Source organism: Numenius arquata, chromosome W (genome assembly GCF_964106895.1).
Source record: "Numenius arquata chromosome W, bNumArq3.hap1.1, whole genome shotgun sequence".
NCBI lineage: Eukaryota > Metazoa > Chordata > Aves > Charadriiformes > Scolopacidae > Numenius > Numenius arquata.
Window position 1 is genome coordinate 34,583,973 of NC_133615.1, and position 72,089 is coordinate 34,656,061.

A 72,089-nucleotide genomic window follows, 5' to 3' on the forward strand; every position below is an offset into this window, starting at 1 on the left:
GGCTCAAAGATTTATAATAAATGGGGCTACATCAAGCTGGCGACCGGTCACCAGTGGGATTCCCGAGGGCTCGATTTTAGGGCCAGTGCTCTTCAATGGTTTTATAAATGATCTGATTTCAGGAGTCACCTATCCTTTCTGCTCATCATGTAACTGGCTTTACATGTTGAGCTGTACCTTGAGGTTTATTGGTGTGTTTAGAGCAATAAGAATTTCTCTCATTTATTCCTCCAATTTCTAGTAGTAAAGGAAATATTTTTAGAGGATTTGTACTGTTTATATCTAGTCAGGTTAGGTCAGGCAGCCAACATAGTTGTGGGAATTTGCATTCAGAATACGGTAATACTCTTAGGTCTTGGTTACAACTGGAACTGTAGGGAGTTATATTAATGTCATCTTTTTTATTACTGCTGGAGGTTCTGTTTTAATATTTCCTTAGAGTAGCAATTGTTTGACTCTTCTCTAGAGTCTGATACATCATCAGCTACAAAGCCAACATAATAAGTGATTAATGGTAGTAGTGCAAATTAAAACAATGCTAGTTTTCTAATTCTGTTGCAGGTGGTGATGTCTGGGGACTAGTTATCTCTGAGATAACTGCACAATTCCCACAGTCTTATAAGCATCTTAATTTATAATGCAAATGGAAATTTTTGCACACCAGACTGTTGAGGCAATGGGTATATTGATTTTTTACTACCTTTATGGTTTTGCTAAATATCAAAGGTGTTTCTCTGTTTTTGTGACCTCACCAGGGACTCCAGACTCCATGACATGGATCATCTTTGAAGTGGGACTTTTTCCATCATTGATTAGCCCTACTCCTGAAAGCAGTTTGGCGAGTGTCATACCGGTAACACCTCACATACTATATTTATAGGTGCATACATAGGTAAAGGTTCATAAATATATACTTGCTTCACTAGTTGGAATTCAATAATAACTTGTAAAATATGTATATTCGCTTTACTGTTGTAATATGTATACACTTGCTTTCTTAGTGGTAATTTTGTAGTGATGTGTAGAGAGAGAGTGTGCATGTGTATATTTGTTTTTACTAGCAGTAGTTCTGTAGTAATTTGTAATAAAGAAATTCTCAGAAACCCAGACATCTGTGTCCTTGTGTATTGCAGAATCCTAAGAACCCCATGGTCTCAATCTTTGCGCAACCGTGTGATCCTCAATGTAGAGAACCACAAGGTAACACAGGAATGTGCTAATGCCAACAAGGATGAAGGGGATGGGTTTGGGCAGAGGGGGAAATGGGGTTGCCTGAGGGTAACCTAAGGCTAATTAGCATGCTAAAAAAAAAAAAATCACACCCCTGGGAGACCACCTTACATGCTAATGTCAGACCACCTTTGTATAACGAACTAGCCACTAATCAGAGCATGCTCAGAAGGGTATAAGTTATATAATTGAAAGGTGACCAATGAACCACTACAAAACACTATTAAAAAAATAGATCTCTCATTGATCTTTCTCCTAGCCAGCAGAACTTTGGGAACAAGGACAATTAGTTACAACAAGGAAAAGGTAGCAAACCAGTAATATCATACTAGATTTCACAAATTTTTGTAGTTCTACTGCGATATTAAACATATATGAAATCCTGGCATACAAGGATTGTATACATTGGCATTTTTGCTGGAGAGGAGCGAAATAAGCATATGCGCTTTATATCTTTCTGTCTAATTTGATATTCACAATAATTTATAATATATTAGTGTAGAACACAAAATACATTCATTTATTGTGATATACTGTAGTAGACTATTACCTGACAGGAACCTGGAAAACTACAGAAGTATTGTCTACTGAAAGAGCTGACAAATTCTCATCTGCTAAAATAAATTCATATTTCCAAAATGCTAACTTAATAAAGTATGTATATAATAAAATATAATATATAGTATATAATAATATATTATATTATATATTATATTATACTTATTATATCATATATAATTTATATTATATTATATTATATTATATTATATTATTATATTATATTATAATATATTATATATTATATTATATATTATACTTATATTATTATATTATATTACTTATTATATATATTATATAATAAGTATTTAATAAAGTATGCTTTTCTATAGATATGAATGGATATGAGATAAGAAATGTCATATTTCTACAACATACATACCAAATACTCTGTTCAAATACACCTTTGATAGCTATGCAATTCTACCTTCCAGGACATTGGCCTGGACTTCTATTAAGCAATACTGGAACCTGTTAATGAGACAGCCACTACATGTTTCTTACCAAGGCATGGTTTTGCTTAGCTGGTTGACTGTGGACTCCATTTGTTTGCTTCTTTTGGCTGGGAGTGTCTTGATATTGCTTTCTGCCATTGCTATTCAAATTCTGACTCAGCCATTATGTCCAAAAAGTAGTAAAGAGAAGATTTTAAATAGCAGCATTGAACATCACTGTGCTAACACTTGCTACTTATTAGCTAAGCTTTCCTCAGAATACTTAAGAACATGTAAATGATATCTTTTTTGTGGAAAAACTGAAGCACGCTGAAATTAACAAAACATGAACTCAAAGTCGTCAGCTGTTACTCAGTCTCTTATACTATTACAGACACTGTACTATACAATAAATACAGTGCAATGTGTTCCCACACACTGATGCATATATACTAGTGGTATGCAAAATATTTTAAAAAGTGGTACGTGAAGGCTGCCCAAATGGTGAATACTAACTGCCGTTAGAAGTGACCTGGTTCTTACCTTGTTTTTTCCTATGTTGGGCTTAGAGGGTGTGTGCCCAGTAGATGAAAATCCATTGTCACTATCTGAGGAATCTCCATTTCTTCAAGAAAGCCATTCCCTCAGTGGCCTGTGAAGAAGCAGAAGTTTAACAAGATTCAGTTACTGAAACAAATCTGAAGAAATTAAATTGTCTGAAAAGCACTGGCCTAGCATTTCACTCATGCTGAACATACTTGATGAAAGGAATGGCCATAAAAAATTTGTTAGGTGCCAAACCTAATTTGGACTTTGGAGTCATATAATTTCTGTGACATGGTAATTCGTTGATGGAAAACTATTCAATGTTATAGAAAAAACCAAAGAAAACGAACAAACAAAAAAACCAACAAAAGAACTGCTGTATATCAGAGAATTTTACAAATGCATAGCATTGACAATTATTTTCTTAAATTTAACAAGAGACTTTAATTAATAGACCACAACAGAGTTTCCACAAAAGGTTAACTAAAGATAGTTCAGACTGCAACTACACAGTAATGGATGCTACAGGACATTCATTGCAAGATATGATACCCAAAATAAGAAATGGATATATCCAGTGCCTAAACTCTAAATAAATATTTCAAAAAATAAAAAAGCCACTGTACATTCAATTCCATAAGGTAAAGGTAGAGGCTTTATGTAACTTTGAAAGCCACTAATGTTCTTGATATTTTTATTTAAAATGTCATCAAAACTAGACCACTAATTCAAAGATTATCAGAAATGAGAACTTAGCTTTTGTTACAGAAGAAAACATGGGAAGAGGGCAGAATTTGTGTCAGAATTTTTACATTGTACAATTATTATATAGCATATGGAAAGAAGTCAAAGATTCTGAAAATGCTTACAGTGTATAAAAAACCCACATGAGCTTTTGTATTAAGGAACCTAGCCCCAAAACCCCAGCTCTAGGTAAGATGCATATTATGAAAAGCAATTAAAGGATAAAAAGCTTTTAAATACAATTAGAGAGGGAATAAAAAACAATAAAAAATAAATGACGTCAGGTTGAATTCAATGAAGATGAAGGTGCTTCAATAGGCAGACAATCTATCATGGTAAGAACTCTACCTACCAGCAACCATCTGCATGGGAGTGAAGGTACATTTTAAAAAAATAATAGTAGTTCGGCCTCTTTCACTTGGTATTGAAGTTCAAAAGTAGTGCAACAATGCAACGCTGCAAGACAGGTATTTAATGCAAGAAATTAAAGGGACCCCTGTCAAATAAACCACTACTACCTTTACTCATTTTTAAGCCAGATGCCCAGTTAGATATTTTAAATTAAATGAAATACAAAAAAAAGAAAAGATGTCAAACTTCAAAGATGAAGGGTGTCACCCACAGGAACAAAGTTTCCAACAACTCTAACACCATAGTCTTTGCTTCTCCCTTTCAAAATATTTCTTAAAAGCCTAATGGTACACAGACAATTCTAAGTAGGTTTTTCCTCTTACATGCCCCCTTACCAACCTCCTCCTTTGCATGCACCATTCACTAAATCTAGATGAGAATCATAGAATCATTTAGGTTGGAAAAGACCCTTAAGATCATCGAGAACAATCAAAAACCTAACACTGCCAAGATCACCACTAAAAAAATATGTCCCTAAGTGCCACTTCTACAAGTCTTTTAGATACTTCCAGGGTGACTCAACCACTTCCCTGGGCAGCCTGTTCCAATGCTTGATAACAGTGAAGAAATTTTTCCTAATATCCAATCTAAACCTCCCCCGGTGCAACTTGAGGCCATTTCCTCTTGTCCTATCACTTGTTACCTGGGGAAAAGAGACCGACATCTACCTCGTCACGGCCTCCTTGCAGGTAGTTGTAGATGTCTCCCCTGAGCCTCCTTTTCTCCAGGCTAAACACCCCCAGTTCCCTCAGCCACTCCTCATAGGACTTGTTCTCTAGATCCTTCACCACCTTCGTTGCCCTACTCTGAACAAACTCCAGCACCTCCAATGTCCTTCTTGTAGTAAGGGGCCCAAAACTGAACACAGTATTCAAGGTGGGGCCTCACCAGTGCCAAGTACAGGGGGACAATCACCTCCCTAGTCCTGCTGGCCACACTATTCCTGATACAGGCCAGGAGGCTGTTGGCCTTCTTGGCCACCTGGGCACTCTGCTGGCTCATATTCAGCCAGCTGTCAACCAATACACCCAAGTCCTATTTCACCAGGCAGCTTTCCAGCCACACTTCCCCAGGCCTGTAGCATTGCATGGGGTTGTTACGACCTAGTGCAGGACCCGACACTTAGTCTTGTCGAATGTCATACCATTGGCCTCGGCCCATCAATCCAGCCTGTCCAGATCCCTCTGTAGAGCTTTCCTGCCCTCAAGCAGATCAATGCTCACACCCAACTTGGTGTCATCTGCATACTTACTGAGGGTGTACTCAATCCCTTTGTCCAGGTCATTGATAAAGATATTAAAGAGAACCGGCCCCAATACTGAGCCCTGGGGAACACCACTTGTGACCAGCCACCTACTGAATTTAACTCCATTCACCACCACTGTCTGGACCTGGCCATCCAGCCAGTTTTTTTACCCAGAGAAGAGTACACCTGTCCAAGCCATGAGCAGCCAGTTCCTCCAGGAGAATGCTGTGGGATACCATGTCAAAGGCCTTACTAAAGTCCAGGTAAACAACATCCACTAAGCGAGTCACCTTCCAGCCCTTCTTGTGGATGGGCATCACATTTGATAGCCTCCAGTTAACTGGGACCTCCCCAGTTAGCCAGGACTGCTGATAAATGATGGAAAGTGACTTGGTGAGCACTTCTGCCAGCTCCTTCAGTACCCTTGGGTGGATCCCATCCAGCCCTATAGACTTGTGTGTGTCTAAGTGGTGTAGCAGGTTGCCAACCATTTCCCCTTGGATTATGGGGGCTTCATTCTGCTCCCCATCTCTGTCTTCCAGCTTAGGGGGTTGGGTACCCTGAGAACAACTGGTCTTACAGAATCACAGAATCACAGAATCACAGAATCACAGAATCTTAGTGGTTGGAAGGGACCTTTGAGATCATCGAGTCCAACCACATTAAAAAAAAAAAAAAACAAAAAAACAAAAAAACAAAACACAAAAACACACAAACAAACAAAAAAAAACACAACACAAAACCAAACAAACAACAACACCCCCCCCAAAAAAAAAAAAAAAAAAAAAAAAAAAAAAAAAAAAAAAAAGCAAGCAGCATCCATCAACTAAACCCCACACACAACACCCCACCACAAACCAACAATCCCGGGCACTAGAGCATGCCCTGAAGAGCCACGTCTACACGTTTCTTAAATACCTCCAGGGATGGTGACTCCACCACCTCCCTGGGCAGGCTGTTCCAGTGCTTGACCACTCTCTCAGTAAAGTAATTCTTCCTAATATCTAATCTAAACCTCCCCTGCCGCAACTTCAGACCATTTCCTCTGGTCCTGTCGTTATTCCCTTGGGAGAAGAGGCCAACCCCCGCCTCTCTACAGTTTCCTTTCAGGTAGTTGTAGAGGGCAATGAGGTCTCCCCTCAGCCTCCTCTTCTCCAAACTAAACATGCCCAGTTCCCTCAGCCTCTCCTCATAGGACTTGTTCTCCAGACCCCTCACCAGCTTGGTGGCTCTCCTCTGGACACGCTCCAGCACTTCAATGTCTTTCCTGTAGCGAGGGGCCCAAAACTGAACACAGTACTCGAGGTGAGGCCTCACCAGTGCCGAGTACAGAGGCACGATGACTTCCCTGCTCCTGCTGGCCACGCTATTCCTGATACAGGCCAGGATGCCGTTGGCCTTCTTGGCTGCCTGGGCACACTGCTGGCTCATGTTAAGCCGGCTGTCCACTAACACTCCCAGGTCCTTTTCTGCCAGGCAGCTTTCCAGCCACTCTTCCCCAAGCCTGTAGCATTGCCTGGGGTTGTTGTGGCCGAAATGCAGAACCCGGCACTTGGCCTTATTAAACCTCATCCCATTGGCCTTGGCCCATTGGTCCAACCTGTCCAGGTCCCTCTGTAGAGCCTGCCGACCCTCAAGCAGATCAACACTCCCACCTAGTTTGGTGTCATCCGCAAACTTACTGAGGGTGCACTCAATCCCCTTATCCAGATCATCAATGAAGATATTGAACAAGACTGGCCCCAAAACTGAGCCCTGAGGGACACCACTGGTGACCGGCCGCCAACCAGATTTTGCTCCATTAATCACAACTCGCTGAGCACGGCCATCCAGCCAGTTTTTTATCCAGCGGAGGGTACACTTGTCTATGCCATGATTCTCCAGTTTCTCCAGGAGAATGCCGTGAGGGACGGTGTCAAAGGCCTTACCAAAGTCCAGGTAGACAACGTCCACAGCCTTCCCCTCATCGAGAAAGCGGGTCACATGGTCATAGAAAGAGATCAAGTTGGTCAGGCAGGACCTCCCTCTCATAAACCCATGCTGGCTGGCCCTGATCCCTTGGCTGCCCTGCACATGCCTTGAGAGCTCACTCAGGATGATCCTCTCCTTTACTGTTAAAGACAAAGGCAAAGAAGGCATTAAGCACCTCAATCTTTTCCTCAGCCTTTGTCAATATGTTTTCCCCCACATCCAATAAAGGATGGAGAGTCTCCTTAGCCCTCCTTTTGTTGTTAATGCAGTTATAGAAACATTTTTTATATTTTATGGCAGAAGCTAGATTAATTTCTAGTTGGGCTTTGGCCATTCTAATTTTCTCCCTGCATAGCCTCATGACATCCTTGTCATCCTCCAGAGTGGCCTGCCCCTTCATCCAAAGCTCTTTTTTTTTTTTTTTCTGAGTTCCAGACAAAGCCCTCTTTTCAGCCAGGCCAGTCTTCCCTACCAGCTCATCTTTTGGCACATAGGTATGGCCTGCTCCTGTGCCTTTAAGATTTCCTTCTTGAATAATGTCCAGACTTCCTGGACTCCTTTGCCCTTTAGGACTGCCTCCCAAGGAACCAGGCCACTAAAGAGGCCAAAGTCTGCCCTCTGGAAGTACAAGGTAGCAGTTCTGCTGACCCCCCTTCCTTACTTGTCTGAGAATCGATAACTCTATCATTTCGTGATCACTGTGCCCAGGACTGCCTCCAGCCCACAAGTCCTTCTCTGTTTGCTACAACAGGTGCAGCAGGGCACCTTCCCTAGTTGGCTCACTCACCATCTGTGTCAGGAAGTTATCTTATCTTCCACACAGTCCAGGAACCTCATAGACTGTTTCCTCTCTGCTGTATTGTATTTCCAGCAGACATCTGCCAAATTGAAGTCCCCCACAAGAACAAGGACTAGCGATCGTGAGACTTCTCTCAGCTGCTTATAGAATATTTCATCTGTCTCTTCATCCTGGTTGTGTGGTCTATAACAGACTGTGGGACTTGGTACATAAGAAGTTAAAAACGCTGGTGTCTGCTTATCTCTTGGGTGAACCTTGTGGGTGGAGATCAGAGAGGTCCTTGTGAGAAGCAGAGGAAGGAGGGAGTCTTGTGGAGGCAGGACAGTCCTGTTTTGGCTAAAGACTCCAGGAATAAGCAGATAAACAGTTTCAGCACAGAATCTTGAAGGCTGTGGTGCCCGGAGTGAGACCTTTTGCTTGATTATCCATTAAATGAATTATAAAGTTGACAACCCTGAATATGATAATGAGCTTAACGAAGGACATGGGAGACATATATCAGAAGGGATAGGCAAGGAAGGAGAGGCAGTGAGGTAGCCCTGTATGTCGGGGATTGTTTTTACTGTCTAGAGCTTGATGATTGTGATGAAAGGGTTGAGTGTTTATGGGTAAGAATAAGGGGGAAGGCCAACAAGGCAGATATCATGGTGGGAGTCTGTTGCATTATGAGCAGTTTTGACATTTCTTTCACAGCCTTGCCAAGGGCTTTCACTGAGATAGTTCAGCATTTGCCTGCTTCAGAGTCCCGCAAAGGACTTTCACCCAGACAGTTTTGCAAAGTTGAAAAGATAAATGATTTATTGAAGTGACAGATATAACAGACTCGGCATTGCTGTTGATAAATGCACTAGTTGCAATAGTGCTAATATATTGTAAAAGTGCTAGAAAAATAAATGAATAAATGCCATCCCGGGTGTTCTTCACCAAGAGGTGAAGGTGCGATGCTTACCAAGAAGGCATCCCTGTCTTGGGTAGAGGAAGAAGAGCACAGCCCGTTGACTGTATCTTCTAGGGCTTTAGTTTCTTCTCCGAGACATCTCAGAGATACTTTCATCAATGACCTTTATATCCTAACCTTATCTATTCCCTCCCCTTGGGGTGACGATTAACATGATCTGGGTGGAGAGTTGGGTGCTATAGTCATATGTCTCGCATGTCCTTCTTTAAGCTCATTATCATAATCCATGATTGCAATTGCATCATAGTTTTCCAGTTGCACAATGGCTTCCAATTCCTCCTGTTTGTTGCCCATGCTGCGTGCTTTGGTGTAGATGCATTTCAGTTGGGCCATTGATTCCACCACCTTTTTTGGGGGAGAAGTCTTAATTCCTATGTGATTGTTCTCAGGCGCTTCCATGGTTTATAATACATCAATAACCCTTGTGTCTTTGCTGTCGTGTGGATCTTCATCCCCTACCTCTGCCAAGATGACTAGGGTGCTGCACACATTAGTATAGGGACATTTCAAGTGTGCTCCAGTGCACATTGTGGAGTAGACCGAAGGACCTAGCTAGCCACACCGTCCCTCAAACCCTGGCATGCCATCCCCAGGCTAATCTCTAGCAAGCCTGGTTTTATCCCTTCCCCCCTTCAAAATTAGTTTAAAGCTCTTTCAATGAGCCCTGCCAACTCCTGCCCAAAGATCTTTTTCCCCCTTTGAGACAGGTGTACCCCATCTGTTGCTAGCAGGCCTGGTGTCACATAGACTGACCTGTGATCAAAAAACCCAAAATTCTGCCAGTGACATCAGGCTCAGAGCCAGGTATTGATCTGCTGGGTCATCCTGTTTCTTCCTGCATCATTCACTGAAACTGGAAGGATGGAAGAAAAAAACCTACTTGTTCTCCTGATCCCTTCACCAGTCGTCCCAAGGCCCTGAAGTCTCTCTTGATTGTCCTTGGACTTCTTATTGTAACTTCATCCCTGCCTACATGAAAAACCAATAATGGATAATAATCTGAGGGCCGTACCAGGGTAGGAAGTTTCCTCATAACATCTTTAACTCAGGCCCCAGGGAGGCAGCAGACTTCCCTAAGAAGTGGGTCCAGTTGGCAAATTTGACCTGTTGTCCTGAAGAGAAGACTATCCTTTGTTTCCTCTTCTAATATGTAGGGTTTTATATATCCTCAATTAAAATCTTAACAACATATACAATTATAACTAATGAAAACATAAAATTATTAAGTTACACACAACTTAGGGAAAAAAAAGAATTACAGTTTGCATGCTCTAATGCTGTTTTCATGAGGAATGGAGATGTCAGTGTCAAGAATCAGTTTTTGCATCAGTTGCAAGAAGTTGACAAGACCCTAGAGTGATGAAATAACATTTCTTAGCATTTGAAGCGTTCATCACATTTGGTGGTTGCATTATTTTACAGACTATTAAGTTTTAAGAAAACAAACAAAAAACTCCAAAACTGAAACCAACCCACAGTTTCCACAAATTACTTTCAGAACTGAACAAAACACCACATACCCGAATTTCCCTTCTAGTTTTGGGGTTGAATTTTGTGTTCTTCGGAATTCCTGGAATGATGTACAGCCATGCTATTTGATCACTAATTCACAGCTCAATGTATTCTTTGCAGAAATAATCTTTTATATCAAACCCAGTTTCTTCAAACACCCAAGAAGCATATTGATGAAATTAGTGCGTACATTAAAATTTATCCTTTCAGAAGGATATCATCAATAGGGAAGAAAGCATGCCTAGTTTTCATATCTAGCCATTAAATCAGGCCATTACTGACAAAAAAACCCACCAAACTTCTATGCATAGCTATATGCCTATCAATAGAAAGAACATCTAACATTCTATGTACTTCACATTTCTCCAAGACAGACTTGTAATAAAAATTTAAACAACCCTATTACAGCATCATGTAGCAATTTATTAATATGGATGGGGAGTCTGTAGTTGCTCCTTCATACTGCTGGATGCTTCTAAGTTCTGTTCCCAGCAAAAATTACTATACTGGGACTGATGTATAGACAGGGCTATATTTCAGGGCTCAGTTTTGGGGCCAGTCTTGTTTAATATCTTTATTGATGATCTGGATAAGGGGATTGAGTACACCCTCAGTAAGTTTGCAGATGACACCAAACTAGGTGGGAGTGTTGATCTGCTTGAGGGTAGGAAGGCTCTACAGAGGGACCTGGACAGGTTGGATCAATGGGCCAAGGCCAATGAGATGAGGTTTAATAAGGCCAAGTGCCGGGTCCTGCATTTTGGTCACAACAACCCCAGGCAACACTACAGGCTTGGGGAAGAGTGGCTGGAAAGCTGCCCAGCAGAAAAGGACCTGGGGGTGTTGGTGGACAGCCGGCTTAACATGAGCCAGCAGTGTGCCCAGGTGGCCAAGAAGGCCAACGGCATCCTGGCCTGTATCAGGAATAGCGTGGCCAGCAGGAGCAGGGAAGTCATCGTGCCTCTGTACTCGGCACTGGTGAGGCCTCACCTTGAGTACTGTGTTCAGTTCTGGGCCCCTCACTACAGGAAGGACACTGAAGTGCTGGAGCGTGTCCAGAGGAGAGCCACCAAGCTGGTGAGGGATCTGGAGAACAAGTCATATGAGGAGAGGCTGAGGGAACTGGGCATATTTAGTTTGGAGAAGAGGAGGCTGAGGGGAGACCTCATTGCCCTCTACAGCTACCTAAAAGGAGGTTGTAGAGAGGTGGGCGTTGGACTCTTCTCCCAAGGGAATAATGACAGGACCAGAGGAAATGGTCTGAAGTTGCGGCAGGGGAGGTTTAGATTAGATATCAGGAAGAATTACTTTACTGAGAGGGTGGTCAGGCACTGGAACAGCCTGCCCAGGGAGGTGGTGGAGTCGCCATCCCTGGAGGTATTTAAGAAACGTGTAGACATGGCACTTCAGGGCATGCTCTAGTGCCCGAGATTGTTGGTTTGTGTCTGTTTGTGGGTGGGGTGGTGTGTGGTTGTGGGTGTTTGTTTTGGTTTGGTTTTGGTGTTTGGTGTTCTGGAATTTTTGGGGGTGTTTTTTTTGTTTTTGTTTGCTTTTTTTTTTTTTTTGTTGATTGGACTCGATGATCTCAAAGGTCCCATCCAACCAAAAATGTTCTGTGATTCTGTGATATTCAAATTCTAACAAGCTTCACTTGCAATTCATTTTTTTCTTTTCTTTCAATGATCTTTCTACCTTATGAACCCTCTACCTCCAAAATATATAATCCTTTTCAAGTTCATAATGAAACCCAGCAATAGGGTGGCATAACTTTGGCTACTAAATTCAAACTGGATATTCACACTGACAACAGAAAAGACTAAACTGCACAGGCTGCTAATATTCCGGACCAGAAGATCATTGTACATCGAGGAGTTAGTGATCCACATAACAGTTAACCTGAGTATGTCCACACCTGTGCTGCGCTGCACTATGCTGCTCATCCAGCTTGGCCTTCAGGCCTGTGTTGTGTTGCACAAATCCCTTGGCTGTAGAAAGAACTCATCCAGCTTACTGCAACAGAGGAGCCCACAGGCAGCTTCTACTCAGTACCAGTGATTATGCCACATGTATGGCCTTGCCTTTATCTGAAAGTGCAGCAAGAAATTCTCATGAGAACATAATTTCTGTTTGACTGTAGAAATGATAAATAGAGTTGTTTCCTTGTAAGAAAATCCTACAATAACTTGAATAACTGAAAGGAGAGAATCTCTTCTGTGGATAAAGTCTGCATGGCATGTTGTGTATTGGTCCGAGTACTGTTCAATGCTATACTGTGGAGGAATGGCTGAGTGAAAAAGGGCACAACTTGATTACAATGAGCAACCCAGTCTTTGATAGGGATGAAAGCCCGGAGGAGGCTGTGAACTGTCCTTGAGAAACAGAAGTATGAAGAAGTAGCTACATGATAAGTAAGAGATAAGCGGTACTGCCTCCGGGAGATAGAGAAACATCTGCTGCGCGTGGACAAGAGGTCCGCACTAATTGTGTGAGCGCTCTAGGCGCGTGAACAGAGACTGTAAGCCAATCGTATAATTGTTGCTAGCGCGTGCTCTGCTTGTCTGTCTTTATATACTCTGTGAGAACTTGAATAAAGGGAGAACGACCATACTCATATTGAGACTCATCGTTACTCCGGGTCCGTCTCCCACTCCGACATCTGGTAGCAGAGGATGCACAGAGATCCATAGCTCAGCGGGACTGAGTTCTCCGAGTCTGCGGTAATCAGCTAGAGGAGGGGAGTGGGAAACCACGGCTGGGAGAAGTGCTGCTCGGGCGCAAAGGCGGGAGCAGACAACGGTGCGAGGTGGCCTCTCGCCTCCCAGGCGCAGTGATGCAAATAGAAGCTGCGGCCACACTACTCGCTGGAATCCTCTCTAAGAGAGGGAGTGAAATACCGGCGAAACTGTTGATAAGTTCCATGCTACTCGCTGGAATCCTCTCTAAGAGAGAGAATGAAGTACTGGCGAAACTGTTGATAAAGTTAATTAAATTAGGACAGCGATGGGGTCATTTTTCTGACACACCTATGCTGTTTTCTGTTTCGGAATGGCGAGATTTTGGAGGGACGATGTGGCAAAAAACAATCGAGGGGGATGAAAAAGAGGAGAAAGAGATAAAAGCCGTCCGTGGGTTGTGGCATACTGTGCTAGAGACTTTAAAAGCGATGAAAGCGGAGCGGGAAGTAGCCTGTGCAGCTGCTCAAATGTTAGGTCCAGGAGCGGCCGCCTCAAAACCTCAAAGTAAGCCTGGACCTATTGCGCGGTTCTTTGGGCTGCCCGCGGTAAAGGGAATGACCGGGACTGTGTGTAAAACTGTTGCTGAAATTCGAGCTAATGAGGACTCTGACCCTCCTGAGAAAAGTAAAGACTTGCCGCTGAACCCCTTGCAAAACTCGGGAAAAGCGGAAGTGACCGATGCGAAACCAGAACAGAAAAGTAATGCAAATGCGGAAGCGCCTCCTCAGAAAACTCCGATAGGGGAGGGGCCTGAAACGTCTACTGATCTCATCGATTTGGGAGGATCAGCGTGTCGGCCTCCGCCCGCCTCCAGCAACTCCGTCTCTCTTGTATCCACCGCTACCCCCCTCCAGTGACTCGTCTGGTCCGCCAACTCCACCCCCTGACAAGAGTCGTAAACTGTCCACAGACAAACTGCTACAGACAGTTTTAAGGTGGCTCGACGAGTTAGATTTACGTGTGGCGAGGAAGGATGATAACATGCCTCCAAGGCTAGTGAATCCCTCAACACCTCCGAGAACTGCACGCTGGAATGGCATTATTAGAGACGCTATACTAGAAGGACAGTGGGGAGCAGCCGCTAGTTTGGGCGGAACTCCACCTCTTGTATGTCCCGTCGTACATGTAAACAATACTGGCAAATGGGAACCACATGATTGGAAAATTTTACAACAAGCTCACACCACCATCTCAACTTATGGAGTAAAATCTGAGGCTACCCGACAAATTGTCAGCTGGATTTTTTCTGCTGATCTGATGTGTCCATATGATTGTCGTAACCTAATGAGACTGTTGCTTACTCCAACACAATATTTATTGTGCGGATCCTCCTGGCAACAACGAGCTATGAATGAAGCATCTCAAAGACAAGGGGAGGGAGACCCCCTCCGTGGAGTCACGGCAGAGATGTTCACAGGGCACGGAAAATTTAGTGACTTGCAAGTACAGTTGACGTTTCCAGCAAACCTATTACAGCGATCAGCGCAACTTGCCCTAGAGGCGTTTCTCGGCCTCCCAGGATCTACTATTCCGTCATTTGGTACCATGATGCAAGGAACTACAGAAAAATATAGTAACTTTGTTGACCGACTGTGGGAAGCAATCATGAATCACCCTGATTTAGATGACAGCGGCAAACAACAGATGTTCAAAGTACTGGCTTTTGATAATGCCAATAAGACCACCAAGCAAATTCTAGCCAGTCTACCAAAAGGAGCAGGCGTTGAAGAAATGTTATTGAGAGTAGAAAGGACTGAAGCTCAAAAACAAAGCACCACGGTCCATCATAGACTCCAAGATTCGACCACAAAAAACCGAGCTTGCAACTCAGTTGCGCACACTGACTGATGTCCAAACCCTGCTTGGAGACATTCAATGGGTGCGGAACTGTGTTGGCATTTCCAATACCGACATTGCACCCTTAACAGAATTATTGAGAAGCAATCATCCAGCCGACGGCATTACTCTGACAGCGATGCAGCAAGCAGCACTACAACAAATTGCACAAAAACTGCAATCGACGTGGTCATCTCGACGCATTTTAATGTTGCCAGTGTCTCTGATAATATGTAATGGGAAAGATTCACCATATGCAGTCATTTGTCAATGGCAAAACAAAAAGGGGGAACTTGCTACTCTCTTCTCCTTCTTTGGTGATGCCACTGACAAATGCGAAGGGAAGGTAACAAAAGAGAATGTGTTCAATGTCTTAGAATGGGTATTCTTAAGTGTACAACCAAAAACGAGCATTCAAACGCGAACTGAAGCAGTAGGTGAATTGATACGAAAAGGAAGATCACGAATCATAGAAATCAGTGGTAAAGAACCAGAGGATATTAGCATACCTGTTAACGCTGTAGATTTAGAATGGTGGCTGCGCAATGACGCTGCCATGCAAGAAGCCTTGTTAGGCTACAGTGGGAGAGTGCATTCACAACAGCCACAAGGGAAATTATGGCAAGTTCTAAAAAGAAATCAGTGGCTAGAAAGACCGAAGGTGCAGAAAGACCCATTGTCAGATGGTATCACTCTGTATACAGATGCAGGCAAACGCTTGTGGCGTGCAGCCTGTGTTTGGCAGGAAAAGGGTCAATGGTGTCAGCATATCATAGAGGGACAACCTCGAGATTCCCTTCAAACATTGGAACTAACTGCAGTAGTATGGGCCTTGAACAATTGGCTAAGCACTCCCTTGAATGTAGTAACAGACTCATATGTGGCTGGAATAGTGCCACGCCTGGAAGACGCTCTGCTTAGGAAGACAGCTAATCCTAGGCTGGGGAGTTTATTTATTCGGTTGCGATCTGTACTTGACCAAAGAACAGCTGCCTGTTGTGTTATCCATATTCGTAGTCATCAGCTAGACCTTGGATTAGGCCAGGGCAATCAACTTGCTGACAGCCTGGTTAGTCCAGTGTGTCATGTGCCTCCTATGGATAAATTTCAACAAGCTAGGCAGAGTCATGAGAATTTTCACCAAAATGCAAAAGGGCTAAAAAGACAATTTAATTTAACAGAAAATGAGGCTCGAGGCATTATCCAAGCCTGCCCGAAATGTGGGAGCCATGGCCCAGGAATAGGGTTAGGAGTGAACCCAAAAGGATTAAAGGCGTTAGAGTTATGGCAGATGGATGTCACACATATCCCAGAGTTTGGTCGCTTGAAGTATGTACATGTGACCATTGATACATTTTCAAAAATGATCTGGGCAACTGCATTGCCCGGAGAAAAGGCACATCACGTATGTAAACGCTTGCTTGCTTTGCTGTATTAGGAGTGCCTGAATGCATTAAAACTGATAACGGGCCTGCTTATGTTAGTCAAAAGGTTAGAAAGTTCTTGCTAAGATGGGGGGTCGATCACACGACAGGGATCTCACATTCGCCTACGGGACAAGGATTAGTGGAACGCACTCATCAAGTATTGAAGGACTATCTAGGTAAACAAAAGGGAGTAGAGACAGATGCTCAGCAAAGGCTACATCGTGTGCTCTTTGCGTTGAACTTTCTCTGTCTCATGGGTGATCGAGAGGAACCGCCAGTGATGATTCACCATCAAAACCTTAAGTTCAATAGTACAACAATACTCCCGCAACTCAAAGTGATGTATAAAGATCCAGTCTCTGGAATTTGGATGGGACCTGTTCCTGTTATATTTAATGGTCGAGGTTATATGTGTGTCTCCACAGATTGCGGTCCAGTGTGGGTGCCTAGTCGAGCTGTAAAACCTGCTCTGACTCGACATGATCTGCCTGACAACCAAGATGTTCAAGATCCTGACCCTGGGGATATTGATCCCGGCGGTAATGACCCTCCACAAGATTGAACCTAGGGAAAACATGTGGGTCACCTGGGCGAATAAGACAGGACAACAAGCCTTTTGTCTATCGCTTGCCTCTGCTACAGAGCCTTTTCGGACATGTTTGATAGGAGTACCTGGTTTTAAGGTAGAAGACTTTAGCAAGTATAGTAAGCAGAACTGCACTAATTCCCAGAGTGTTAGTAATTGTAGTGCCACGCTCCTTAATAGCTTGAATGTTACGCTGCCTTGGGACCCTCAAGAATTAGAACTGTTAGGATCAATGAGAATTGGAAATGCCTCCCAGAACTGGACTCAAACCTGCATATTTTTTGGAGGACCTGCCTTTACTGGCGTAAATTATTATCGATCATTTAATTGGATGGGGTGGACAAACGTCACACCGAAAGCAAACAACTATGACTACAGATATAAAGGTGCATTTTGTGGCACAAATGACACATCAAAACAAGGACTGGGAGCCCTTGGGGTTGGAACAAAAGGGGAACAGCAAATTTGGAACAATGGCACCCCAAAAGCCTTGCCGCCAGACGTGTTTTTGATATGTGGTGACAGGGCATGGCGGGGAATTCCGAAAAATGCGATAGGTGGTCCATGTTATCTTGGCAAATTAACGTTGTTAGCCCCAAATCAAAACTGGTGGAAAAATGTGACCAAGGGAGAAAACGCCGCACGTACGAAACGGGCGGTCACGGGTCTCCCACCAAATTGCAATGATGAAGTTACCTTACTCAATCCCACTGAGAGAGTGTTTTTATCCATGTTTGTACCTGGGGCAGCAGCAGGCAGAGCTTTGAAGGAGATAGGACGGTTAGCTTGTTGGGCTGAAAAACAAGCTAAAGTCACCACTGAGGTAATAGAAACTCTGTTAGGAGATCAAAATAGCTTACGCCACGCAATTTTGCAGAATAGAGCGGCAATTGACTTTTTGCTATTAGCTCAAGGTCATGGTTGCGAGGATTTTGAAGGCATGTGCTGTATGAATTTGTCCGATCACAGCGAATCAATTCATAAACAGTTGCAGTGGTTAAAAGAGCATGCAAACAAAATTCATCAAAACCATGGGTTTTTAGATGGGTGGCTGACTAACTTGTTTGGGAATATGCCACAATGGTTAGTAGGCTTGCTTGTTGAAGGCTTGTGCATTATAATAACCCTTATGATCATAGGTCTGTGCTTATGTTTAGTGCTTAGTTGTATTAAGAGAGCTATGTTAAAAGTAGTAAACCAAGCCTGGATTGCTCAAAAACAAAAAGGGGGAATTGTGGAGGAATGGCTGAGTGAAAAAGGGCATGACTTGATTACAATGAGCAACCCAGTCTTTGATAGGGATGAAAGCCTGGAGGAGGCTGTGAACTGTCCTTGAGAAACAGAAGTATGAAGAAGTAGCTACATGATAAGTAAGAGATAAGCGGTACTGCCTCCGGGAGATAGAGAAACATCTGCTGCGCGTGGACAAGAGGTCCGCACTAACTGTGTGAGCGCTCCGGGCGCGTGAACAGAGACTGTAAGCCAATCGTATAATTGTTGCTAGCGCGTGCTCTGCTTGTCTGTCTTTATATACTCTGTGAGAACTTGAATAAAGGGAGAACGACCATACTCATATTGAGACTCATCGTTACTCCGGGTCCGTCTCCCACTCCAACACTATACTACTCGGGGATCTCAGCATCTAAAGGGACATAGCATTATCTGTGCTATTCTCTCCTTATAGTGTTAGCTCTAATAAATAGCATTTAAGATGCTATCTTGCAGGGTCTGAGCGCCTTTCTGACTGGGATCATAACAGAAAAGCACTTGCAAAACATATAGTCAAGTCAAATACACCTAATACCTTAGTTCATAAGACCATACCTCTGAACTTGCTCAGCAGAGTCATTTTCAGTAACTCTCTAGTTCTCAGAATCTTCACAAGGAATACAAGTACTCAGAAAACATACAAGATTGATACTGCTGTCCAAAATATTTCTGCTCAGACAGCGGAACATACATATGAACGATCACTTGTAGAACTGGGTATCAACCCTAGGGCTAAGAAGCCACATTGCCAATAGTCCAAAGCCAGGACTTCTCGATTACTTAAAAAACCCAAACAACCCCAAAACAAAACAAAAAAAAAAAAAACCAAACCAAAAAACCCCATCAAACTTAGAATTAAAAAGAGGAACAGAATTCAGTAAAGAGTTCATATTGAAAAGTTATGAAATGCAGGTGTTTCCTTATTAAAACAAATTGCCATTCCATCAAGGTGCAAAGCTGTGCATTGCTCCTTTACAGTTTCTTGAAACAATACCTTGACCAGAAACTACAGGGCTCATGGTTCTGTCTGTGGTTATGTATAAGTGTACTGGTTTTGGCTGGGATAGAGTTCATTTTCTTCATAGTAGCTCGTATGAGACTATGTTTCAGATTTGTGAATGAAAACAGTGTTGATAACACACACCTATGTTTTAGCTATTGCTGAGCAGTGCTTACACAGCCTCAAGGCCTTTTTTGATTCTCATACTGCCCCACCAGAAAGTAGGCTGGGTACGCACAAGAAGTTGGGAGGGGACACAGCTGGGACAGCTGACCCCAACTGACCAAAGGGATATTCCATACCATATGATGACGTGCTCAGCAATAAAAGCTGGGGAAAGGAGGAGGAAGGGGGGGATGTTCAGAATTATGGCATCGGTCTTCCCAAGTTACCGTTATGCATTATGAACCCCTGCTTTCCTGGAGATGGCTGAATACCTGCCTGCCAATGGGAAGTAGTGAATTAATTCCTTATTTTCCTTTGCTTGGGCATGCAGCTTTTGCTTTATCTATTAAAATGTCTTTATCTCAACTGATGATTTTTCTCACTTTTACCCTTCTGATTCTCTCCCCCATTGCACAGGGGGGAGGGGAGTAGGCGAGCTGCCTACTGGGGTTAAATCATGACAATAAGGAAAAATAGAAACAAATAATCACATCTAAAAGTAACAATAGCAGCAAATACTCAAAATACCCTGCGCTGTACATATACCCTGTATATATTGATTCCAGCAAAATGGTTATACATTCCATGTATGAAAACACAGAGGAAGCTTAAGCACAAGTGGGAAAAACATCACTACAAGTGTTTATATACAAACTGAAAGTTCGCTCTCCTAAAATCCGGTGTCCTGACTTTACTCTTCATCCGGCCCATATCCTTCAAGATTGTGAATTCCACCAGGGAATGATCACTGCAGCCCAGGCTGCCACCAATCCTGACATATCTATTTAGTTCTTCTGTGTTGGTGAGAAACAGGTCTAGCAATGCTTCGCCTCTGGTTGGGCTGTTGGGATTAAGAATTTTTCCTCAAATCCTAAGGAATATCTGGGTCTCCTGCAGCAGTAAACCACACAGATTATTTTATTTTTATATTTTGTTTGCCATATAGAGTGATCCTTGTTCCTGTATCAAGGAATGATATAAAAGTACAGTTCTTCACAAGTTTTACATAGCCTTCTACAATCTCCAACTCATCTCTTTATCCTCTTTACATAAGCCATCTTACTTAGGCTCGTTTCCCATTCTTGTACCATCTTACAGTTCTGGTGCTCCTTGAAATTAATATTCCAAAAGCCACAGAGTAGCTAAGATTTCACAAGCACCAAAATTAATACCTAAAAGTCAATTGAAATTGCAGAATAGAACTTTAAAAATTACATTCAGTGAACTTACCAAGTCAATGCAAGGAAATAAAAAACATCAAAGCCTGTGATTTTAAACTAGATAACCAAATTCTTGATTATCACAACTGGTAACTCAGAAAAAGAACCAAAAGCTACAGCAGATGACTCCAGCAAGAGTACACAAGTTATTTACCCAATTTCCATAAAAAGATATGTCTTCTCCACTAACGCATGTGTCCTGCTCTCAGCAAAATTTCATTTCTTAAAAGAAAAATTGAATTTAAGAGAATCAATCAGAATTTACCTCTCTCGTAGCACAGTCATGAGGAGCCTCTTCTATATTTACTTTCCCTTTTGGAAATCCCCAGCCAGACTTTGCTAAATAGCCCTGGACAAAAAGAACCTGAAGAAGTAGAGGAATGCAAATGTCAAACATCCACTATTCTAAGCAATTTCTATTTAATCCCTTTCCTCCACCACCCCCGCTGCCCCAAAATGAATCTTTAAGTTGGAATAAAGAACCCTTAAGCATCCATTACCATTACAGCACGAACTGGTAAATTTTGTATGAGATCATGTAATTCAGAATTAAAAAACAAAAACAAAACCAAAAACCACACAGTAGGAAAGGAAGCAGAACTGTATTTACTGTCTCCCATATTTTATTTTGACGTTCTATTCCTGTACAAACTTAAGTGGTGTCACATTTCTGTCAGGTCTTTGTGAATCTGAAGCACCTCTTGGGTTTTTTTGTTTGTTTTTCCTCCAGATGAGATATGTAAACTACAGAAAGGTTACTTTTGCTAGCATACTCCATGCTTCCCTTTAAGTCTCTCACAATTATTTCCATACTTACATTTTCAAGTGTGTCATCGAGAATAATTGCACCATGGGTTGGCACTCCCATTTTATATTCCTTGCACTCATCTAAAACCTTTTGCACATCTTCATCTTGAGGCAGTAAAAAACAACAGTGATTGAAGAGTACAGCAATATGTTAAGTAAACTAAATTTAAGTACCCAGTTTCCAATCACATGCAGTCATACAAAAAAGACACGTACTCAACATTTAAAATAACCACACTCCCCACCCAAAATGCTTTCTAAATACTTCCAAGCAAATGTAAGAGTACTACAAGTAATTCATTACCAAACTCTACAGGCGAGAAAACATTAGTGGTTTGGCAAATCTTATACAAGCCATTTTTTAAAAAAAAACAGGGGTGCTTGTTTGAAGGAAGTTCTCCCCTAATAATGAAGAAAAAGTTGGTGTTGGTGGCTCCAGAGTTGAGGCAAAGACCTCAGAATCATGGGCTTGAGCCCTCCAGGGCAGAGGGATTGGACGATGAGTCCAAGAGAGGTGAATGCCTAATGTGGAATGTGAACCAATTAGCTTAGAACACGCTACCTTAGGACTAGTATAAATGTATGTAAAGAATTATAATAAAATCGACATCTTGCTTGCATCAAGCTGCGTCCCGTCTCTCCATCGCGGCAAATTGGTGACCCCGACGTGATGGGTTTATGAATCGCCTAGCTGAGCGACTTGCTGCGAGTCCCACAGAACTTTGAATGAGCTGCTGAAAGGAAGCAGGAGCCGGCCGGCAATCAATCCCTCCGGAGTAGAGAGGTGAGCTGTGGGAAACATGGGGAATCAAGCGTCTTCCCCTGAGAGAGACATATATGAGCTTATGAAAGCTCTCCTTAAAAAGCATGGAAAGAATATCTCTGGGCATGATCTTAAAACGATACTTAAATGGGTGCAAGTGAAAATACCCACTGTGACTGCATCCACTATTTTTACGCGAGAACTTTGGGACAATGTGGGAGTGAAATTATGGGATGCAGCGACTACGGGGAATGCTGAAGCACAGCGCATGCTTCCGTGGTGGAGAAGTATTTTTGAAACTTTAAAAGCCCAGGAAAAAAGTCACAAAGATGAAGCAGAGAGAGAGGAAGACTCTCCTGCGATACCTCCGTTATCGTCGGAGGGTAAAAAATCCATTGCACCACTAGAGGTGTGTGCTGCGGGGTATCCCCCAGAGGAGGATCCCTTTGATCCGGGACCAGTGGACCCTGAAAAGGAGCCAGACCTCTACCCCCCCGACCCACACGATGTGTGGGCTAACATAAGGCGCCAAGCCTTAAAGGAAGGAGAACTAGAGATTGCTAAAATGATAGTAGCTCCCGTGATTTATCAAGGTCGGGGGGCACAGTGGGAAGCTCTATCTTTTCCGGTAGTTAAGGAGTTGCGCCGTACTGTCACTGAACATGGACTTTCCTCGCCGTATTTTGCAAGCTTGTTATCCTCTGTTTTTGATACATATGTTATGACTCCACATGATTTAAAATCCTTAGCGCAATTGCTATTGACACCGACACAATATACTTTGTGGGAGGCTCACTGGAGAGGGGGACTCCAAGCACTCCTTTTAACTTATGTAGGTCATAATAATAACGCTATTGCTGCACTGACCTTGGAGCACCTCACAGGCACAGGTCAGCACACTAACTCTGTAGATCAAGCTCGAATTCCACGGGAGGCCCTCGAGGCAACTCGTGAAGAAGCGAAAAAGGCCTTTTTTAAGGTTCCCGATTCTCAGAAACCGCAAAAGGCTTTTACTACTATCACCCAGGAACCCCGAGAACCTTATATGCAGTTTATTGACAGACTAAAACAAGCCTTGGAACGCCAAATAGATAACACAGAGGCACGCGAAATTTTGTTGCTAAAACTGGCTGTTGAAAATGCTAACGCGGATTGCAAAAAATTGTTAAAATCCCTCCCAAACCCGAACCCTACATTAATTGAAATGGTGGAGGCTTGTAATAGAATTGGTACTATGGATCATAAATTTGAGGCCATGGCCGCTGCTTTCGCAGCCATGCGTGGTCCAACAGGACCGGGGAACTGTTATGGTTGTGGCAAACCCGACCATCTAAAGAAAAATTGTCTAAATGCTAATACCAGTGCTAGACCCCAAGCCCCTGGGATTTGTCCCAGGTGCCGAAAAGGGTGTCATTATGCTAATCAATGTCGGTCCAAGTACGATTTTCAGGGACAACCGATACAGGGAAACCAGCTACGGAGCGCGGAGCAGCGACGCGTGCAGACACAAATACCGCAGCCGACGCTTCAACCCCCTCGGAGGGAAGCAGCAGTGCCTCAGGTCTTCGCCCAGCAACAACAGGCAGCGCCGGACTGGACCTGGCAACCGCTCACACAGTAACGTTACTCGATTCCTCGGTTCACCTATTGTCAACAAATGTCTCGGGACCTTTACCCCCTAAAACACAAGCCTTATTATTAGGAAGATCATCTACAACATTGTCAGGGCTTTTTGTGTTACCAGGTGTTATTGACTCTGATAGCACTGATGAAATTAAGATTATGGCATGGACCCCGTTTCCTCCTTGCACTGTACCGAAAGATAGCCGTATAGCGCAATTGATACTGATTCCCACAGGCACAAGTTGCCCAATTTCTAGTCAGCTTCAACAAAGGCAGGGTGGGTTCAGATCTACGGGGAGCCCACAAATCTTATGGGTACAGTCTCTCTCCCAAAAACGGCCTATATGCCAATGCACCCTCATTCGCGGAGGGCAGCAGGTGGTGTTAAACGGAATTATTGACACCGGGGCTGATGTTACAGTAATATCTCAAGCTAAATGGCCCCCACAGTGGCCCCTAGCCAATATTTCCCAGGCGTTAGCTGGGATCAGTGGAACCGGCAGCAGCCACCAAAGCTTGGAATTAATCCAAATTCAAGGCCCAGAAGGACGTATAGCCTCTGTCAAACCTTTTGTATTACCTGTTCCCATGATTTTATGGGGGCGTGACGTACTATCACAATGGGGAATGTCCATTCGAACCCATTTTTAGGTGGGGCCATTGAAATGCGCGACACCCTAAAATTAACCTGGAAAACCGATGTCCCCATTTGGGTAGATCAATGGCCCCTACCTTTAGAAAAGCTTCGCGCCCTTCAAGAATTAGTTACGGAGCAACTAATGAAAGGACATATTGTACCTTCTGCTAGTCCATGGAACTCACCGGTTTTTGTTATTAAAAAACAGACCGGCAAGTGGCGCTTGCTCCATGACCTTAGAAAAATTAATGATGCTATGGAAGACATGGGAGCCCTACAACCCAGACTCCCGTCCCCTACTATGATTCCTCGAGATTGGCACTTGACTGTTATTGACCTCAAAGACTGTTTTTTTTAATATTCCTCTGCATCCAAATGATGCTCCTAAATTTGCTTTTTCAGTTCCAAGCGTCAACATGCAAGCTCCGTTGCAAAGATACCAGTGGGTTGTGCTGCCACAAGGAATGAAAAATAGCCCCACGATATGCCAATGGTATGTAGCCAAAGTGCTTAGTCCAGTCAGGACTGCAATGTCTAGTGTCTTATTGTACCACTATATGGATGATATCCTGGTGGCTGCACAACATCACGAGGTCATGGAGGAAGCTGTAGCCCTTGTCACGGCTGCCGTTAATTTGGCAGGCCTCTGTATCGCGCCGGAAAAAATTCAGAAAACACCGCCGTGGAAATATTTAGGCTGGCGCATAAGGGCTCAAACTATAGTTCCTCAACCTTTACAGATACAGACAGATATAAAAAACTTGCATGATGTGCAAAAATTGCTGGGAACAATCAATTGGGTCCGACCGCTGTTGGGAATTTCTAATGCGGACTTAGGTCCTTTATTCGAACTGCTTAAAGGAGATACTGACTTGCGTTCCCACCGCAGTCTTGATCCTGAGGCCATTGACTCCTTACAAAAGGTTGCTACCGCAATCACTCTTAAACAAGCACACCGGTGGGCTCCCGAACTACCTTTTTATCTAATTATTTTAAACCCCGCTCGACAGCCTCATGCACTAATATTTCAATGGGACTCTCAAAAATCAGACCCACTGCTGATTATCGAATGGGTTTTCTTGTCGAATCAATCTACAAAAACCATTTCGACGCAGCATGAGATGTTTGCTTCTTTGATAATTAAAGCCAGGCAACGCTTGTTAACGTTATCAGGAGTAGACTTTGCTTGTATTTGCTTACCTGTGACAAATATGTATCTACAATGGCTTTATCAGCAGACACCTTTATTATGGCGTTGGCAGACTATACGGGCCAACTCACATCCCACCCACCTTCGCATAAGCTGCTTAATGTCGATTTTCGCTTGATACCCAAGCCGAAAAGGAGTGATCAGCCATTACAAGCCCTTACTGTATTTACAGACGGGTCTGGAAAATCGCACAAATCAGTCATCTTATGGTGGGACAACCAGCATGAACGCTGGGACTCGGACATAGAGACTGTTCCTGGTTCTCCCCAGATAGTGGAGTTAACTGCGGTTGTTCGAGTTTTTCGGAGGTGGTCCACACCGCTTAATCTCATCACTGATTCAGCCTATGTTGCGGGGATTGTTGAGCGAGCTGAAGCATCTGTGTTACGCAACGTCCCACATTCTGACCTATTTGCTTTATTACAAGAACTTATCTTTCTCTTGGACTCTCGCCCTCACCCCTATTTTGTTATGCATGTCAGATCACACACTTCTCTACCTGGTTTTATTGCAGAAGGGAATCGACGAGCCGATTTGCTGACATTACCAGTACAGGTGTTGCCGGATCGCGTAGCACAGGCTAAACTCAGCCATTCCTTTTTTCACCAGAATGCTGGAGGTCTCAAACGGCAGTTTGGACTTACCTCTCAACAAGCGTCTAACATTATTGCTGTATATCCTGACTGCCAAAGGCATTCTTTCCCGTCAGTCGCAGGAGGAGTTAATCCCAGAGGACTACAGAGCCTACAGCTATGGCAAACAGATGTTACGCATTATCCAGAGTTTGGTAAATTGAAATATGTCCATTCCTCCATTGACACCTTTTCAGGTGCTTTATTTGCTTCTTGCCACACAGGAGAGAAGGCACGTGATGTCCGCAAACACTTGATGCGCGCTTTTGCTACTTTAGGTATACCTTCACAAATAAAGACGGACAACGGTCCTGCTTATGTCTCTACGGCAACAAAAGCATTTTTTGACTCCTGGGGTGTGACTCACATTACTGGTATTCCTTATTCCCCTACAGGTCAATCTCTAATTGAACGCTCTCACCAATCTTTGAAGCGTTTGTTACAACAACAAAAAGGGGGAGTAGGAACTGCTACTCCTGAGGAACATCTGCAGAAAGCTTTGTATGTTTTTAACTTTTTGAATTGCTCTTTGTTAGATAGCAACCCTCCGATAGTCCGACATTTTAACACGAATGCTTCACTTGAGGTGTGAGTCAAAGCCCCCGTGTTGGTTCGTGATCCGGAAACAGGTAAGATCATGGGACCATATCCCCTTATCACATGGGGCAGAGGCTATGCTTGTGTCTCCACAGAGAAAGGCCCCCGATGGATCCCGGCAAAGAGTGTACGACCCTTCCGTGAATCCCTACCACAATCATCCAGCAGCTCAAAGCTGGGGTCTCTAAGCTTCGACAAAGCGACAGTTGGGATTGGTTAGATAAACTTTTTGAAGGATGGGGATTGTCAGGGTGGTTAAGGAGTCTTGTGAAAATGATTATGTATGCTTTGGCTGTCTTTGTTTTCTTGTTACTTTTTTTGCCGTGTTTGTTGCAATGCTTACAAGGATTGATAGCACGCTCCATAAAAAGAGTTCTTACTGTGCAACAAGAAGGGGGAGATGTGAGACAGGATTCGGCTGGTCTCAGCAAAACCCCCAGCACTGCTCAGTTGATAAAAGAAAATGTGCTGGAACTTGTGGGCCACAGGCCCTGGGAAAGATAAGATAAAAACTTTCAGAATAGGGAGTACTGACTTCCTACAAGGACAGCTGGTGAGACTGTAAAACAATTATCCTGTAAAAGATAAACTATTGTCCTTGCTCAAGATAGATTTATATAATTAGAAGAAATAAGTGTTTAGAAAAATACCTTTTGCATTAGCATCAGCATTAGCCAATCTGTGAATGCCTAATGTGGAATGTGAACCAATTAGCTTAGAACACGCTACCTTAGGACTAGTATAAATGTATGTAAAGAATTATAATAAAATCGACATCTTGCTTGCATCAAGCTGCGTCCCGTCTCTCCATCGCGGCACTAAAGATGCTACCAATAAAAAATATTCTACAACAGAGTATTTTGCTGCAGTGTTCTGCTTTTAAACTAGTATTTCCAGCAAAAGCAAGCTGGAGAGGGAACAGTATAATCAACAAGTGCTATCTATTAAATAGCATTTTTCTTGTGCTGCCTACAACTAACAGAGGAATTGTGTTGGTCTGAAAATACTGTTATAAATAAAAAACTACTTAAAAAACCTAACTGTATAATATTCAGTGACAGAAGACAACCAACCATTTTTTTTACAGTTTATTGCTAAAATAAATACTGTCAGTCTTTCAAACTAAGTCTCTGATATCAAACTGACAAGGAATTACTTTGGGTAATGAAACCACAGACAATATTATTAAAGTTAAAACACTTCAGTCCCACCTCAAGAAGGCATGAGAAAAGGTTAAAACAAAAATACTTGCTGGCTATTGGTATGAATTTTACTTAAGTTTTTCTCCATCAAGGACTAGATCATGCAAGTTCCAGCAAGGCCCAATAATTAATGAAGAAAAGCAGAGGACAACAGTATGAATTCAGTAAAAAACACATCTTCTTCCCTATAAACAAAATGTCCTCTAGAAGATTCCAGCAGCAACTGTCATAACTCCCAACAAATGCATACCATTACCCATCAGGAAACACATATCCTCTTTAGCTACGTTAACATTTATGTCAGTGTTTTCTTTGAAAGGGATTAAATTAAAGAGAGAACACCATGAAGAGCTCCAAGAGCTCATTTTTCAGATCTGCCAAATTTCAAAGTCAAAAAAAAAAAGTCAAAGTGGAAAAAACCCTCAAAAATAAGAAACTACTTGATTTCCATACTTCTTAAGCAGCAAGAGAGACATTTCTTTTGTTGAAGTCACAAAATAATGAAAGCAAATGAACACTTAAAAACCCACTTATTTAGCAATACTAGTTTTTAATCACTAACACATGAACTGTCATTTTCCTGCTGCAAGTACAAGATATGAAGTTTCACTAACAATGTTCAGTTTACGCTTTATTCACTGAGACTGAAAACAATTACAGTAAAAAAAAGGATATCAGCTTTAGCAAAGTCTCTTATCCCACACTGAGGTAATCCTGGTGTGTTTTGCACATAGAAATCCAAGTAAAACAATGGGCAAATTCAATCTGAAAGCACACTCTGACTGTATTGCCTCTCTCTTCACTTGGAATGTGCAAAATAAATTGACTGCCATGAAAGAAAAAGATTAGCCAGATTTATTCATTTAAATGAACCTAACAACAAAAACATGCTACAGAAGCATTTTTCTAATCTATTAGCACAGAGCAAGAGATCTTCCTGGTGGTATGGAAAGCAAAAAGTTTTCACATGAAAGTAAAATACAGCTTTTGAAGTCAAGAAAGAAAATGGATCATGAGGTTCTTCACTCTCACAAAACGTGATTACAAGAAACTAAGCAAATTAACTGTTGTAAAAACAGAGAAAGTTATAACAGCTGACATGAAAGGCTACATTACAAGAAATGGGTTATGAAAACACATCCATGTGGGTTTTTTTCCACTTATTAGTTTTCTTAGTTTATAATAGAAAGTGGACAAACAGTTTATTTTTCAAGTCTACTTTACGCTTTAGTTCAGATATTGATAAGATGGGGATAAGAGTGTCTCCGGAAACAGGTGATAAAACAGGGATAAGAGTTTCTTCACAAACAGGGAAGTTAACTGAAATTGCAGGAGTGAGATAACCCCAAAATAGGAGAATTAACTGAAACTGCAAAAGTTCGACAATTGAAAAACTGCAAAAGTTAAACTTTTATGTAATAGGCGGATTGGGAAGTCTGTACCTTCCAAGTACCTCAGCCAATGGGGAAAGGAAGAGGGTTACATGCGGCCGGGGGAATTAGGATGAAATGGAGGCTGCATCCTCCAGCAATTGGAGAGACCCCACAGGGGTATGCCCCAGTGGACTCTCACTTTATTCGAATAAAGTCTTTCCAGGACTCCTCTGTCTCCTTTGTGAACATCAACCTCTGGCAACGGGATTTCCTGCACAATATTAACACATAAAGATCGAGTTCCAGAGACATAAATTCAACTCTTCAGAAGTAGCAGGTAAATCCCACAAATGCATAATATTGTTGCTGGAAACAGAAGTATTTAAGACATCATTAGTTAAAATATGATAAGTAGAAGTTACCTTATTCTCTTCAACAAGTATCTATTTCCAAATTTCTGTTGGAAATTCCCACACACTTTGATCTCGTCTTTTTGAAGGCTCTATTGCTACTGAAACTATCCCTTATACAGAAGGCTGCTGTAGCTCAAAGGTATAAAAATAAAAGTCTATTTTACAACTAGTTGATGTTTTCTTGCCCAAGCACTGCAATTCAACAAGAACCTGAAGATACAGTATGCAGAAGCAGTACCAAAGAAGAAGAACATGTCACTATTAGGCTTATGGAGCAATATGAAGAAAAACAAGATCACCATTTATGAATCATAAACTTAAATTATTTGTATTGATCCTGACTAGGAGACCACTGCACATCGTGGTCTCTGTACATTCACATAACAGTTAACCTGAGTAGGCCCAGGCCTGTATTGTGCTGCACAGATTCCTTGGCTGTAGGATAAACTCAGCAGCTCATTGTAACAGAGGAGCCTGCAGGCAGCTCCCACTCCTTATAAGTGTGATTACACCACACAGGCATGGCCTTGCCTTTATCTAAAAGTGCAGCAAGGAGTTCTCATGCTTGAAGGACCAAAAAGGAGGAACTTTTCTCCGGGGGGGGGGGGGGACACATGACGGCGACACGGACATGACACACCAAGAAAACAAAAAAACGCCACCAAAAATAATCAAGCCAGGGTCCATCAGATGCTGCACAAACATAGGGATCCCAACATCTGAAGGAATATGAGATTTACTTGCTATCTATATACCTCTATTTATTCTATCTTATTAAGGCAGCTATTTTATTAAGACATTAATTCCTGGTGTGCATCAGCGTAATAAGTAACTTAGCAAAAATTTTTGCTTCAGCTAAAATAGATATGTGCTTGCTTGCTATGGCTTCCACTAAAATAGGACTGTGCTTGCTATGGCTTCCGCTAAAATAGGACTGTGCTTGTTATGCGGTTGGGGAGTGGATAGTGGTAGATAAGATATCAGATGGAAGCAACAGTGGGAAGTACCGAACCATTGCAAAACAAGGGGTGGTGTGGTTAGCTAAGATAACCGCAGAGGTGTCAATCATGTAAAGAATGGAGAAGCCACAAGAAGGACATGATGATGAAGACTTTGAGCCTTCCTCCGACAACCACCAGGAAGACCCCTGAGGAAACATCTGCGCCGTTTGGGGGGGGGAAGGCGTGTTCGGGGGTGGGTTGCGTTCCAAGAACTCATTGATTGTGTAAATCATTTTTCAAGAAAAACCATGAATATGTATGAGTAATGAGAGATAAAAACAAGCATTTGTAAGAAGAGAACGAGCCACGGGAGGAGAAATCCCCTGTGTAGCTTCCAGCGCTGTAATAAATATTCTTTGCTCCACAGACTTTGTCCTTGACTAAAATTTGATACAGTGAGTGCGTTTCTCACAATCAGGAAGAGTGTGACCAGCAGGTCGAGAGAGGTTATCCTCCCCCTCTACTCTGCCCTGGTGAGGCCACAACTGGAGTACTGTGTCCAGTTCTGGGCTCCCCAGTTCAAGAAGGACAGGCAACTGCTGGAGAGGGTACAGCAGAGGGCTACAAAGATGATTAGGGGCCTGGAGCATCTCCCTTATGAGGAAAGGCTGAGGGACTTGGGTCTTTTTAGTCTAGAGAGGAGAAGGCTGAGGGGGGATCTGATCAATGCTTATAATTACTTAAAGGGTGGGTGTCAAGAGGGCAGGGCTGGTCTTTTTTCAGTGGTGCCCAGGGATAGGACAAAAGAAAATGGGCACAAACTTGAATATAAGAAGTTCCACCTAAACATGAGGAGGAACGCCTTTACTTTGAGGGTGGCAGAGCACTGGAATAGGCTGCCCAGGGATACGACAAAAGAAAATGGGCACAAACTTGAATATAAGAAGTTCCACCTAAACATGAGGAGGAACGCCTTTACTTTGAGGGTGGCAGAGCACTGGAATAGGCTGCCCAGGGAGGTGGTGGAGTCTCCTTCTCTGGAGACATTCAAAACCCGCCTGGACAAGTTCCTGTGCAACCTGCTCTAGGTGGACCTGCTTTGGCAGGGGGGTTGGACTAGATGATCTCCAGAGGTCCCTTCCAACCCCATGTGATTCTGTGATTCTGTGATTCTGTGACTTGCTTATTGAGATCCAGATCCAGAAAGAACCCTGCGCCACCTGCCTCTTATCTCACCTCCACACCCATGCAGAACACTTAGAAAAATCATAGAATCATTTAGATTGGAAAAGACCCTTAAGACCATCGAGAACAATCAAAAACCTAATACCGCCAAGTTACCACTAAACCATGTCCCTCAGCACTACATCTACACGTCTTTTAAATATGTCCATGGATGGTGACTAAGCCACTTCCCTGGGCAGCCTGTTCCAATGCTTGACAACCCTTTCAATGAAGAAATTTTTCCTAATATCAAATCTAAACCTCCCCTGGTGCAACTTGAGGACATTTCCTCTTGTCCTATCACTTGTTACTTAGGAGAAGAGACCAACCCCCACCTCACTACAACCTCCTTTCAGGTAGTTGTAGAGAGCAAGAAGGTCTCTCCCCTTAATAAAGATATTAAACAGAACTGGCCCCAGTACTGGGCCCTGGGGAACACCCCTTGTGACCAGCCACCAACTGGATTTAACTCCATTCACCATGACTTTTTGGGCCTGGCCATCTAGCCAGTTTTTTTACCCAGCAAAGCATATGCCCATCCAAGCCATGAGCAGCCAGTTTTTCCAGGAGAATGCTGTGGGAAAAAGGCTTTGATACTGAGTCCAAAAGGACATATGGTTCCCTCCTTACTGAAACAATGTAGCCAAGTTGAAATGCTTTGTGAGCAGATAAGTTTGCTATATAGATAAAAGGAAGTCTTGAGACATTGTATTCTTGAGTAGGGTAGATAAGGAAGAATAAGCTAGTTTCCGTATAAACAAGAGTCGTGAAACCAAGTGAATGAAGAGCTGAGCATGCACGAAGACTGAGTTCAACCAGCGGACATGGTGAGGAAGACTATCGACAACCACCAGAGGACCCTGAAAGACCACCAACGGACATGCATCAAGGACACTTACATATATTAATAAGTTCCAGGAAATAGTATGAATATGTTAATCATTTCTCGGAAAGCTAATGAATATGTATATTCTGAGGGCCTATAACCTTGTAGTTGGGCAACTCGGCCGCACACTAGGAGGAGTGATCCCCTGTGCACCCAGCGCCGCAATAAAGAATGCCTGCTTTCTAAAACTCCAAATTGAGTCTTAGAGAGTTCCTATTTTGCCAACTTACGGTATCAGTTTTGGCACCCCAGATGGGACCCTGCTGTTGAGCCTCCACGGACCCTGGGATTGCGGAACCTTAGCCAGCACAGAGGGATTCTCAGAGAGGACCCTGATCCCCAGACTGAAGAGCCCCTGAGCAAGGACCACTGTTTTGTAAGTATTAAGGCATTCTTTCAGAAGTTTTGGACACCTGCCCATAAGACGCAGCAAAAGCTCCACAGGGTTGGGTTTAGGACCTGGGCTGGGGTTAGAGTCCCCGCTTAAAGTAAATGTTAAATGTAACTGCAGTAATTGTTATTGTGTTTGTTTGTTTGTTATAGCAATTGATTGTATTATTGCTGTACAAAAGACTCACCTGTGTGTGTTATCCCTTGTATTTAAAATGGGCGCTGGATCATCTGTGGGTGGGGGAATCCTAAAGAAGTCACCTTTTGGTTGTATTCTGAGTCATTGGAAACAAATTGCTGGACCCCCTGGTGGGGTTGCAAAGAGAGATGATTTAATTAAGTACTGTAACGAGTGGTAGCCGCTATATAAATTGGAAAGTGGAGAAAAGTGGCCAGTAAATCGTACTCTAATAATAATAATAATACCTTGTTACAATTAATGTTGTTTTTAAGGAGGGAAGGAAAATGGGATGAGGTATTGTATGCTGAGGTTCTTTACATTAAGATAGCAGCCTCAGTGGCAAAAGAAGTGTGGAATCAATTTGGCCCCAACTGATCCTCTAGCATTGGCATTAGAAAAGGACAGGTGAGAGAGAGATAAAGGGAAAATGTTAAATTGGTGTTGTTCGGCATGTAGTATTGGACAGTTTGACGTTGACTCAGAACGAGCAGGAAGAGGATGTAGAGATGTTGGTGGCTCCAGAGTTGAGGCAAAGACCTCAGAATCATGGGCTTGAGCCCTCCAGGGCAGAGGGATTGGACGATGAGTCCAAGAGAGGTGTTGTAGGAACGCCGGTGGCGGAGAGAACTCGCAGCCAGCAGGGAACTGTGTTGCAAGCCCCGCTGAGACAAGCAGTTGGGAATAATGGTCCAGTTGTGGTGAAAGTGCCTTTTTCGATCACAGATTTAAATAACTATGGAAGATAGATGTCGGTAGTTATAGAGATGACTCGGATCAGGTAGCTAGTGCTTTTGAAATGATGATTAAAACTCAGGATCCAGACTGGAAGGATATTGAAGCTATCATGCAAGTATTGTTTGATATATGGCTTGGGTGATTTACAGAAACAGGGATCAGCAGAAAGAAAAAGGGAATGCTAGATTGATTGCTGTGCTAGAAGGAACCGATGCTTCTAGAGGAGGACTTAGGGGTGGATACTGAGGAAGAGGATGTGGCAGAGGACTGCCAAAGTCCTCAGTGGGGGAGACTCAGTGTGCTTATTGTAAGAAGGAGGGGCACTGGAGGCGAGAGTGCCCATTGTTGCAGATTCGGGGAATCAGACACTCCCGTGTTAGCCATAGAAGCTAGGGATTGAAGGGGACCGGAGGAATCTCCCCCAGCAGAGCCTCTGGTTAAAATTAAGCTGGGGGAAGATGAAACTGAGATAGAATGTCTAGTCGATACAGGGGCAACCTGTTCCATTTTAAATACAAAGGAACATGAATTAGGATATGATACTGTAAGAGTTATTGGTGCGATGGGAAAACCAGAGACATGACCTTTCTTTAAACCTTTGAAATTTGAAATTGGAAAACAATGGGTAACTCATCAGTTTTTGTATTTACCAGGTGCACCAAAACCTTTAATAGGCCGAGATTTATTAGAAAAACTAGAAGCTGAAATAAAGTTTAAAAATGGGGAAGTAGAAGTATTAATGCCCGAATCTAAATTTTTCCAAACTTCAATACTATTATCGCAGGAAATTGAGCAGACGGAAAGGAAAATTCCGACTGAGATTGAGGACGCAGTGATCCCTATTGCCTAGGCAGGAGAAATACCAGGAAGATCAAAGAGGGCTGAACCCGTAAGGATAGACCTTAAACCAGGATCAGCACCGGTAAGATTGAAATAGCATCCATTACAGTTAGAAGCCAAACTTGGGTTAGTACCTATTATACAGAAGTTTTTAAAATATGGGTTGTTGAAAGAATGTGAATCTAAGTATAATACTCTGATCCTACCCGTTAAGAAAGCTGACGGGAAATCTTATAGGTTAGTCCAGGATCTGAGAGCAGTGAATCAAATTGTCCAGGATATTCACCCTGTGGTAGCAAGCCCGAATACACTATTGACTGTTCTCACCGAAGAACAGGGATGGTTTACAGTTTTAGATTTAAAAGATGCCTTTTTCTGCATCCCACTTGATTATGAAAGTCAGGAATTATTCACTTTTGAGTGGGAAAACTCTGAGACAGGAAGGAAGACTCAGTACACTTGGACAGTATTACTGCAAGTATTTAAAAATAGTCTAACAATCTTCAGAAATCAACTAGGAAGAGAATTAGAACTATGGAGACGACAATAAAAATGGGATAATGCTACAGTATGTTGACAATATGCTGCTAGCTGGAAATTCCCGGGAAGAATGCTCGGAACTGACAATTAGTTTATTAAATTTCATTGGACTCAGTGGTTATTGAGTGTCAAAGGAGAAAGCTCAAATTGCACAAGAAACTGTAACATATGTGGGTTTTGAAATTCTGAAGGGACAGAGACAGTTAAGCAATGAGAGGAAAGAAGCCCAAAACATCCATGAACTGAGAACCTTTCTAGGAATGGTGGGATGGTGTCACTTGTGTCTTGCTAATTATGGACTGATGGTGAAACCCTTGTATGAGTTACTGAAATCATCGAAAGGTCCCCTTCAATGGACAGATGAAAGTCAGAACGCACACAATCAACTTAAAAGGGCCTTGATGAAAGCCCTGGCTTTAGGGCTGCCTAATTTAGAAAAGCCTTTTGAACTGTTCACCTATGAAAGGCAAGCTGTAGCCCTCGGTTTTTTGACCCAACGTTTGGGAGACTATAAACGAGCAGTGGCATATTTTTCCAAGAAATTGGATCCAGTAAGTCAGGGATAGCCTGGATATTTAAGAGCAGTGGCTGCAACAGTATTGTTAATACAAGAGCTCACCATGGGACAGAAGATAACTTTATGTTTCACGCGTGGTACCAGAAGGGTGGACATTGGTTGTCTCCTAGTAGAATGCTAAAATATAAAGTGGTACTAATAGAACCAGATGATGTGACCCTCAAGAATACTGCCATGGTTAACCCTGCCATGTTACTCTCAGCTCGACAAGAAGGCGGCAAACCTGAACATGACTGCCTGTAGACTATTGAGGAAGTTTATTCAAGCAGGCCTGACTTGAAGGATGCTCCCTTGCAGAATCCGGATTGGGAACTGTACACAGATGGCAGTAGCTTTATGAAAGAAGGAAAGCAGGTATCAGGATAAGCAGTTACCACTGTTGAGACGGTGGTAGAAGCACAAGCAGTGCCCACCAGAACATCGGCCCAAAAGGCTGAACTGATTGCTCTCACTTGAGCTTTGCAGTTAAGTAAAGACAAATGTGTAAACATTTGGACTGATTCAAAATATGCCTTCAGAGCAGTGTATGTGCATGGAGCCATTTGGAAAGAAAGAGGGCTACTGTCTGCACAAGGGATGGAGACAAAGCATAAAGAAGAAATTTTGAGTTTACTTGAGAGTATACAAGTCCCTGTTGCTGTAGCTATTACACACTGTAAAGCTGACCAATCGGGGCGAACTCAAGAAAGAGGAAATAATCAAGCTGATCTGGCTGCAAAGCGGGCTACAGAAAAAAGCACAGAGAAGGGAGTACTAGCTATAGTGCCAGAGAAAAGAATTTCTCTCCAGAAAAACTCTATTTATGATAAGCAAGATTTAAAATTAATTGAGACTTTAAAAGCAGAAAAATGGGAAAATGGATGGGCAGTTACACCTTTAGGTATAGGAGTGGTACCCTATTCCCTTATGAATAGTCTAGTGAAGGAAGAACACAACGCTGTACATTGTGGAAGAGAAAATTTGATAAAGCATTTGCAGAAGTCAGTTATTAGCAAGAACATGGTAGAAACTATTAGATCAGTCACAGAAAGATGTGAAATATGTTGTAGAAATAATCCAAAAACACACTGTCACTCCAGTCTTCAAAAAGGGCAAGGAGGACCCGGGAAACTACAGGCCGGTCAGCCTCACCTCCATCCCTGGAAAGATGATGGAACGGCTCATTCTGGGCATCATCTCAAAGCATATGGAGGAAAAGAAAGCTGTCAGAAGTAGTCAACACAGATTCACCGAGGGGAAATCATGTCTGACTAACCTGATAGCCTTCTACGATGGCATGACTGGATGGATTGATGAGGGGAGGGCGGTGGATGTTTGTCTACCTTGACTTCAACAAGGCTTTTGACACAGCATCCTCATAGGTAAGCTTCGGAAGTTTGGGTTAGATGAATGGATAGTGAGGTGGATTGAAAACTGTCTGAAAGACAGAGCTCAGAGGGTTGAGATTAGTGGCACAGAATCTAGTTGGAGGGCCGTAACAAGTGGTGTTCCCTAGGGGTCAGTACTGGGTCCAGTCCTCTTCAATATATTCATCAATGACCTGGATGAAGGGATGGAATGTACCCTCAGCAAGTTTGCTGATGACACAAAACTGGGAGGGATGACTGACACACCAGAAGGCTGTGCCGCCATACATCGAGACCTGGACAGGCTGGAAAGTTGGGCAGAGAGGAACCTGATGAAATTCAATAAGGGCAAGTGTAGGGTGCTGCACCTGGGGAGGAATAACCCCCTGCACCAGCACAGGTTGGGGGCCGGCCTGCTGGAAAGCAGCTCTGCAGAGAGGGACCCAAGTCTCTCAGCGTTTCCTCATAAGAGAGAGTATTCTAGTCCCCTAATCATCTTTGTAGCCCTTTGCTGTACCCTCTCCAGCAGTTCCCTGTCCTTCTTGAACTGGGGAGCCCAGAACTGGACACAGTACTCCAGATGTGGCCTCACCGGGGCAGAGTAGAGGGGGAGGATAACCTCCCTCAACCTGCTGGCCACGCTCTTTTTAATGCACCCCAGGAGACCATTGGCCTTCTTGGCTGCAAGTCCTTCAGTTTAAAGCCTGCTTCACCAAGTTGGCCAGCCTGCTGCCAAAGATTCCCTTGCCTCTTCTAGACAGGTAGATCCCATCCCTCTCTAACAAGCCATATTCATGAAAGAATGTCCCATTGTCATAAAAGCTAAAACCCTCACGATGGCACCAGCCACATAGCCAGGAGTTGATATGCATTTTTTGCCCGTTTCTGGCTGCTCCCTTTCCTCTAACTGGTAAAATGGAGGAAAAGATGACTTGGGCATCGATATTTTTCACTTGTGCCCCCAGAGCTTTATAGTCTTCCTGAATTCTGCCCAAGTTCAGGCTTGCAGTGTCATTCATACCCACATGAAAGAGTAACAGTGGGTAATAGTCTGTATTCTTGACAAGTTGTGGCACCCTGTCAGCAACATCTGGAACCTTAGCTCCCAGGAGGCAGCATACCTCATCTGACTCCCTGTCAGGATGGCAGATGGGTGCCTCAGTGCCCTTTAACAGGGAGTCACCCACTACTAGCACTCATCGTTGTTTTTTCCATGTCTACTGTGTGCAAGTACTTACCTTACTGCTGGGAGAAGAAGCGTCTGGGCACTCACTGCAACTTACCACCTGTACTGAAGTCTCCCTCCTTACCAGTTCTGTCTGGGTGGATGCATCACACGTCTGTCGTGGTTTAGCCTCAGACGGCAACAAAGGACCAGGTGGCAGCCGCTCGCTCAGATCGGGCCCCCACCGCCAGCGCGGCCGGGAGGGGAGAATCGGAGGAAAAAGGCAAAAAACTCATGGGTTGAGACAAAGGCACTTTAACAGAACAGCAAGGGGAGCAAGAAACAACAACAATAATAACACTGACAGAGGAATATACAACCACGAGTACGATACCACCACTTGCCGACCGCACCCAGGACGCCCCCGACCCCTCTGCTCCCCCGGAGATGACTTCCTCTTCTGCCCCCCCGACTTCCTGTCCCTCCCCTTCCCCGGCTAGCTCCTGCTACCCCCTGGGCATGGCTCACATGGGATGGAATACCTGTGTCCCTGCTAGGTCCTGGGGACAATTAACCCTATCCCCGCCAGACCCAGGACAACGTCCTAGGGGCTTTTTCTGTAGGAGCACTGGTTTTAGCTCTAAGGCAAGTGCCCACCATTTTGGCAGACCTTGAGCACTTCCCTGGGCTGTGGACCAACAAGCAGGGTGCAGCGCCCTTCCTGTGCAAACTGTTGTGCAAACTGCCACGCCACTCCCTGACTGATGTGCCACACCCTGTTTGCCCACCCTGTTTGCAGCACTAGCCTTCCCTGGGGCCGTTTAAATCTCCCGTAGTTGCTTCCGGCAACACCTTCTTTGCCACATCAACCTCGCTCCTGAGAACTGCCAGCTCCCGGCGGGGCTCTCTGTACTTCCTCAGGTTTCCCTGGCTCCGGGAACCCCCCTGTCCACTTTGATCTATCACCCAGCTGTGCAACTTGCTCCTCGCTGAGTGCTACTTTTGGTTTCACCCCACTTAAATCACAGAATCACAGAATCACAGAATCTTAGTGGTTGGAAGGGACCTTTGAGATCATCGAGTCCAACCACATTAAAAAACAAAACAAAACAAAAACAAACAAACAAACAAACAAAAAACACAACACACAAAAAAACAAAAAAAAAAACCACACACACCCACCAACTAAACCCCACACCCACAACCTCACACACAACACCCCACCACAAACCAACAATCCCGGGCACTAGAGCATGCCCTGAAGAGCCATGTCTACACGTTTCTTAAATACCTCCAGGGATGGTGACTCCACCACCTCCCTGGGCAGGCTGTTCCAGTGCTTGACCACTCTTTCAGTAAAGTAATTCTTCCTAATATCTAATCTAAACCTCCCTCGCCGCAGCTTCATACCATTTCCTCTGGTCCTGTCATTATTCCCTTGGGAGAAGAGGCCAACCCCCGCCTCTCTACAGTTTCCTTTCAGGTAGTTGTAGAGGGCAATGAGGTCTCCCCTCAGCCTCCTCTTCTCCAAACTAAACATGCCCAGTTCCCTCAGCCTCTCCTCATAGGACTTGTTCTCCAGACCCCTCACCAGCTTGGTGGCTCTCCTCTGGACACGCTCCAGCACTTCAATGTCTTTCCTGTAGTGAGGGGCCCAAAACTGAACACAGTACTCAAGGTGAGGCCTCACCAGTGCCGAGTACAGAGGCACGATGACTTCCCTGCTCCTGCTGGCCACGCTATTCCTGATACAAGCCAGGATGCTATTGGCCTTCTTGGCCACCTGGGCACACTGCTGGCTCATGTTAAGCCGGCTGTCCACTAACACTCCCAGGTCCTTTTCTTCCGGGCAGCTTTCCAGCCACTCTTCCCCAAGCCTGTAGCGTTGCTTGGGGTTGTTGTGACCAAAAATCTCCCACGGTTGCTTCTGGCAACGCCCCCTTTGTCACATCAGCCTCGCTCGGGAGAGCTGCCAGCTACTGGCAGGGCTCTCTGCTCTTCCTCGGGTTTCCCTGGCTCCAGGAACCCCCTGTCCACCTCGATCTAGCACCCAGATGTGGACCTTACCATGTCCACTGGTGCGTTCCTCGCTGTTTTGGGTCACCTGTCCTGTCCGCTCCTCCCCACAGGTGTGACCCCTCTACGCTCTTCCGCTTCTGACCCTCCAACAAATAACAAAGTTAGCTGACCTTGGTTGTTATAGAAATAAGTATAAGCAGGAGCCTCTCTGCATACCATTCCTTGGTATTCACTGTAAACATCAGGCCTTATCACTCTGGTAGCAGACACTGTCTGAAGAATATGTCATTAATTTCAGTAAAATTACTGAAAAGGAAACTGGCTCTATTTTACCTCAAACCAGGACAGTGAAGAATATGAGTAAATGGACCGCAATCTAATTTCTGCATATCGATTATCCAGCAAGACACAGATAACATTTCCCAACTGCTACCAATCAATAGATTCCAAACCCAAAACTTCTCGCACTTTGAAGACAAAGTGTTGAGGTCTTGAGTACAAATATCTTCCACAAGGACTCATCATTTTTGCTAGCAGAATATCCTGATAGCACGGAGGAGGTACAACTCTAGAACATGAGTCACTCGTTAGCATGCAAAACATGTTATGCAAAAATGTAGTTGCATTTACTCCTCGTGAGCTCAGTTAATATTCTGGTAAATAGTCATTTGGTCAGGACATCTTCCTCAGTTGCAGGCCCACTGTTGCTTTAGACTATTGTAAGTGAAGATCAAGTGGATGATCCAAGTGGAAACCAGGGATGAGTGGTGTTCCTCAGGGGTAAGTACTGGAACCAGTGCTGTTTATCATCTTTGTCGGCAAAATGGACAGTGGGATTTAGTGCACCCTCAACAAGTTTGCTGATGACACCAAGCTGTGCAGTGCAGTCAACATGCTGGAGGGAAGGGATGCCACCCAGAGGGACCTGGACGGGCTTGAGAGATGGGCCCATGCCAACCTCGTGAATTTCACCCAGGCCAAGTGCAAGGTCCTGCAGGTGGGTCGGGGCAATCCCAAGCACAAATACAGGCTGGGTGGAGAATGGATTGAGAGCAGCCCTGAGGAGAAGGACTTGGGGGGGTGTTGGTGGATGAGCAGCTCAACATGAGCTGGCAATGCATGCTTGCAGCCCAGAAAGCCAACCACATCCTGGGCTGCATCAAAAGAAGTGTAGCCAGCAGGTCGAGGGAGGTGATTCTGTCCCTCTACTCTGCGCTCGTGAGACTGCACCTGGAGTACTGAGTGCTGGTCTGGGGCCCCCAACATAAGAACATGGACATGTTGGAATGGGTCCAGAGGAGGTCCACAAAGATGATTAGAGGGCTGGAGCACCTCTTCTATGAGGACAGGCTGAGAGAGTTGGGGTTATTCAGCCTGGAGAAGAGAAGGCTCCGGGGAGACCTTATAACAGCTTTCCAGTACCTAAAGGGGGCCTACAGGAAAGATAGGAGGTGTCCCTGCCCATGGCAGGGGGGTTGGAACTAGATGATGGCCCTTAAATTTCAGTCAAGCATCAAGATTATATTATTAGCTGTTTAGTACAGGTTGTAGAGTTTTCTGGTAGCCCTTCTTTTATCCATGTGTGGTCATCAATCAAAATGCATCTTCCTCTGCTTCATACTAGACTTACCTTCTTGAGTAAATGCATGAGTGTATTATATTTTGGAAGTTCATGCTCATAGCTGGTAGTTCTGTCTGTTGTTATCATTAGAATGCTACTGAGCAGTAGTTCTGTGGCTTTCCTAGGATTAGGTTTTAATGAGTGAAAATAAAAATTAGGTCTATCTTTTCTGTACAACACTTGGACATCCTAGTGTTTCTCACAGTATGAGAAATTTAAAATAATAGGGAAAAAAAGATAACTAAGATAATAACTATTCCTTAATTATGTTGAGAGAGTATCTTTTCTGTCAAGTGTTACGCATATATGCTGGCATAGAATGCAACAGCAGAGTTACCATGATTATTATCAGAGTTAGCATGATTTGTGTCCAGTTTTGGGCACCTCAACACAGGAGAGATATCGAGGTGCTGGAACGGGTACAGAGGAGGGCAACGAAGCTGGTGAAGGGCCTGGAGCATAAATCATACGAAGAACGATTGAGGGAGCTGGGACTGTTTAGTTTGAGGAAGAGGAGACTGAGGGGTGACCTCATCACTCTCTATAACTACTTGAAAGGACATTGTAGAGAGGTTGGTGCTGGTCTCTTCTCACAAGCAAATAGCGGTAGAACAAGAGGGAATGGCTTCAAGTTGCAACAGGGTAGGTTTAGACTGGACATTAGGAAGCAATTCTTCACAGTGAGAGTGATCAGACACTGGAACGGGCTGCCCAGGGAGGTGGTTGAGTCACCATCCTTGGATGAGTTTAAGTGTTTTAGAGTGGTGTTGGGGGATATGGTGTAGGGAAGAACTTTGTAGAGTAGGGTAGATGGTTGGACTCGATGATCCCAAGGGTCTTTTCCAACCTGAATGATTCTATGATTCTATGATTCTATAATTATTAGCAATTCAATAGTACTTTCTAGATTTACTTAGTTTTTCTGACTTCACTTATGTCGTGGTTTCGGCCGAATTTACCAAAACCAGACTGACAGATGGCCCTTCCCTCCCCCTCCCCCCCCAAAAGAGGAGAGAGGAAGAGAAAGAGATAAGGAGATTTAGAAGTTTAGAATGAACTAAACTACTTTAATGAAGAATTAATATTAAAATAAAAAAAAGAAGAAAATAATGAACTAGATACAATATATACAAAACCGTATCAAGCTCCCAGGATGACAGTCACGCCACCGGCAGTCACTGGGGAAGTCCCAGACTGGACTCAGCGACGGATGGGAACTGGATTCCAGCTCTGGAGTCAGGAACACACAGATCGGGATCAAAGGCAGATGAACAGACAGAGTCCTCTCTGGACGTCGGCCATCGCAGGAAGGGGGCTGACCCTTTGATCCCTCAGCTTTTATACTGCGCATGGGGCAGATGGGATGGAATACCCCAGTTGGTCAGGTTTGGGTCACCTGTCCTGTCCACTCCTCCCCACCGATGTGACCCCTCTACGTTTTTCCATTTCCGATCCTCTAAGGGGGCAAATAACGAAATGGGCTGACCTTGGTTGTTATGGCAGTAAGTATAAGCAAGGGCCTCCCCGCATACCATTCCTTGGCATGGAGCACAAACATTGGTCTTATCATTCTGAGAATGAGCGGTTTTCTCCACAATATGCTGCTAATTTCAGACAATTTAGAAGAGGCCTAGCTAAGATGTAAAATTACAGAACAGAAAATTTGTTTGGTTTTACTTCAAACCGGGACAACTTATAATTCCTTATCTGAAACTGTGTTGTCAGTGCTTGGTGCTCCAGCATGTTGCCTGGGAAGGTAACAAAAAATTTGAATTATTTTCATGAGTTAGCAGGCCTGCTGAAAAGATTTTGACATGCAAACCAGCATTTTGGTCCTTCATCCACCTGTATTTGGTCTTATAAACTAGTTATGATTTTCCCACTGGCCTTTGGGAAATGGCATGGTGTTCCCCAATCACTTTTTATGGGTTGTGTATCTGACCTGTAAAATCAACATCACAGCTAATATCAGCTGAGTCTCGCACAGCATAGCAAATGCTGTGTGTTTGGGTGAGCTTACTTGTGCTGTGCAGGTTGGGAAAAGGGGCAGATAACAGGTAGTGTCCAAGTGGTGGCATGTAATAACTCATATATGTATTTCCATAGAGTCATTAGATAGGGAGCACAAGTAAGAATATACAACAACAAAAATTTCTAGTTGAACTTTAATGGATGGTTTAGAAAAGCAGAACAATGTCTTCTACTTTTTCTCTTTGAAGAAGATGAAGAGACACATGTTCTTAGTCTGACCTAGCTATACTTTAAGCAAAGTTACATTAAACAGGAGAGGTGAAATCAGCGAGACAGAATATGCTGGGTTACCTTTTGTCTGAGACACTCCTCAAACTTTTATGTGTAGTACATTTTAAAATATCAATATGGTTTTTATTCTTTCAATTCTTATTCTTAAAGCAGGCAAATCTTCAGACTGAACATGTGAAAAAATGTCATTATAAAGTTTTGGTGGTAAGCTGTAGTATAAGAAATGGAATCCCACTCTTTGATATGAGGATACTAAACACATTCAGACTACAAAGTAAATTCAGTCACCAGAAGTATTGCTACCTCCAAATCTAGTTTATTCATCTTCTTTCACAACAACTTTCTATGTGTTACAACTAATCAAACACAAAATAGAAATAGATTTATGAGATGTCTTAAAACCAAATGAATACATTCTTAATGAATGCTGTTATTTCACAGTATTGTCCCTAATACTATTTAACTCTTCTAAGGTCTAGAGACTGCCCATGATTTTATTTTCACAGCCTAGTCTTGGCTTCCTGATGCGGATTTGAAGAAACAGGGAACTGTTTCCAGTGATCATATATGTGAAAATCTTAAGGATTTTTCTGTTATGTAGAGCAACTTCTGGACTATTTTGTAGTGCTTTCCTTCAGATTTGGTACATTACAGAGAACCTGCAATGCCATGTCTTTGCAAGCTTCTGACCCCATTTGGGCCTGTACCCCAGTAATGCTGGGGTAATCAATATCCTCTTACCTTTACCTTCATCTTCCTTTGTGCAACCAGAAAGAATGCGTCTGTGCAGATATCTCCACGTGTGCATAGTTTTTATGGACTAAGAATAATCTGTGGCTTTGTTGTGTTGCATTGTGCAGGGTTTCCCTTGCTGTTCTAACAAAATATCTTATTCTAGACCTATAACGTTCATTCTATTACTTTTTAGGTAGCCAATGATACCAAACAGTCTATTAAACAGGGCTTTCAAAAGTGAATTAATTAATCTTCCAGCACAACTTCATGTTGTAGCTTTAGTTCACAGTATGTCCCAAGTGCTTGGCAATAGAGCCTTACCGCAGGTGTTCTACAATAAAATGCAACTGTTACTATTTCCTGAGAAATAGTCCACATATGTACTTAAGCATTGGCTGTTTTTCTTGAAATACAATATAAACCAACAAAGATATGAGAAAGAGAACAAGAACAACTTTGTTTTGAGTGATATTGAGACTCGCTGATCCCATTCTGAAAGAACATTAAAGTTTAGAAACTCCGTGACTTCCCACACCAAAGATGCTCTTACTTTTTTAATAATTTTTGATGGCACACATCTTACCATGTTTTATATTATTGTACCAAAACCCTGAAGTTAAATAAGGGCAGGTTGCAGAAAGAAATGTTTAAAAAATTAGAAAACATCCAATTTAAGGTTGATTGTGCCGAATTAATCTGATCATCTTTTGCATTATGGTACAGTTCTTAATTTTGTGACTTCGAAATATTTTTTTCTCCCACAAGACCTTTTCCTAAATCATATTATCCATGGAAATAAATAATTTATTCTTTTTTAGTGAAGAATATGTATAGTATCATACAGGTATATATGAGGTGTGTATATATATATACACTTCACTCAATGCAAAATTTGGAAGATGTGTTATGCAGGGGACAAAGGACTTCAGGAATAGAAGAGTGGTAAAGGATGTGACAACTGCATTATGCATTGGATTATATCTTTGCCTTTGCTGGAGAGTCTTGGTGTAGTGCATCGTAAGCTCTGAATTTCATGGCTGATGACTACTACTTTATATTTATGTATTATTACAGTAATATATCATATAATTAAATAAACACTCATGGGGCTTACTAGCAGGAGGCTAAATTAAAGCAACATGTGCAACATTGTCTGGCATTCCTAACTATTTTTTATAAATAGACACTTACCTGGATAAATTCCATGATGTACTGAGAACTGCTTAGACATTAAAATCTCAGGCATGGAGAGAAAATAGAGGGATGCACTTCTGTAGAAATTTTCTTGGTAGAGGAGAGCTGTTGATAGCTGCTAAACATGAAGAGTGGGATGCAGCTGGACGAGGTAGTGGAGGACACATACAGGTGGACAATAGACAGGACAGGAAAGATGGGCGCTCATAGCTGACAACAGCTCTGCTGTCATGACTAAGGGAGTACCCAGGAGAGTAAACATTTACATCAGTTAATAGCTGTCAGGCAATAGTGTGATCCTCAGAAATCATGAGCACCTAATACCTTGTTTCCCAAGCAGAGCTTTGAAATTATAACCCTCACTTGGCCCTATTACTTCCTTCCAGCTTGTTGCGTGAAGAGGCAAAATAGTTTTGGCAGAAAATAAATGCGCCTCACCAAGGTGGGAGGCTGGGGCGGCTGGGTTTAAATTCTGAGTGATGCCCAATTCACCACTATCAGTCCAGTCGCGTTTAATATATTAAACTATCATGATTCTGGATACACTAATAGTGGACTGCACCTTCAGTCTAGTCGTGCTCACGAACTAGCACGGCCGCACTTTAGTGTCTGGTCGCGTTCAGTGAGAAACCGAAACGGCTAGCTACTTAAGCAGTGCAGTTTATTTAAGCAACAGATATAAAGGTTCTTTTGGTTTGCCAGTGATAAGTACAGTCTGCAAAGCACGTGCAAGAAAAAGAAAAAAATGTTAATGGTACAAAGCGCGCGACAAAGTTCCAAACAATACAGCCTGGCTATAAATGTAACAGGTAACCCTCTAGAGAGATTTCTAAGTTCCCCGAGGAAGCACTCGGTATAGTCTAAGTCTTACCCACAGACGTCCCTATGGGGGAAAGAAAGGCTCAGCCCGTCGACTGGTCCCGGGAGTCAGAGGCAGTCCGTGATGGGGTCCTCCCTGACTTGTTTACGATGGTGTCTTCCCTAGCATCCCCCCTTTCTTGGGCTATTTTTATATTATTTTTTTACCTTCAAGGTGGAGTTTGAGTGACTTTAGTCATAAATGCCTTTATTATGATTGGTGTAAAATTCTCTCGCCTCGCATTTAAAGGTATAGTTTACGAAAAATTCAGGGCGCAGATTCAAGGAGGAGTGGTCGCACCTTGGAGGCGGGTAGCCTTCGGGCTGGAGGTGTGTTTTGGTATTTTAATGACATTATAATGAGCAAAGTTCGCACAAAGGACAGCATTTCATCAAAATCTGACAGACGTTTGGCCCAGGGTGGTAATTGTGCAGCTTATCAGCTCCATAGCGCCATCCAGCTCCCATCTTCTGCAATGACATCACAAAGGCTGGCCAGGGAGTCTTCTCTCCATTCCACCCTCCGTGCGGCTTCACACTGTGGAATGGCCTTGTATACCAGCTGCAGCTGTACTCCATCCTGGAAGCTCCTTTGATGCTGTACTGTTCCTTAATGTCTGAACAATGCTAAAGTTTAAATTTAAAGTCCCCCCAGCCATTATTCCACCCCGTGACTATAGTCACTCAAGCTTCACTGTATTCAGAAAAATTGGGAACATCCCATACACTATTGTGGTGAGGACTATCAAGTAAATGTACATCTTGTGGGAATATCAGAAGGGTTAAACGTTTCATCATCATCCAAAGTATGACATACAAGATAATTGTCAATGCAAAACATAACACAGTGAGGGTTAGTAAAGCAACAACTGGATGAAGTATCTTGTTGAAAGTTCCTGTAGCAGTTGGTTACCATCCAAAAGTAGTGTCCCACCATTTATGCTCGCCCTCTATCTTGACTCTTCCCAACACCTGATGTATTTCTTCCACATCGTGATGGACAGTAATTAGAGTTCTTTTTCCATTTTCTTGGACTTGTCGCAACAACTGTTTCAGGTCATCACATCGCAATAGCTTCTTCACCAACATGAGATTCATTCCAATAGGAGCAAATGGTAGATCACGAATCAGGGTGGAGTTTGACTTCAGAAATTGATAAGACATCACAGGAGTTGAATAACTAAAGTCACATCCTACTCTCTTTGTAAAATTACGAAGACAAATGTTTGAGTGATTATTTGTATTTACAACAATGTCATTCACAATTATAAAATTATAATAAATTTTCACAAAAACATACCCTTTCCCAATACATACAACTACAGTTTCTTGGGTTTCATCAAGATGTATTTCAAAATGAAAAATATTTTGTTAAGCGTCAAGAAAAATGTCTTGTGCCTTGATGGTATTGCTTTCGCAAAAGAGTCCTTGCTCTTCTCGTGTGATGCACGCATCAGCATCAGCCGTTTGCCATTTATTTCCGCTCTGTTGTGCCCATACTCTATGTTCCTTTGGATAGATTATGGTTCTGTTATGATTTAATCCTAATGCAATGATTGGTTATATTGTGTATACCGAAGCATTGCATATTATTAGGACAAAAGATGTAGCTTTACTGTTGATGGTGCCATGAGTAAAATTGACTAAATGCCACCAGGATTGAAATTTCTTTTCAAATTCAGTTGCATTGTGCCAGATTACTTTTCAAATTTCAGTGGGTAATTTACCTTCTTCACCTTCTTGTATAATTGCTGCTACCGTAAATTGCATCCACAGCTGAGCTTGGATACAAAAGCCAGAGAAACATTGGTTTGAGCTACACCAAATGCATCCACAATCCTTCTCATTAATTCTTTCCCACCGAGGCAACACATGATAAGAGCCACTGGTTAGTTCCCAATGCTAATAGAGAAGACCGCAATGGGTGTCCCAATTTGTTTAGATCACTTGTAGTTGTGCTCAGTTTGTTGGCAAGTACTTCAGCATCTATGCTGTTTAAAACTCCCAACCCTGTTCCTAAGATGCCGGTCACAGCTCTCTTTGATCTCTTCGAGTTTGAGGGAGTATGATGGATTGAGCAATACTTGTTGTTGACCTATATTTTTAATTATATAAGGACCAATGTCAAAAGACGGGTTGACATAGTGCTTAGAGACATAGTTTAGTAATGGGGGTGGGGGTGAACAGTTTTCTTTTGGTTTTTTTTATCAGAGTTAGGTTGATGGTTGGACCTTGGAGGTCCCTTCCAGCCTAGACGATTCTATGATTCTATGATGTAAGGGGTTAGACTAATAGGAGGCTAAGTGGATACATTTCTAGAAATCGGTGTGGGAAGATGTTCTTTGTCCTTTACTTTGACACCGATGTTGCTGTGTCAATCATAAATTCAAACAATAATTCAATGTCTCTGTAGCCCCAAAGACAGTACACAACTATTGGTTTGATAAAGATAAAATTATGCCAACAATCTGAAGATGGTTCTGTTATTTTATAACATTCAGTCTTATAATCTTTTAGCTTAGTAGAGTCAATATGGATTGTCTTAATTTCAGTTGGCCTATGGTAGGTAGACCACTCGGCAGCTGATCTGTATTTTCTTTCCTGGGATAGCTTGGAGTTTAGCCATCTGAGGGGAGTCATTCCTATCCCATTCACCTTTGTGGTATACTGCATTTCCTTGTATCACTAGAGTTGAGAGATTTAAGTCTCTTTTTTCCTTTGGCGTTCTAATACTTGCAGTATATTTTGACAATGCGTGGTTCTAAGGGTCAAGTTCAGTTATATCTAGATTGAACTTGAATGACAACCCTATTTTGTATTGCTGCCAAAGACAAACCACAATAGTGGGTTCCACCGATGTGAAGTTATGCCAGCAATCCCATTGGTCTGGAATGCAATACCTGGTAGCTATTGGGTCTGACAAAACGTTGGCTGTCATTATTCGTGTGGCTTTGTCATGGGTTGTCCTGTTGATCATTCTGCATCCTACCTGGATTTCCTCTCCTTCGCTGCCCCCTCAAGACTGGATACCATCTATCCCAAGTCCGCTCACATTTTGAAAACACCTAAGTTGCATGCATAACCACAGTTATTGTCCAAGTCTAATATTTTCCTTGGTATTCCTATCGCTAAGTTGTGACTGACGTAATTTTGGGAAAATGGCCATTCTGGGTCTCTGACTACAAATAACAGGGAATAAAAAGATAAAACAGAATATCATCAATACAATCTGACAGTTTGTCATTTTAAAACTTGGGCCTCCAAATAGCCATACACAATAAAAAATAATATTACTGCCAGGATGAATGTTAAGATACCCTGAAGGCACTCAACGTTAACGTAGGCTGATCTGTCTGTCAACGTACAGTTCGTTTAAGGCTGGAGACAAAAGACAAAAGCAAAGAAAATATGCTCGGTCTAATTTGACTGACAGGGTTAGAAAGAGGGCGATATCCACTGCAATGAGAGCCATGTTCACTGAACCCCCATTCTACATGGATAGGCTCAGCTGGGTGTATAGGAACAAGTTGTTGAAATAGTCTTCGCTCTTTTATTGACAATTCTAGTGCATTTGTGTGCTGAATGTTCCATTCCCATGATTTTTCCTTTTTTTAGCAAGCTATAAAATGGATGAGCAATGATGGAAAAGCCAGGAATATGCTTGCGCCAATAACCTAACACTCCCAATACTTGTAATTCCTTTACACTAGATGGATTTTTGTCCATGTTCTTTTTTTTCCAAGATGTCTTGAAGGGATTGAAGCAGCTCCTTTAACCCACCAGACTCCCAGGAACTTAACCTCTTGTGCAGGTCCCTGAAAATTTGATTCCAGAATTTCCAACCCAAATTTGAGTAACGTCCCTTGAATGTTTTCCATTATGTCTCTTATACTTTCTTGGTCCTTTCCTCCTATCAGGATGTCATCAATATACTGATACACTGTGTTATCAGATGGGAGATTAATCTCTGCTAAGACCTTAGCCAAAGCATTGTGAGAGACGGTGGGGGAATGTTTATATAGTTGAGGAAGTCTGTTAAAAGTATACTGTATTCCTTTCCATGTGAAAGCAAACTGCGATTTATCCTGCTCACGGAGAGGAATAATGGAAAATATATATTTGACATTTAAGGTTGCCATTCAGGAGTGGGAAGCTCCTTGTATCAGTGTTGCTATCTTGGCAATATTTGAGACTGCAGCAGTTAAAAGGGGCAGTGCTGGCATTTAATTGCCGATAATCTACTGTAAAGCACCGCTGTCCGGCTGGTTTCTTTACTGGCCACACCGGTGAATTATAAGGCGACTGGGTCCTTTTAATAATGCCTCAGTCTTCCAATTCTGTTACCACCCCGTCAATACCTGTGAGCACTGCTGCAGGCAATGGATATTGCCAAATGCTGGTGATTTGAGAGGGAGGTAAAGGTATAGGTGTTTCTAACAGACTCAATTTCATTGTGCCTGATTTAGATTCACGTCCTGCAAAACTCCACACAGTTCCATCTAGGAGTTTCCACGTTCAAACACACAATATATCGAATCCCAGAATGTTAGTAGGTGCAGCACCAACTAGTACCTCAACCCTGATTAACCTCTTTTTCCCTGGTAACCAGAAGGTAATTCTTGCAGTGGGGCACTCTTTTGCTACACCATCAATTCTTGTGAATTTAACTTTGTGCCGACCAGGTTTTATGCCTAGGGTTTGTGCCATTTCTTTAGTGATTACTGACATTTGGGCACCACTGTCAATAAGAAATTCCACCAATATTTTCTGGGGTCAAACAGGAATAGAAATGGTGGGGTCATAATATTTATCAGAGAGACATTTAGTTGCTAATGCCCGCCGGGAAGGGTGGCTCACTGCTCCCCCCGTGGAAGGAAGATTATTTGCTGCAATTCGTTTAAGTAAATCAGATTGTGTTCCAGTGCAGAAGGCACACTTTCCTTATGAGTTCGGGGTTTATAGTTAGACATTTTTCCCCAGCTGATTTAGTCTTTTTAGATAAACACTGGATCAGTGCACAGAGGTCCTCTGTAGAGGCACCGCACAATAATTGTCGAAGTACACCCAGATCTAAGGCTTTACGCCACAATTCACTCCGTTCTGCATCATATCTAAACCTTCTATCAGGTTGGGACCTTTGGGTATGGACCTGGCGGACTCATTGGTTGTGATCTGGGGGCTTTCCACTGGGTGGATTGACCCAACCCACTCGTCGTCCATAATTAACGATTTCGTCTACAAATTCACTCCAGGCGGGTATGTGAGTGCACTGACTTTGGCCACGACTGCGATTAGTGTCTTCACGGGTAGTTCGCAAGCAGTCCTGAGTATTTGCTAAAAATGTCTTAAGGCAATCAGGGAGACCGCAAATGAGAGGGGTTAATCAGGCCAGATCGATGGGAGCTAGCATTGGAGACTTCCTTAACTCGCCTCTCTCATACATTCTCTGTATACAGGCTGCTTTCTCTACTGCTGCAGCTAGATCTGAATAGCTGATTGCTCTGATTTCCAGTGGTTCCCCTCTCTCCTGAGAATCAATACCACCTGCCCAATATGCCGCTCGGGCAGTTAAGGAATGATTAGCAACTCTTAGCCTGGTGGTTACAATTAAGAACAGTCCTGGCCCCCAATAGCCTCCGCCTTCTTCCTCACTCAACATAATTCGGTCGTTCCCCCCCAAGAGAAATTTGCCACAAATATTCAACCTCTGACTCTCCTGGCCACCTTGAATATTTCTCTTGTATTTTCATTTACTGTTCTGGTGACCATAGGACCTTAAGGACAGTGGTGTGGATCTCATCATTGCTATCAATGACAGTTTCAGTTTTAACCAGAGGTCGCAAGGGAATCAGTCAAGATTCAAAATCGGGAGCCCTTTTGCACTCATCGTCGCTGTCGGACCAAATGTCCTCAGTCTGAATCGCACAGCTCGGGTTATGCGCTAATCTACGAATCTGCTTGAGCAAAGCAGAAGGCTGCATCGTATCTAACAGCCGATTCACCTTTTCCAAAAATTGCTTAAACTGACCATTCTCATTCAAAAGTTTATCAACAGAGTTTCCTAATTTTTCTCCTGTCTCCCTCTCAAAGGCCAATGATGACTTCAGAATCTCATTTTCAGATTTCAGAGTTGCCTGTTCTACAGCAGAAATCCAATTGGGAGCAGGGTCATCTTTAATTTCTTCTTGTGCACAAGATAAACAGGCGCCTAAAACTGCACAAATAACACCTTTGCCTTTTCCTGCTTTAAGCTTGAGAGCAGCCTGACACTGATCAATACGCTATACCACCTTTTCTTTATCCCTCCAAAATTTATGGTCCCAATCCCTCCCAGCCGGGGATGGGGCACAATCGTATTTTTGCAGTAAATTATGTATGGCAAACCCTGCTCGCTGCACCATTGATTTACTGTTGCGTGAAAAGGGGGGGAGGAAATAGTTTGGCTCAAGTTTTTGTATTTCAGCTATCTATCTTTGATGAGGTCCTCTGCCTTATATATTTGTTTATTGCTTGCCTCTGTAAATTACTCTGCGCTACACCACGCAAGCCTAAATGAACATCTCCAGCTTTATCAGCCCCAACAGAAGCGGTGTCTTGAGTGAGGGTGTGGAATGTGAGAAAGTAACAGAAGATCGGCAAGGAAGACTATAAGCACAGTCAAGTGACTTGCATGTGGGGTGCTGGAAAACACATATATCACACTAATTGTTGCTTAGTTCTGTGTGCTCAACAAGTAGGACATCTGCACTTAGATAAAGAAGGCCTGGGATGGACTCAGTGGCACCTTATCAAACATGCCCAAGATTCCTGCCCTGCTGCTGAAGAAGATCAAAGCACAGGGAAGAACTCTGCCTTCCTGAACCCTTGAAATACAGGCAAGAACAGCAACTCTGAGCTCTCTCTCACTCTTGCTAACAAGGACTCTCTCTCTTGCTCCGTGATGCCTGCATGCCTCTGCCCAGGTGTTGCTTCGGAGATTCCCTGATCTGTGAGGTATCGAGATTAAATTTTTTTTTTGCCTTTCATCCTTGATTTTGTGGTTGTTCCTGCATCCTGTCTGCATCAGGTCACACAATTCCCATTTTGGAGATTACACAAATTTAGACTTTACTTGCTTGTTTATACCACTCTACACTCTGTCTAGATATTTTCCTTGTACGTAAAATGTCATGAGCAGAACTTACATAGCGAAACCAGCTAATTTGAAGTAACAGCAAAAAATTAGTCAAAGCAGATATGCGATTAATACAACATTGATCTTTCTCCTGTTAAGACTGCAGTAATAAGTTCAGGCATTTTTACTGCCTAAAGCCATTTTCATCTTGGCAATTGTTAAACTAAAATATAAACTAAAACTTAAACTAAACATGACAGCATTTCTGAAATTTCAGCAAAATCTTTGTATGCATTTCTTAGTCATCAAAGACTCCTTTCTTGCTCTCTTTCTCTCTTTTTATTTATATATTGCAGCTATATATTGCAGCTAACTACTCCTGGTTATTGGTAGACCTACACTTACACAGGCTAACTCTGAAAAGTTGAGAGGCAACAAAAATATTGGCAGTGTTATATAAATACTGCCAACACTTGATTCTTCCATTGATTAGTCTGAAGTAGGGCAGTAAAAACTCATTAAATATATAAGAAATTGCTTCTATCTGTGTAAAACTTAAATGCTGTACACGAGTACAGGATCCAGAGCAGTGTAAAGGGAAAAAGGAAACTCTCCAGCAATTCAGCTTTATCCTCTCATGGCTTAGCCCAGCATTAGGATGCACACCCTAATGTAGATATGGAGTATGGCATGGTAGTGCCAGAGCAAAAAAAACCCACACGTGCTGGGAAAAGAGTAATCAACAAAGAGGATTCTTTTTCTTTTTCCATAGTCAGGCAGCCAAAGCTTGACAGGAGACTGTAAGCCGTCTCAGGAGATAGCATAGATGTCCTGGCCTCTTGCTTTCCACACAGAACCCATAATCCTTAACAGACTAGCAAAGCCAATTCAGTACATTTAAAACCATCTTCCTACATCTAGAAGGGTAGACACAAAGGTAAACTCAAAATAAAATGTTTTCCAGAATTGAAAAAAAAAATTTCATTTGATTTGTTACAATCTTGCCTTCTCAGCTCTAAGAGCTTTTATTATCAGTTTAGTTAACATTCAATATTCATCTGCATAAGTGCACATATATAATATGTGCACTTATATATATATGTGTCCCAACACTATATATAACAGATATATAACACTGTCCCAAAATATATTTTTATAACAAATTTAAAATTATAAATGTTTTTAATATAATTCTAGAAATTGAAGTGACCTAACTCAGAAACAAATTATTATATAAATAAAATACCTATTAGACTATTTTAAGCTTTTGAAACCTTATAGAATCATAGAATGGTTAGAGTTGGAAGGGACCTTAAAGATGTTCAAGTTCCAACCCCCCCCCCCACCACCATGGGCAGGGACACCTCCACTAGACCAGGTTGCTCAAAGCCCCATCCAGCCTGGCCTTGAACACTTCCAGGGATGGGGCATCCACAACTTCCCTGGGCAACCTGTTCCAGTGTCTCACAACTATCACAGTAAAGAATGTCTTCCTAATATCTAATCTAAATCTACCCCCTTTCTGTTTAAAACCTTTACCCCTCATCCTATCGCTACACTCCCTGATCTCGTCAGGGACGAGCGACTCCTGAGTCGCTCCCCATCTCTCCTCTAGGCTCCCTTCAGATATTGGAAGGCTGCAATAAGATTTCCCTGGAGCCTTCTTTTCGCCAGGCTGAACAGCCCCAACTCTCTCAGCCTGTCTTCATAGGAGAGGTGCTCTGGCCCTCTGATCATCTTCATGGCCTTCCTCTGGAATCACTCTTATGTTGGGGGCCCCAGAGCTGATAAAGTTTATTTTCACTTTCAGATTTTAGTAAAAAAAACCCAATTGCTTTATACAAAAATAAAATCTGTTTCTCCAGAGTTGTTCTTGGCTTATAAGTCTGCTGCCTCCCTGGAGCTTGGGTTAAAGATGTGGCGAGAAAACTTCCCATCCTGGTACGGCCCTCAGATTATTATCCATTATTGATTTTTTCAGGTAGAGAGAGATAAAGTTGCAACAAAAAATCCGAGAGCAATCAAGAGAGACTTCAGGGCCTTGGGACGACTGATTAAGGGATCAGGAGCACTAGTAGTGTTTTCTGTCCCTCCAGCTGCAGGTTATAATGAGGGAAGAAACAGGACAGCAGATCAGTACCTGGCCCCCAGCCTGGTGTCACCAACAAGACTTCAGGTTTTTTTTGATCATGGTTCGTTTTACACAACACCAGGCATGTGGGCGACAGACGGGGTAAACCTGTCTCAATGAGGGAAAAAGATTTTTGCGCAGGAGATGGCAGGGCTCATTGAAAGAGCTTTAAACTAGATTTGAATGTGGAAAGGGATGAAACCAGGCTTGCTAGAGGGGGCAGCACATCAATGCATGCCAGTCCTTCGGTCTGCCATCCCAGTGGAGGTAGGGGATGGTGTGCCAAGTGATAGCAAAGACACAAAGGATACTGATGGTTTAGAAATCACAGAACTGCCTGGGAATGGTCAGGTAGGAATTAGGGCTTCTCCCAGCAAAAAACTGGCAGGATCAATAGCCCAACTGAAGTACATCTACACCAGGGCATGCAGCATGGGCAACAAACAGGAGGAGTTGGAAGCCATTGTGCAGCTGGAAAACAATGATGTAATTGCAATCACAGAAACATGGTGGGATAACTCACACAACTGGAGTGCTGCAATGGATGGCTATAAACTCTTCAGAAGGGATAGGCCAGGTAGGAGAGGTGGTGGAGTGGCCCTGTACGTTAGGGAGTGTTTTGATTGTCTTGAGCTTAATGATGGTGACGATAGTGTCGAGTGTTTATGAGTAAGAATCGGGGGGGAGGCCAACAACTCAGATATCATGGTGGGAGTCTGATATAGACCACCCAACCAGGATCAACAGGCAAAAAAAAAAAATTCTGTAAGCAGCTGGGAGAAGTCTCACAATCACTATCAATTTTTCTAGTGGGGGGCTTCAACTTACCTGATGTCTGCTGGAAATAAAATACAGCAGAGAGGAAACAGTCTAGGAGGCTCCTGGAGTGTGTGGAAGATAAGTTCCCGACATAGCTGGTGAGGGAATCGACTAGGAAGGTTCCCCGCTGCACCTGTTGTTTGTGAACAGAGAAGGACTTGTGTTTGATGTGATGGTTGGAGGCGTCTTAGGCCCAGTGATCATGAAATGATAGAGTTTTTGATTCTTGGAGAAGCAAGGAGGGGTTAGCGAGCTACTACAACACCTAGATGTGCACAAGTCTATGGGGCCGGATGGGATCCACCCGAGGGTACTGAGGGAGCTGGCAGAAGTGCTCACCAAGTCACTTTCCATCATTTATCAGCAGTCTTGGCTAACTGGGGAGGTCCCAGTTAACTGGAGGCTATCAAATGTCCCAATGTCCCATCCACAAGAAGGGCTGGAAGATGGTTTTGGCTAACTACAGGCCTGTCAGTCTGGCCTCGGTGCCTGGGAAGGTTATGGAGCAGATCATCCTGAGTGCCATCATGTGGCATATAAAGGATAACCAGGTGATCAGGCACAGTCAGGATGGGTTTATGAAAGGCAAGTCGTGCTTGACTAACCTGATCTCCTTCTATGACAAAGTGATCTGCTTGGTGGATGAGGGAAAGGCTGTGGATGTTGTTTACCTGGACTTTAGTAAGGCCTTTGATACAGTCTCCCACAGTATCCTCCTGGAGAAACTGGCTGCCCATGGCTTGGATGGGAGTACTCTCCGCTGGGTTAAAAACTAGCTGGATGGCCAGGCCCAAAGAGTTGTGGTGAATGGAGTTAAATCCAGTTGGCGGCCAGTCACGAGTGGTGTCCCCCAGGGCTCAGTATTGGGGCCGGTTCTCTTTAACTTTATTGTGGCAGGGAGCCTAGCAGTGGGGCTGCCTTGGCCAGCCTCGGTTTCGCGCCTGCCCAGAAAGGCTGACATCGCCAGAGTCTTCCATCGCAAAATCCAAAACAGACACAGGAAGATGGCTTCCACCTACCGAGAGATATTTAGCTACTAGAGAGAGTTTTTGTTGCCACCCTCCCTAACCTCCCTGTCCCTTCCGTGCCTCCTAGGGCAGCACTCATGAGATGAATGCAGGATACCCGAAACCTATGATGTTGCAGAGAAAAGATGCCCTGTAACCGATCACCAGCTATACCAACATCACCCCAATGATAGCTGAGTGTAAAGAGTCATTATTGGGGGGGAGGGGGAGTCCAGCCCCTGCGAGGCACCTCGGGAGCAGGGGCCTAGGTGGGACCTTATCTGCAGTGCTGAAGGTGTATTTGTCAAGGCGGCTCCTGAGTGTTCCCTTCAACAACCCCCATGCTCTTACAGGGCAAAGGCCCTTGAGGATGTGAGGTGCTACGCTGTAGAGCTCCTAGAGAAAGGCAGTAAAGAGAAGAGGAAGGCATAGGTAATCCTGGAGCTCTATGCATCACGGCCAGAGGAAGAGGAGCTGGTAGGGCCACAGCCATGGTATTATTGCAGTAACCTCTCCATGGCGCCACCCAGGCAAAAGCACTCCTCAGCTCAAGTGCTTCATGAGACCCTGGTGGGGACACGCAGTGATTGGGCTGGGGAGAAGGTAGGGGTAGTCACTGATGGTGATGTAGGCCAAATTCACGCCAGTCTTGCTCTCATTTTTCTCCAGCATGCTCATCATGCAGCTATTCTCGTGCAGGAACTTGTCAAATCTCTGCCTTATCACTGGGAGTCATGGTGGTACTGGTGTGGGTGCCCCCTCCTTAGTCCTTGCTGGTGCTCACAGTCCTGAGCACATGGTAGCTAAGGGACGGTCTCCACATCTGGCGCTGCTCATGTCTCCACCCTGCCAGCTGATGGCAGGAGGTGACACCATGGACTACGTGGGAGCCGCACAAACACATCCCAGCCCTGCAATCACTCATCCTGGCCGACAAGGCATGGTGAGCACCTCTCAGAACAGAGCGGCAGATGGCATTCCATGCTAATGGAGGGAGGGAGGGAAGGAGCTGGCCAGGCAGCCATCAAGGAAGCCATCTTCTGCCTGTCACAGGCCCTCAGAACTGGGACCAGCCCATAAAATGGACGTTGGAAGCAATCCCCTGCTACCTCCGTTAGCTATCTGTCGGAGTGGGAGACGGACCCGGAGTAACGATGAGTCTCAATATGAGTATGGTCGTTCTCCCTTTATTCAAGTTCACACAGAGTATATAAAGACAGACAAGCAGAGCACGCGCTAGCAACAATTATACGATTGGCTTACAGTCTCTGTTCACGCGCCTAGAGCGCTCACACAATTAGTGCAGACCTCTTGTCCACACGCAGCAGATGTTTCTCTATCTCCCGGAGGCAGTACCGCTTTATCTTTTGTTTATCATGTAGCTACATCTTCACACTTCTGTTTTACAAGGAGAGTTCACAACCTCCTCTGGGCTTTCATCCCTATCAAAGACTGGGTTGCTCATTGCAATCAAGTCGTGCCCCTTTTCACTCAGCCATTCCTCCACAGCTATCCATTGTTGATTATTTTAGTATGGAAACAGTTTATTGGAGTGCTGGAAAAAAAGTCATTTTATGATGACCTAGGCAAGCCTCAGACTAGGTCACTTGATTGTAGACTCTCCAAGCTCTGCCTCAGTCTTCATTCCAGTTAACATGAGCTGAAAATGCATGTTGTTGAGATCTGGTTTTGGCTGGTTCATAGCTTCTGAGAGTTTCCTCCTATTCAGCTGTGGGAAAAAAATGGAAGATTGGTGAAGAAGATTGTAAACACGCTCAGGTGACTTGCAGCTGAGGTGTTGAAAAACACATATACTAATTGTTGTTTAGTCTTGTGAGCTTGACAAGTAGAACATCTGTACTTAGATAACACAGACATCAGGAAACTGAGGAAGTGTGGGCTAGATGAGGGGGCAGTGAGGTGGATTGAGAGCTGGCTGTGTGACAGGACTCAGAGGGTTGTAATTAATGGAGCAGGGTCAAGTTGGAGGCCTGTAACCAGCGGTGTCCCCCAGGGGTCAATATTCAGCCCAGTCCTGTTCAACATATTCATCAATGACCTGGACAAGTGGACAGAGTGTATCCTCAGCAAGTTCGCTGATGATACCAAACTGGGAGGGCTGGCCGACACTCCAGAGGGCTTTGCTGCCATCCAGCGTGACCTGGACATGCTGGAGAGCTGGGCAGAGAAGAACCTAATGAGGTTCAACAAGGGCAAGTGTAGGGTCCTGCACCTGGGGAGGAAGAACCCCAGGCACCAATATAGGTTAGGGATGGATCTTCTGGAAAGCACTTCTGAGGAGAAGGATCTGGGAGTCCTGGTGGATAGCAAACTTTCCATGAGCCAGCAATGTGCCCTTGTTGCCAAGAGGGACAATGGAATCCTGGGCTGCATAGGGAAGAGTGTGGCCAGTAGGTCGAGGGAGGTCATTCTCCCCCTCTACTCTGCACTGGTGAGGCCACAACTGGAATACTGTGTCCAGTTCTGGGCTCCCCAGTTCAAGAAGGACAGGGAACTACTGGAGAGAGTCCAGCGTAGGGCAACTAAGATGATTAAGGGATTAGAGCACCTCCCTTATGAGGTCTCTCATAAGAGCTGGGGCTCTTTAGCCTGGAGAAGAGAAGGCTGAGGGGAGACCTTATTAATGCTTATAAGTATCTAAAGGGTGGTTTGAGGGAAGATGGAGCCGAACTTTTTTCAGTGGTTCCTAGTCACAGGATGAGGGGCAATGGGCACAAGCTGGAACATAGGAAGTTCCATTTAAATACAAGGTGAAACTTCTTTACAGTGAGGGTGACAGAGCACTGGAACAGGCTGCCCAGGGAGGTTGTGGAGTCCCCTTCTCTGGAGATTTTTCAAGACCCGCCTTGATGCAGTCCTGAGTAATGTGCTATAGGAAATCTTTCTTTAGCAGGGGAGTTGGACTAGATGATCTCTAGAGGTCCCTTCCAACTCCGACAATTCCATGACCTGTGATAGACTTAGAGGCACCTTATCGATCATGCTTGATATTCTTGCCCTGCTGTTGGAAAGATCAAAGCACAGTGGAACACTGCACCTGCTTGAATCCCTGAAATACAGGCAAGACCAGCAGGTTTGGTAACACTCTGTAGCAAGGACCAAGTTGTGCCTGCCCACTTGTGTGCCTGTGCCTAGCTGCTTCTTCGACGATCCACTGGTTTGTGTGGTAGCGAGATTAAATTTATTCGTTGCATTTCATCTGTGGTTTTGTGGTTGTTCCTTCATCCTGCCTGCATCAACAAACACATTTGGCGTAGTTGGTAGGATCCAGGAAGAGCCATGCCATGGCTGACAAAAGAGTTGGGGACTGGGGAGGTCATGAGAGTGACTCTCCATATTCCAGGATGGCCCAGTACTGAGCACTGGAAACCCATCACCACCTTCCTGGCTATATGGGCTCTGCTGGAAGCATGGCCTGAAATAGATGACGGAGCAGTGACTACCCCCAGAGACTTGAACAGCTATGTGCGGGTTGCCATGGAAAGTGGCTTCGGATTCTTCTTGCAAAACCAAAAGGAGTTACAGCACAGGTAATGAGGAAACAAATCTGGAATGATCTTACACAAGCTGGTATCCCACAATCAAAAATAGATGGGATCACAACATCAGAAATTTTTCCCTGATGTCAAAAGTTAGCGTTTATGCAAAAATTACATCCCAACCACCAACTTCATGCCCACCCTCTTCCCTGCCACCTCAATGCAATATGTTACCTGGCAGCAAAACCAATACACTTTCCAAGTATTGCCTCAGGGATAAAAACACAGTTCCTCCATTTGGCACCTAATGATAGCAGCTGATTTAGCACTATGGTTGGGTACTGTTAATGTTTACCATTATATAGCAGTAACAATTCCAGACAATATAGTCTCATTGGGATTGTGGCAGTTGACTAGGCTGAGAAATCAAAAAAAACAGTAGTATTTTGGTCCAAGACATTACAAGGCTCCATTATACATTATACCCCAATGGAGAAACTAAATATACCTGTAGTTTGGGCACTACAAGAAACTGAATGAATCACAGGCCAAGAGAGCGTGACTGTACCATGCATCCATACCTAATCAGGGGTGGGTTACTGATGATTCCCTTAGGGCCCATGCAGGGGTAGCTCAGGCAGCCACAAATTGGAAATGGAAACATTATTTACAGCAATTATTTCTACCAGGAAAACCCTATGAAAACACTCCACACACAAATCTTCTATGAACTGTATCAGTTAATCTTATGTCCACAGTAAGCGAAACTCTTCCCTTTGGAGATATCCGTACATCTCCTGTGGAGGAGGCTCCTCCTTATGATGAGTTAGAAGAGCCCAACTTTTTTATCAGCCATGGTATAGGTGTTCCTGAAGCTGCTGACTATGCCAAATATGTGAGCACTGTCACTACTCAATTTGCCTTGACAATGAGTACTGCTGCTACTCAAATTCCATCAGAACTGGTACAAGTTGCCCTGGTGACCAGGAAGCAGAAAACGAGATCAGCTTGTTCCCCTGCCCCTTGTGAAAAAGAGAAGCTCAAGGCAGACAGCATAAGAGAGGGTCCTTCTTGGGCAGTGTTAACACAGGAGGACGACTAAGATGCAGAGATAATTGTTAAATCGTTCTCTATGAAGGATTTGCAAAATACAAGGAAGGACTTTAGTTGTCAAGGGGAGACTCTTATCTCCAGGTTGTTCTGATGCTGAGGACAATGGGGCTGATACCATAGAATTAAAAGGTAGAGAAGCTAGGCAGTTAGGAAAATTGGCCAAAGATGCCTCCATTGATGCCTTTATTGATAAAGTGATTGGAATAAGACAAATATGCTCAGTCTCTGGAGGCGACTGCTATCAGTCCTAAAGGGCAGTTATCCCTTGAAGGATGATATTGACTCAAAAGAAGTGTGGCCAGCAGGTTGAGGGTGATTCTGAGGGTGATTCTGCCCCTCTACTCTGCTCTCATGAGACTCCACCTGGAGTACTGTTTCCAGCTCTGGACTCCTCAACATAGGAAGGACATGGAGCTGTTGGAGCAAGTCTAGCTGAGGGCTGCGAAAATGATCAGAGGGCTGGAGCACGTCTCCTATGAAGACAGACTGAGACAGTTGGGGTTGTTCAGCCTAGAGAAGAGAAGGCTCTGGGGAGACCTTATATATGCCCTATATATACCATTCTAGTACCTGAAGGGGCCTAAAGGAGATATGGGGCAGGATTCTTAATCAGGGAGTGTAACAATAGGACAAGGGGTAATTGTTTTAAACTGAAAGAGGGGAGATTTAAATTAAATCTTAGGAAGAAATTCTTTACTGTGAAGGTGGTGAGACACTGGAACAGATTGCCCAGGGAAGTTGTGGATGCCCCATCCCTGGAAGTGTTCAAGGCCAGGCTGGATGGGGCTTTGAGCAACCTGGTCTAGAGGGAGGTGTCCCTGCCCATGGCAGGGGGGGTTGGAACTTGATCATCTTTAAAGTCCCTTCCAACTCTAACCATTCTATGACTCTATGAATGCCATCCAAGCAAATGGAGCAGCATGGAAAAAGGTATTTAGTACCTGAGGGAACTAACTGTGTGAGAGGTAATTTATGGTGAATGTAGACCCTGATGAGATGCCATGCAAACAATCTTTGTTGAGAAAGTTTGTGCAGAGTGCACCATCAATGTATTCCCACACATTGTCAACAATGCTCTGGGGAGTATCTGATGCTGACACACAACTGTAAATGAAGTGGCTAACAAGGTACAACAGTATGAAGATAATTTCTCTTTTCCCCTTACTGTGGCAGCTGTGGAAAAATTGACTGAGAAAATAGAGGAAATGACCAAGACAGTAGCCAAGCAAAATGAGGAAATGGCGAAGAAAAATAATAAATTGTTTGCAAAACTGTCCGGGATAGAGGAAGAATCCCACTCTTCCCCTGAACAGACTGAAACGAAGAAACTGGATTCAATAGCCAATGTGACTCTTAAGCAGGTACTCTTTATTGCAGCACTGGGGTCGCACTGGGATTTTCCTTGAAGTGCTCCCACCTAGTGATGGTTTCAGAAGAGTTTATATTTACAAAATGTTTGCATATCCATAGTTTTCTACGAAACGATTAACATAAGCACTCCTAGTCTAAAAAATCATTATCCTAATCACGCCTTTGATTGACTAATTAAGTTATGAGTTATTTCACAGTCTTTGCTGCCATCTATTGTCCTCTGTTAGTAATTGCAGGCACTCTGGTAGTCGTTTACTTTATCAGATGGTCGTAGCCGCTTCTTCATCTCTTGTCCTCTTGATGAAACCGGGTCAGCCTGTACCTCATTCTTGAACACTTGGCAGCCTTTACCGTCCGAGACTGGTTTCTTCTGCTTGGGTGGTTATACTATTCTATCTTTTGCATTCCTATTTTCTTACACACGATGTTACTTCATAGTTTATGTTTCTTAGATAACACTTTGCAGAACAAGGACATTTCTGAAGCTTAGTTAAGTAAGTACAATTTCTAAGACTCCATTATCACTAGGCCCCCTTTCAAGACCCATGTTGCAGTCATTAAGAAAAAATGTTTTCCTATGTGACTGACTCAAGAGAAACAGGACTCACTCCGAATTTTCCTGTGGCTTTGCCTCTGCAACTGTGGAGATGATATGAGTAAGTGGGATTAAAAAAATAACCCAGCTTTAAGAGCACGAGTACATGAGTTGCAAGGTAAAAGAGAAGAAAGAATTCTTGCAAGAGAGTGCCTGTTCCAGTCCATGGTAAGTTGTTCTCTGGTCTGGGTAGGAACTCATGGCTCACATGGGATGGAATACCTGTGTCCCTGCTAGGTCCTGGGGAGAATTAACCCTATCCCGCCAGACCCAGGACACAGGTGGGTCTCAAGAACTGACTGTACTGGAAGCCAAAGTGAGCCTGAATGGGAATAAATGGGAGAAGCATCCTATTGTGACTGGCCCAGATGCTCCGTGCATCCTTGGCATAGACTACCTCAAGAGAGGGTATTTTAAAGACCCAAAAGGGTATCGGTGGGCTTTTGGTATAGCAGCTGTAGAGACTGAGGATATTACACAGCTGTCTACCTTACCTGGCCTTTCAGATGGTGGGATCTGAAGGTGGGTGGGATCCCAACTCCTCCTGTGGTGGGATTGCTGAAGGTTAAAGAACAGCAGGTGCCAATTGCTACTTCCACGGTGCATCGACAACAGTATTGCACTAACCGAGACTCCCTGATTCCCATCCATAACTTGATTCGTCAGCTGGAGACCCAAGGAGGGATCAGCAAGATGCCGCAGGGGTGGAAACACAGTCCTACTATTTGCCATGGACTGATGATCCAGACTTCCCTGGAGAAGGGTGGAGCTCCAGAACACCTGCAATACATTGATGACATCACTGTGTAGGGTAATACAGCAGAAGTTTTCAAGAAAGGTAAGAAAATTATCAAGATTCTTCTGAAAGCAGGTTTTTCTGTAAAAAAGTGGCAAGATGGGCATTGCCAGATTCAAATGGATGTGATTAACAAAACAGCTCTGTCCACACCAACTAACAAAAAGGAAACACAAGCCTTTTTAGGTGTTGTGGGTTTTTGGAGAATGCATATTCCAAGTTATAGTCAGATTGTGAATCCTTTATATGAAGTGACTCATTTCAAAAACAATCTTATAAGTACTTGGGCAAAAGAACATGGCATCGAATGGGTATATCATATCCCCTATCATGCACCAGCTTCTGGGAAAATTGAGTGATACAACGGAATGTTAAAAGCCACCCTGAAGGCAATGGGTGGTGGAACCTTTAAAAATTGGGACAAGCATTTAGCACAAGCTACCTAGTTAGTTAACACCAGGGGATCCATCAATCGAGCTGGTCCTGCTCAGTCAGGCCTCTTACATGTTGTAGAAGGGGATAAAGTCCCTGTAGTGCATGAAAGGAATATGCTAGGGAAAAACTGTATGGTTTTTTCCTGCCTCGGGCAAAGGCAAACCCATTCGTGGGACTGTTTTTGCCCAAGGGCCTGGATGTACTTGGTGGGTGATGCTGGAGAATGGGGAAATTCAATACGTACATCAAGGACATTTAACCCTCGGTGAGAATATTCAATCTTGAGTCTGCTGTAATAGATGAAATTCAGCTATTATGGACTTCATGAACTTTGGTGTATAAAGATAAATCATAAATGACTGATCTGTGTATATATATGTATATCTGTATATGTATATATTTGATGAATAAGAAGTATTAGTGATCTGAGCATGACGCAAATGGTGTGGAATGTCCTGGTTTACAGTGGAGCAGAGCCAACTTTCTGTTCAGTGAGAGAGGCTCTTCATATACTTGTTGCTGAGGCAACCAGGATCAGCTGACTTATTGACCCTATGGAGAGGTAGCAACTGTGGGGAGGAGTGGACAGGTCAGGTGACCCAAAACTGACCAATAGGGTATTCTATCCCATCTGCCATACTCAGTATAAAAGCTGAGGTATCAAAGGGTCATCTATCTCCTTCAATGGCTCTCTTTTTTCAATGAGTGATGTCTGGGGAGGGCACTGCCTGTTCATCTGCCTTTGATCCTCATCTGTGTGTTTTTGAAGCCATATTTGGAATCCAGTTCCTATCTATTGCCGAGTCTGGTCTGGGACTTCCACGATACCTGCCCATGACATCTCCCTGGGAGCTTGATACATGGAATCATAGAATAGAATTGCCTAGGTTGGAAGGGACCTTTCAGATCATCGAGTCCAACCATCAACCTAATGCTGATCAAAAACTGGCACTAAACCATGTTGCGAAGCTCTACATCTATCTGTCTTTTAAATACTTCCAGGAATGGTGACTCAACCTCTTCCCCGGGCAGCTTGTTCCAATGCTACTTATTACTCTTGCAGTGTAAAAATTCATCCTAATATCCAGTCTGAACCTCCCCTGGTGCAACTGGAGGCTGTTTCCTCTTGTCCTATGGCCTGTTACTTGGGAGAATAGATGGACTCCCACCTCTCTACAACCTCCTTTCAGATAGTTGTAGAGAGCAAGAAGGTCTCCCCTCAGCCTCCTTTTCTCCAGGCTAAACAATCCCGGCTCCCTCAGCCACTCTGCATAAGACTTTTTTCTGGACCCCTCACCAGCTTCATCGCCTTTCTCTGGACATGCTCCAGCACTTCAATGTCTTTTTTGTGATAAGGGGCCCAAAACTGAACACAGTATTTAAGGTGGGGCCTCACCAGTGCCAAGTACAGGGGGACAATCACTTCCCTAGTCCTGCTGGCCACGCTATTCCTGATACAGGCCAGGATGCTGTTGGCCTTCTTGGCCACCTGGGCACACTGCTGGCTCATGTTAAGCTGGCTGTCCACCAACACCCCCAGGTCCTTTTCTGCTGGGCAGCTTTCCAGCCACTCTTCCCCAAGCTTGTAGTGTTGCATGGGATTGTTTTGACCTGTGCTGTTCCGGCAAGGATAGGGTTAATTCTCCCCAGGACCTAGCAGGGACACAGTTATTCCATCCCTTGTGAGCTATGCCCAGGGGGTAGCCTGGAGCTGGCCTGGGGAGCTGGGCAGGAAGTCGCTTCTGGGGAGCAGGCTGGGATGTCCCAGGTCCGGTCAGTGAGTGGTGGCATCATAATCATGGGTATATATTCCTCTCTCAGTGTTGTTGTTTTCTTGTTCTCTTTGCTGTTCTATTAAACTGCCTTTGTCTCAACCCATGAGTTTTGCCGATTCTCCCCTCATGGCCATGGAGGGGTGGGGCCTGAGAGCGCGGCTGCCGCGTGGTTCTTTGTTGCAGTCTGAGGCTAAACCATGACATGACCCAAGTGCAGGACCCAGCACTTGGCCTTGTTGAACCTCATACCATTGGCCTCGGCCCATCGATCCAGCCTGTCCAGATCCCTCTGCAATGCCTTTCTACCCTGAACCAGGTCAACACTCCCACCTAACTTGGTGTCGTCTGCAAACTTACTGAGGGTGCACTCAATCCCATCTTCCAGATCATTGATAAAGATATTAAAGAGGACTGGCCCCAATACCAAGCCCAGGGGAACACCACTTGTGACTGGCCACCAGATTTAACTCCATTCACCTCGACTCTCTGGGCCTGGCCCTCCAGCCAGATTTTTTACCCAGTGAAGAGTATTCCTGTCCAAGCCATGGGCAGCTAGTTTCTCCAGGAGAATGCTGTGGGAAACCATATCAAAGGCCTTACTAAAGTCCAGGTATGCTTTTGTATATATTTTCATATATTGTATCTGTTTCATTATTTCATTTTTATTTTTAGTATTTCATTAAAGTAGTTTTGTTTTTTCGAAATTCTTAAATCTCTTTATCTCTCTTCCTCTCCTTGGAGCAAGAGGTGGGGCAGAGCATCTGTTGTCTTGTCTTTGGCCAATCTGACCCAAACCGTGACACCCCACTTGGTCTGTTGAACCTCATCAGGCCTGGTTTCTCGAAGGTATGTCCAAGAACATAGAAGCCAATACCTTGAGCATGGCACCAGCTATGCAACCAGTCATTCACCTGTTCAATTTGTCTCCCTTTTCTTGAACTCCATTCTCTGACTGGGAGGAAAGAGGAGAACACCACCTGTGTTCCCGATTCCTTTAACATTATTCCATATATATTATATCTGTGAGTCTATCTCCTTGAAACAAACTAGGTGGTACAGTGTGCTGCCACTTTTCAGAAATGATGGCAAAACCTGGCTGCTCCTGGGTGCTCAACAGGCCCACATACAGCAGGAGGCCTCATACAATATTGTTTCTGAGCCAGCTCATTTTGACACGGGACTCAGTGGAGCAGAGAAGATTATTTTTCTGAAAATGAGAAGGACAGATAGAAGAACTACTTATCAAATATGCATATGTCTGGTGGAACTTCACACTCAGTAGAAACATGTAAGTCTGTTGTTAGCTCTTCAGAGCTCTCCTGGCAATCTGTTATCGGATTACATTTGCATGACAGTGGCAGCCCATGCAGGAAACATTAAGTCATAATCAATCAAGTGAACAGTACAGCTTCTGAAAACTTTGTCTTGTTAATAATTTATGAGTTTGTGCACAGGTTTTTATCATCCTTAAGCAATATTAGAGCTGCTGAACTCTCAAATAATTCTAGTGACTATTGTATTGTTCCTGGCTGAGGAATAAATTGAAACAGGCATTCTGTGGTACTTGATTTCAGCCAAAGTTTTACTGTTATTTTTGCTCTAATCAGAGAAGGTATGTTGAGACAAAAAGCTGTCTCTAAACCAGGGATCAAATTACATGACTGTTAACTCTTCAGTCAATTTTGTGCACTCATTTAGCAAAGCACACCTTTTCTTGATGTTACTGCTTAGCACTACCTTTCCCAAAGACCGTGTTCTTCAAAAGGTGGTATTTGAGAAAAGACCTAAATCCATGCAATGGGCTATGCGGAGAAAACAAGAATAGCTCCAGATATATTCTTCTAGGTATTGGGGAGGCTGCAACAGGTAGCTTTTGAGTCCTTAGATAAACACTTAACATTATTTTATTTAGCGAAATAGTCTTTCTGATCACTCTTATAATTTAATTGTCATTTATTATGGGTGTATATCCTTGAACTCATTTTTACAAAGATCATTATAACATCTTTATCTGCACTGACACTCATTAAATAGAATGTGGTGTGACATGGCTCTACATGTTTTAGCTTTATTTCAGTGCCTGTGCTATCCTGTGACAGTTATCCTTCCCAGGACAAAGAAACATTAGCATCTCAGGAATATGATTGAAAGCTTATCTATTCCTCCCTCCCCGTCTCCTTATGATTGCAAAGGTTTGTAAGCTCTTTTATTTTCTTATAGGCAGTTTGTTGCAAATAAGGACCTACCAAAACTACAAGGGAGAGACATAGTTTAAAATGCTCAGGAGGTTTGAATACATAAAGAGGACCAGATATTTTAAAATACCTTTGCATACTGTTTAATACCTATTTGTGAAATACTGTTTTTTTGGTTTGAAGTCACGAGTTCTGAATTCATGTCTAAGTTTGAAGTCATATTTTTATTCACATGCAGCTATCAAATTGTGCAGAAACATCAGAAAATGCCAGTGCCCAAGGGTGGAAATCTTTAAAGACATGCTATTTCATGTTATGTATCATACTATGCATTCTATTTTATCAACATAGCCAACACATTCATTTTTGATGATTAAAGAAATATTGTCAGTTGAATATTGTTTGGACAATCCTTTTACATTGTAAAAGTGTGTTTGAAACCTTGACTCAAATATTATAATTCTTAGATATGATTGAAAAAGAAAATAATTTTGAAACAAGGCATTATATCAACATATACATACCCTTTTCAGTTTACCTTCTTCTCATATACTATTTTCATGATGAAAGGCCTATTCTTGATTAAAAGTTTAAACAGCTGCATGCAATTTTGAGCTTGCAAGTAGTCACTGGCTTTTGAAATAATGTTTTGAAATACTTGTATTTATTCTCCAAGTCTGCCACTGCAATACATCTATAGTAAGAGATTCTGCAATAAAAATAAAAATAGAGACATTATTTTAATGATATGTGTTCTTGAGAGGTAAAGACTATATTTTTCAGTGTGTTTACAGGTGTGTGAGCTTATCAGTTATTTGGACTGTGTTGTAAAATGGCTCATGGTATTGATCTAGGTAAGCAAAGTAAAAACAATAATAAAAAAAAGAGGGAATAGGATCGGTTTGGTCGTCCACATGCCTATGGGGGAACAGGAGCATCTTTCTGTATCTTGGAATTACAGCTCAAGGCCTGCTAGTTAGTGGCTTTGTAGTTAAGGTAGAGTAACCATCTTGTTGGGTTAACCGCAGAAAAGTCTGCAATCTGCTTCTGTTTAATGCTGTTTATGCCTTGTATTTAAAAGCTGTGTTTGTCATTATGGTACTCCCAACAGAAAAAAATGCAATCAACATTTTCTTTGCCTTCTGCCTTTAATCACATGTGGCTTAAAACACAAGGCTTATTGTGGATTTTATTATAATGTCAGGGTTAAATTCTCCAGTAATTTTGGATTGCTGGAAAGTGTGATTGATGTGTCACTGATTATTCAAATCTGGGAAAAAGAGATTCATGCATACAAGTCTCCCGACCCTACTTAGAAAACTGTCATATTGAATTTGTTGAAACCATTTGGGTAAGCAAGGACAGTGCAATTTTGCTTTGAGGATTTGATTGTTGTCATTTTTAATGTGTTAAGATGTGGTGGAGCCTGATTCTCCTCTTTGAAGCATGCCAATATTTCATTTTCCAGAGTGGTTTGTACCTACATGCAATTTTTCACTTTGCCTGCTCATGGTTCATTATCACTGGCTAGTATTCAATTTACCCATCTCCTTGCATAATCCACTTCTTTAGAAGACATCTGTCTAACATTTTTAGTGCAGGGAACAAAACTCTGCTTATGTTATATTTTGGTTGCATTTTTACTTCAAACATGGAGTTTAATTTGTTTAATCTTTTTCTACTCTTAATAATTTCCATAATTTTAATTTTGTTGAAGGAAAAAATGATGCGGCTAACTCACAGGATAATACAAACCAAAGTATAGGGCATTCTTTCTAAAATAATTTATTGTCTTTTTTTTTATTACCTGCTCTTGGCTT

At 43.3% G+C, this 72,089-nt stretch overlaps 1 pseudogene; it reads right to left on the reverse strand.

Moving 5' to 3' along the window:
• Positions 1-424: 424 nt before the first annotated feature.
• Positions 425-52,638, reverse strand: LOC141476597 (m7GpppN-mRNA hydrolase-like; annotated as a pseudogene).
• Between the last annotated feature and the right edge of the window lie 19,451 nt (positions 52,639-72,089).